At 39.9% G+C, this 72,089-nt stretch overlaps 1 protein-coding gene across 2 annotated transcripts; it reads right to left on the reverse strand.

Moving 5' to 3' along the window:
- Window positions 1-524: 524 nt before the first annotated feature.
- On the reverse strand, window positions 525-42,948 carry SLC45A3 (solute carrier family 45 member 3). Of its 2 annotated transcripts, XM_075196145.1 has the most exons (6): window positions 42,870-42,948; window positions 41,612-41,717; window positions 25,484-25,916; window positions 7,588-8,406; window positions 7,120-7,385; window positions 525-4,285 (listed from the first exon to the last, which is right to left on the reverse strand). In XM_075196145.1, exons 3-6 carry the CDS (start codon window positions 25,650-25,652, stop codon window positions 3,890-3,892), a joined length of 1,650 nt encoding a protein of 549 aa, XP_075052246.1. In that variant the 5' UTR covers window positions 25,653-25,916; window positions 41,612-41,717; window positions 42,870-42,948; the 3' UTR covers window positions 525-3,889. The 2 variants fall into 2 exon arrangements, with proteins under 2 accessions (XP_075052246.1, XP_075052247.1); XM_075196146.1 differs by lacking the exon at window positions 41,612-41,717.
- Between the last annotated feature and the right edge of the window lie 29,141 nt (window positions 42,949-72,089).

Genomic DNA, 72,089 nt, shown 5'->3' on the forward strand with positions numbered 1-72,089 from the left:
GATACGCCTTTCAGTAGTGTGTGCACACCAAAAATGTGTACATATACATCCGCATATAGATTTTTATATCATTGACTTGTGCTCCTGGAGACAGAAATTGTGACTGGGACACAAAAGCTGAGAAGTTCACGGAACTGCAAAATAATTATGCAGGGATACATCCACTGAATACATCCATTTATTGCAGGTACTGGAGTGCTGGTGCAACAATACTCAACACTATCTAGCCACTTCTGATTGGTTGATCAACCCCTGCAGCTGATTGTATGAAATCATTAGTATCCCTGTTATATTATATCAAGATGTCTGTTTGCATTACTTAACTGACATTTTTATTTAGAATATTTAGAATATTGCGATTTTATATTAAAATTGTGGGTTTCACATTTTTCAATAACTGTCAATAGAATGTTCTCTTTTGTTTATGTGATACTTCAGTAGATTATTGAATTATGTACAAAATGGCATTGGCGGAACTACCATTGGTGTGGCAGCTGCGGAGCACCAGGGCCCATGAACAGATGCAGAGGGTCGGAACTAGCGAGCTGTGGACCCTAGTACCCTCCTCCCAGCTTCCCTGCACCGGGGCCCACAGCTCGCTAGTTCCGCCTCTGCAAATAGAGTAATGCAACTTTAGCATTTACTACTAACACTGTCAAGTCAAATCACTACACTATCCTTAGACTTAAGTATACACACTTTTACGTCTGACATATGCTTGCCACATAGATTACGTTTTTGGAGCTAGATGCATCTGAATCATCATACCTATATAAGGACATTTTTTAATGCATACGTTCAGCGTTTAAATGCGTCCACCTCTAAATGAGCCCAATTGTTTTTTGAGTAAAGAGGCTCATACATTGGAAGATCCGAAAGACCCAAATGTTGATCAGTAGGATCTATGTTTACTAGTGTGTGGCCAAATTAGATTGTCCATGTGGCACTCAAGCTAAATAGCTGGGTTCTTTGAGGTACAATGAGTGCTGTCAGATTGCATTAATTGTCATACCACATTTTGTGCCAGTTTGATCAACGTCCCAGTCGATTGGTACTGGCAGCCCTTTTGGATCCATAGATCCTCTTATTTGTTTTAAAACATCCCAATAGCTGCCAAAATTGCAGTACATAAAATCAGATATTACAACCCTATATGTAGGAAGCTGGAAATGTGCAATGTGTAGGAGCCAGAGAGTCAGCAATAGGTCTGGTATTAGATATGCAATGCATATAGTTAGCCTATAACCCCTTAACGCTGCCAAATCAATAAATGACAAAAAAAGATTGTGGTATAAGTTTCTGCATTCAACTTTCACAACATTGTAGAAAATGAACTAAAATTGGTCAGTTGGAACAGTAGATAGACTTACTAAATTCTAATAAGTCTACCTTCAAACATGGAATCTGTACATTAAAATAATCCCTAAAATAAAACTTGCTGAATTTATCTGAAACAATATAACACATAAGTCTTCAATATTCAGTAAAACATATAATACACTACATCACATACAATCTAGACTTTTTCATATTAACATGGGTGCAACCTGTTGACAAACATATTTCAGATACACACACGAAAAAAAAAAAATTTTGTTACATCTCTTGCATATAAATGCATTTCCATTTCTCAACTTATATACTCTGAACATATTTCACTTCTACTAAGCAATATCATTGTGGAAAAAAAATGTAAACAAATAATTTTCATGAGATGTAAAATCATACATACTATACTTATATAAAACAGTATACCAAGTAATTTACTGGTATAGCAACTTTACAAATCCAGTTTGAGGTAATCTTATTTTCAGGAAGGAAAAATGGAACTAAAAAAATATTTTAAAGTACTGTACATTTTTTCTGTGCATAGATATATCTATAGATATATGTGTATATAGACACATTTACCTCCTTCATTTAAATATACTATATTTTAAAACTCTAATATTATTGTGGTTTCCAGTGGTCAAAGTGGAAATATAGAATGACGGTATGGAAAACGTAAGTGAATTTGATTTTTACAATTAAAAGCAGGTGAATTGGCGGTATGGTATGCCAGCCCACTTCAACCACTGCTTGTTTCCCTATGTATATTATTATCACATTAAACATACCTAGACTCCTTCTATCTTTAACGAGCAACAGTGTAAACAAGTCAACACTTGAGCCAGTAAACAAGTTTATCTCTATGTTTAATAATTTCTCTACCAACTTTCTATCAGTTATGCGCTCTTTATGTTTGTTGTATTTCAAGGAATTTTTACCTTGGAATTCACATAAATGCTGGTACCACATGTAATGACCGTTAGCCGAGCAGTGGTATGATTGTCCAATTTGAACACAAATGTAAGTTGTAAAACGGGACAAGATTCAGCCATTCAGCCCTGGTGCTGGATCACTGGTGTCTGTTAGTGCGGTTGGGAAATAAATCTTTATCGGGTATTGCGCCAGTAAATGGGCCCTAAAAAAAGGGTGATTTAGGGCCAATTACCTGATATCGCCTGCAGTATAGCAGTATGTGTGGTCAATGTAAGAAATATGAAAAACTGATATCAGATATGTTTGTGAGATACAACCTTTGACTAAGTAAAATGTATAGATCCAGAAGATATACACCTAGGCCCATTAGACTAATGATGCCCAATAAATGAATTGATACATACTGTACACATTGGACCTCATTTAGAGTCAGACGCAAAGTCCGTTTTAGGCGCATCCAACAAAAAAACACTACCACGCATGTGCAGAAAGCACCATATCCGCCTGCATCTTGGACGCAATTAACACTTACGACAGCTTGCGACTCACTACGAGAGAATGGGAGGAACGCTGAATTGTGAAGGCGTGACCATGTAAATACATCCTAGTCGCAGTGAGGCGCAGACGCAACACACGTCAAAACAGGGCTAAAGCTGTGCGGCAGGAATTAGGTGGTGCAAGCAGTTAGCTATCTGCTGGAACTGCTCGCAGCTCGATAGGGTATTACGAGTGGGACACGACTGGGGTTGCTTGCCACTCGTAACAACCTACCAAGCTGCGGCACACTCCCACTCCTTCACTTCTTACACGGACTTTGCGTCCAACTCTAAATGAGGTCCATTGTTTTCATGTATATCTGGCATATAGAAGATTCAACTATACTGCAGGTGGTTGTGGTTTCCGCCTTAAGATTACTTTATTGTCTTGTACATGCTTTGGCCACAATGATAATTCCTTACATTGGCAAGCGGTAATGGCAGGATGATGCAGCAAGAGGTGTCTCCTCCCCATGAAGGAACTCTAACCAGCCAGGTTGTGGTGTATGGAAATATAATCTATTTAAATCCGTTTTTTAAAAACTGAAATTAATCAGAGTTGTTCTGACATGCCTGAAAAGTAACCTAATGTGGTATTTGTGTGCAGTGGCAGAACTACCATTGGTGCAGCAGGTGCTGTGCACCAGGACCCATGGAGATAATGGGACTTGCTGCACGGGGGACTAGCGAGCTGTGGGCCCCAGTTCCTCTCCTCCCTATTTACCTGCACCGGGGCCCACAGCTAGCTAGTTCCGCCTCTGTGTGCGTTTAGTCCTACGTTAATAATCAACAGGTATATTGATAGTTGAAGCATTGCAGTGCAACAAGTGGGCATCTGAAATAAGTCTAGCAAGAAAGCATCAGGCAAATGTACATTTATAGGACTATCGATTCACAAACTCAAAATGGCCAAATATACCCTGGGATCGAAACATGCCCATGTAACAGTGATGTTGTTGTTTTTGTAGAGGTGCTGTCATTATTGGCTGGATCATTTTAAATGTAACACCAGAGTAAATCCACAAACCATAACCATAAATACCATAAATAATTTAACTTTTATGCAGGCACTAATAGCTTTCAAGGTTCACCTATAAAGGATTTGTTCTCACCATATCACTTTTGTCAAAGACAACCTTGGTGGAGAAATATATAGCTATGAAACCAAAAGCTGCAGCTAATGCAACATAGGCAGTGACTGTCTGTGTTATTTGTACAATGAAACCCAAGACTAAGGAGGGGACCACCTGTGACAGCAGGCAGGCACTATCAAGGATGGCCATATCCAGACAGATCCCATTGCTTGGGACATTAGGCTCTCCAATCGTGACAGACCCATCACAAGAAGGGCCAAGACACAAAGATGGGGAATGTGAAGGAAACAGCGGAACACCATTGCCATTTGGAGTCTCTTTTATGAATCCAGGCTTCCGTTCTTTTTCAGGTATCTCATCTTCAGCCATGTCCTTATATTTTGGGAGAAAGACCTGTAGGTAAATATAATAAATCTTCATATTTAGATATGCATCGTCTATTTTTTCTACTTTATAACTTACTTTATATATTATAGAAGTCCTGCCATTTTTTAGCTAAAGGACTATTACATAGTATATGTGTGTCAAAGTGTACTAGAATACTGTATGCAAATGCTGAATACTGGCTGCGGAGATAAACTCACGCTCGATTCCTGTCTCGCGAGCCCTATACATTCCATATAAAAACCTTGTGCAGATTAATACATGAGACACTTACAGAATAGAAGGAACATTTTCTGTGCTCCAGCATGAAGAGTCCGTCCAAGGAAAGCGGGATAAGAGAAAAGAATCACCATTGAGAATCAGAGATAGAGAGGAAGAATAAGCAAAAAGGATATTCAACAAGAGAATAAAATGAGGTGAACTTCATAAACATGCATGCTTGACCGAACAATGTGCAACTCCTGGATTAAATAACAACTACCATCTTCCTTGTACATATCATTATTTACAAACTAGCCAAATTCTAGATGGAAATACAGTGCAGTCCATTTTTACTTTACTTTCACACTTTATTTCTTCGGTCTTATTATGTTTACTAAGTACAGTGCTATTTTAGTTAATGACTGTTTCCTCTGCTCTATGTCTTTTAGGGGCCTATTTATCAAAAATTCCCCCCTTGTTAAATCACCGAAAACTGCTTTACCGTGAAATTACTATGTATTATTGAAGCATCGCAGCAGATAGCTCAGATATCTGCTGCTTTGCATTTCCTATCGTTTTTCTGAGCACTCTCCATAACAGTTTATGGGTTGTGCACATTACCGCTATGTATTAAAATCTTCCTAGAGAATTTTTTCTCCTTTGCTACATGTTATGTACACCATCTGAAGCTGGCGTACATTAACATAGCTGAAATCTTTTTGCAGCTGTCAGCTCTGCTCTGAAGAGCAGAGCTTGACAGTGCATGTGTGGAGGGATCATGTGATCCCTCCCTGTCACATGATGTACCTTTTGCCGCCCAGGATGTTAGTGCGCATGCACCAAGTTTTCGGTCGGCGCAGCGCACTAACAAAAAGAAGAAAAAAAAAAAAAGAGGAGATCACCACAGCTTTCACAATTGAGATGATCAGGTGAGACACTTCTAAGGGACAGCAGGTTATCGGCACTGCTGTCCCCGAGATGTTTTTTTAATACATTGCCGTTACTGTTCAATCCTTATCAAGGAGATAAGGATTGAAAAGTTTCAACTAAAAAAGACCTAAGAATAAATAGACCCCTTAAAGAGGTTTAACCGACAGATGTGACTAATGCAATCTGTCTATAGCATACATACCAACCTTTAAGATTTCTCCCCCGGGAGATCCAGGGGAGAAGTCATGTGACATGGTCTAGGAGGAGGGCGACATTGTTGCGTCACCATAGCCCCGTCCCCACTATAAAAAGTCGAAATTCGCGGCACTGAATGGAGGGGGCGGAGATTAATGACACAATTAAGTCCCGTCCCCTCCATTCAATGCCCTGAATTTTGGCAAATGTGGGAGCTTTGCCTACTCTTCCGGGAGTCTATGAGGACTCCCCGAAATTCGGGAGCCTCCCGGGAATTCCGTGAGAGTAGGCAAGTATGTTCTATAGAAAGCAGAAGAATACAAAAAAAACATAATATAACTACACTGGTATAGAAATACAGGTATTGCATATTTTTTTTACTTTGCAGCCTCTTGATGTCACTGCTTCCATTGCTATACATATAAAGTTCTGGCCTTCAGCCCTATGCTTTCTATTGATAACTACTTTTACATCTGCAGGTCAAAAGTAAAGTATATTTATTTAAAATATTTATCTGTTTATAAATAACCTTTATTTGGGTACCTTTTCATTTAACTAGGTATTACTGCAATAGAATATGCACAAGTAAATTAGAGTTGGACCCAATAAACATCATTGTCGAAGGGTGGGTGGTATGTAAAATTCAAAACGTATCCATGGTGTCAGATTCATAGATGAAAAATGATGAGAAATGATTGGGCATCAGCCACTGTAGTGCTTTTGAAATGCTTTACATGAAACTGATATGGAGAACAGGTTCTGCGATCAGGGTTTAGAGTAAGGATATACAAGCAGCAATATTTCAAGCTCTATACATAGAAAACAAATTTCAGACATCTTTATTTCCTAGCAATCCCAGGTAACCAGACTCCCTGCTATTTAGACTGGCACTGCCAGTTAGGTTGGTATGTACTGAACTGTAATTGATAAAATTATTAAATCATTAAACTAATCCATTTCTGGAGAAATAACAGTTTGTATGTGCAAAAGCAGCCAGGATTCTCTAAATACACTAACTGGCCTACATAATAATACATGGCAACAAGACTGATTTTGCAACTTAATGCAATAACATAAAACCACCTTTTCATTCAGGTATGGAATATGCTGTGGTACAACTATTTGAGAGCAAATAAAACAATCTTTTATGTAAGCACCAATATTCCAGATTAGTAGTTGGAACTTTAGAAGGGAAAAGTTTGTTGGCCTATATATAAAAGGATTATGCTAAATTAATTCATATTTCACTTAGGGGGTATATTTACTAAACTGTGGGTTTGAAAAAGTGGAGATGTTATCTACAGCAACCAATCAGATTCTAGCAATCATTTATTTAGTACATTCAACTAGAATTTGATTGGTTGCTATAGGCAATATCTCCACTTTTTCAAACCCGCAGTTTAGTAAACATACCCCTAGATATTTGCTTAGTACTTTGTGTGATAATATGACTTTGAGATCCAGATTAATTTACTGATTTTGAAATGTTTGTTTGAACTAAACAACTTGTGACTTACCTGTCGGTTATGATGATAAAGTGAGGTGAGAGTGTACGGCAGGATCTGCAGCACAGAGAAAGGGATGCCTGTCAAAGCGGCTGATGCTGTTATCATAATAATGTTATTAGAAAAGCACATGACTATTGCAGCAACAGGGAGGCAGGAGACACCAGTCAGATACACAGATCGAGTTCCAAATATCTTTACCAGGTGATCCATGGAGGACGAAAACACTATTGACGTCACAGACTGAAGGAAAAGGCCCAAACTTCCCATCCTAACTCCTAGCACAGAATGTACAAAGAAAATAAAGTTGAGTTGATTATAAGGATGCATGTAAAATAACTTGGTGACAGTGGCAATTTATCTCAAGAAGCAACGTCATGGCATTTTGAGGATACACAGACAGAAGGGAGAGAGGGAACATTGATTTTAGCAAAGCTATAGCAGCATATTACTAGCCTGTTGTAATACATTGTTACTGACCTTCATCATACCGAAGTCTAGCATCTGTCCCCGGCTCTGCTACTGGCACACCATGATATAGTCCTTCTCCAACGAAATCAGTGTAAAAGAGTGTAATTGTCATAAGACCCATCCAGGAGCATAGCTGTGCCACAAACAGACGAGACAGAGCTACAGGAACCCTGTATACAAACGTCCTAAATCGAGCCACCAAAGCACACACACTTCGCAGTGCTAGGGCCATTCGCCAAATCCTGTGTGGCACAGTACAAATTTGACATGTCCTTAGGCAAGCCCAGCCCATACCTGTGTGCTCCAAAGAAATATCTGACTGTCCAGAACTTGTCCTGATTTCTTCAGAAACAAAGAATGTGGCAAAGACACAGCCAGAAAATATAAAAAGTAGAAGTATGAAGAGACACTGTTCTTGCCCTCCTAACTGCTGTTCCAGCCAGCTGCCACTCCAGTCCACAGAAGGCAATAAATAACCAACGCATGCACCTATTCCAACTGTCAAGGCATACACTGAGAATGCTTTTCTGCAGGCCTCTCCTTCTGGGAATAGGTCAGAGAGCAATGCTTCCAGAGGAGTGAAGCATACTTGTGCACAAGAGTCTAGAAGCCCAATACCCAGCACAAGGAAAGCCACCTTCATGCCGGCATGATGGCGACCAGTTATACTGGCTAATTGGTTGGCATAAGGGATGATAATGAGGCTCAACATCACTCCAAGACATAAAAGCCAGATGAAGGGTCGCCGCCGACCAAATTTGCTGCTCCAACGGTCACTGGCAGAGCCAATTAGGTGCACAACTAAGAGACCAAGGATAGGGCCAATACCTAGAAACATAAAAAAAACAAAAAAGATTTCATTGAAAGGTCACCTTAAATAAAACCGTTACTAACATTTACAAATACATATGTAAACATTTCAGGATATGCTCAGAACTGAAAATATTTAAGATAAAGTTGTTATTATACATTAATAGTTTATTTGGCGTTTTTTCTTCCTCTCTGGCTTTTTAAGCCTTTTGAAGGACACATGCAAAGATAATCTTCCACAATAAAATGAAACCTCCTTCCATTGTCGTCTCTGAGACTTCTATCACACTGCTCCTCACCTATAAAACTCCTTTCCTTGTCCAGACTCTCCCCTAACTGTCAAACCATCTCTCAAAACTCACCTCTTCATGCGTGCCTAGACCCGCATGTCCAGTCCTTCTACTTCCTCCATCCACCAAATCTAGTTGTGTCACCTACTGTCTCTCATTGTCACCTGCCTCTAGAATGTAAGCTTTCATGGGCTGTGTCACTCCACCCTATGTCTCCTGTCAGTCTCCCGCGTACTACTCTGTTTTCTTGTCTTAAGCTAAATCCTCTGTTGTCTGCTCATATGGAAATGTACCTGTATTCATGTAAGCTATCATTTCTAGCCCATGTCTATCCATACATGTGTAAATATGCTGAATTATAACTTCCAGTAATTAACCACTTAAAATATATTCAGAAATGTGTACATTTCAGTGTTTATTTTTTTAACAGATATCACAAACTACGTTGATAAGGGGGATTTATATCACTGCTTATTGCGGCAATCAAAAATTACTTATCGACACAATGTACCAGAAAAATGCTCTCCACTAATGTGGAAAAAAGAGTACAAACAGTTGACCATTAATGGTAAAGCTGGGATCGAGCGATTTTACATGCGATTGGTGTTCCGATCGCTCTGTCCATGGACTGCATACACACTAGCCTTGTTTAGGACGATAAAGGGAAGAGCGGACGTCCCTTTAGCGACTTTTTACAGCCATGTTGTCGTGAGCAATGACTGTAATTTCGTACTCACTGTTGTGGATCGGTCGGAAGTTTATACACACTACACAGCGGAAACGAGATTGGAACGAAAATATAAAACGGTACGACCAACCAAATGAGGCGATAATCGCCCATTTTGGCAGACTTTTGACCATCGTGTCACTGCACACACTGACCCGACTTTTGAACGAGCGGTCGTATGTCGGCTGTTTGAGCCGATTATTGGACGAAAACAGAGTAGTGTCTACCCAGCTTTTAAGACAGAACAGAACAATAAACAAGTAAAACCAAGACTTCAATAGCTCCAAGCATAGCTAATACAGTGAAGTTGGAGGAGAAGAAATGGTATAGAGACAGGAGGAAAGAGGGCCTGCTAGTAAGAGCTAACATAGTAAAGGGAGGGCAAATAGACTGCAGCCACAAGGGGAGTCAGTAGAAGGGATCACGCGCAGGAGGATCAAGTACAGTGGAAGAGGGAAGAGATCAAGCACGGAGATGGTTAGGTGGATGGCTGGTAGACTTTGAGGAAAATATGAGTTTTAAGTGTCCGTTTGAAAGAGGACAGATTAGGGGACGGTTGTACGGAACGTGGGAGGTCGTTCTAGTGGACGTGGGCAGCCCGGAAGAAATCTTGGATTCTGCCATGGGGAGAGATGATCAGAGTATAGGAGAGGCGCTGGTCATTGGCCGGTCGCAGGAAGAGGGAGGAAGTGTGACTGGAGAGAAGGTTGGAGATATAAAGGGCAGTGGAAAATGAGAGGGCCTTGTAGGTAGAGATGGGCGGGTCCGGTTCTCCGAGAACCGAACCCACCCGAACTTTGGGTATCCGAGTACCGAGCTGAGCAGCTCGGTACTCTCCCGCCAATTCCGAATCCAAATCGAGGCCGAACGTCATTGTGACGTCGTCGGATCTCGGGACTCGGTTCTCGCGATACTTCAACTTTATAAATACACGCCTCCACAGCAATCCATCGCCATTTGACAGAGGGAGAGAGCAGGGTGTAGTCATAGGCTAATTAGAGCAGGGACAGAGAAAGAATACAATATTGTTCTTGCAATTGCTCTAACCAAAATCGCTAGTGCAGAGAGGAGGATAGAGGTTTATTATTTTTTCTTCATATTTGGCACTCCCCAGCGCTTTTGGGTTGTCCCCCATAATTGTGCATTAATATTTCTGGCTGTCAAAAGTCATATCTGTCAGCAGTATCTACTCAATAAATGTTAGCACTCCTCAGTGTTTTTGGGGTGTCCTCTCTAATTGTGCATTAATATTTCTGGCTGTCAAAAGTCATATCTGTCAGCAGTATCTACTCAATAATTTTAAGCACTCCTCAGTGTTTTTGGGGTGTCCTCTCTAATTGTGCATTAATATTTCTGGCTGTCAAAAGTCATATCTGTCAGCAGTATCTACTCAATAATTTTAAGCACTCCTCAGTGTTTTTGGGGTGTCCTCTCTAATTGTGCATTAATATTTCTGGCTGTCAAAAGTCATATCTGTCAGCAGTATCTACTCAATAAATTTTAGCACTCCTCTGTGTTTTTGGGGTGTCCTCCCTAATTGTGCATTAATATTTCTGGCTGTCAAAAGTCATATCTGTCAGCAGTATCTACTCAATAAATGTTAGCACTCCTCAGTGTTTTTGGGGTGTCCTCTCTAATTGTGCATTAATATTTCTGGCTGTCAAAAGTCATATCTGTCAGCAGTATCTACTCAATAAATGTTAGCACTCCTCAGTGTTTTTGGGGTGTCCTCTCTAATTGTGCATTAATATTTCTGGCTGTCAAAAGTCATATCTGTCAGCAGTATCTACTCAATAAATGTTAGCACTCCTCAGTGTTTTTGGGGTGTCCTCTCTAATTGTGCATTAATATTTCTGGCTGTCAAAAGTCATATCTGTCAGCAGTATCTACTCAATAATTTTAAGCACTCCTCAGTGTTTTTGGGGTGTCCTCTCTAATTGTGCATTAATATTTCTGGCTGTCAAAAGTCATATCTGTCAGCAGTATCTACTCAATAATTTTAAGCACTCCTCAGTGTTTTTGGGGTGTCCTCTCTAATTGTGCATTAATATTTCTGGCTGTCAAAAGTCATATCTGTCAGCAGTATCTACTCAATAAATTTTAGCACTCCTCTGTGTTTTTGGGGTGTCCTCCCTAATTGTGCATTAATATTTCTGGCTGTCAAAAGTCATATCTGTCAGCAGTATCTACTCAATAAATGTTAGCACTCCTCAGTGTTTTTGGGGTGTCCTCTCTAATTGTGCATTAATATTTCTGGCTGTCAAAAGTCATATCTGTCAGCAGTATCTACTCAATAAGTTTAAGCACTCCTCAGTGTTTTTGGGGTGTCCTCTCTAATTGTGCATTAATATTTCTGGCTGTCAAAAGTCATATCTGTCAGCAGTATCTACTCAATAATTTTAAGCACTCCTCAGTGTTTTTGGGGTGTCCTCTCTAATTGTGCATTAATATTTCTGGCTGTCAAAAGTCATATCTGTCAGCAGTATCTACTCAATAATTTTAAGCACTCCTCAGTGTTTTTGGGGTGTCCTCTCTAATTGTGCATTAATATTTCTGGCTGTCAAAAGTCATATCTGTCAGCAGTATCTACTCAATAAATGTTAGCACTCCTCAGTGTTTTTGGGGTGTCCTCTCTAATTGTGCATTAATATTTCTGGCTGTCAAAAGTCATATCTGTCAGCAGTATCTACTCAATAATTTTAAGCACTCCTCAGTGTTTTTGGGGTGTCCTCTCTAATTGTGCATTAATATTTCTGGCTGTCAAAAGTCATATCTGTCAGCAGTATCTACTCAATAATTTTAAGCACTCCTCAGTGTTTTTGGGGTGTCCTCTCTAATTGTGCATTAATATTTCTGGCTGTCAAAAGTCATATCTGTCAGCAGTATCTACTCAATAAATTTTAGCACTCCTCAGTGTTTTTGGGGTGTCCTCCCTAATTGTGCATTAATATTTCTGGCTGTCAAAAGTCATATCTGTCAGCAGTATCTACGCAATGGATTCAAAGCAGTCCACATATGATCTAAATGAGCAACCAGGTTCTGTCACCAGTCCTGATGTTAGTGTTCCCAGTACGTCATCTGGCCAAGGCGATGTCAAACAACAGAGTGTTTTCAAATTAGTGCAAAAAACAAAAACCAAAAAAAAATTTACTGTATTGAAGCGAAAACGAAGTGTAACTGAGCAAAAGTTAAGTGACGATAAAAAAAAAATTGCAAGCATGCCATTCTACACACGCAGTGGCAAAGAGAGAATGAGGCCTTCACCTTTGGCTATTAGTGGCAGATCCCAAAAAGTTACCCAGCCTACAATTGGTGCACAACTACTGTTACGCGTCAAAGCTGAGCTGCAAGATACCAGTGAGGCATTACAGGAGAATATTTGCTCTGATTCACAAATGACAACAATCCCTGTGGAGAGTCCATCCAACAGTGGGATGTCTAATCGTGAGCATTCTGCTGATGTGTGCCTTAATAGCCCGAGTGTAGCCGGTGATACCCAAATTGAGGATGCCACTTTGGAATTAGAAGAGGATGAGGGGGAGATTTGTGTAGGCGACGAGGGCGCTAATGAGGATGTTGATGAGGATGAGGTTGTTTGTGTAAGTCCTGCACCAGTGGCAGCAGTTCTGGCACGTGACAAGAAAAAGGCCATTGTCATGCCTGGGCATAAAACAAAAAAATCCACTTCTTATGTGTGGAATTATTTCTACCCAAATCCAGACAACAATTGTATAGCCATTTGTAGTGTATGTGAAGCCACAGTCAGTCGAGGGAGGGACCTTAACCATCTTGGAACCTCGTCTATGTTACGCCATTTAACGAGAGTTCATGGCAAAGTGTTGGGAAAAGCTGAAAGTTCTTCCCAAAAGAATACAAGCACTCCCTCATCAGCTAAGACCCTCCGCTCACCGACATACCGACGGCCACAAAATACACCCACCACACCATCCTCATCAATATCCTCAGTAGCGCTCGGAGTTAGCCCGGCATCCCACTTAAGGCTGGATGACTCCGGCACTATTATTGATTCCTCTGAAGAAAGCGTTAGTCCTGCTGCTGCTGTTGCTGCTGCTGGGGGTGAATCGTCATCCCAGAGGCAGGTGAATAAAATGAGCAGTCCTACATTTCAGCAATTAACTGTGAAACAATCCTTTGCGAGGGGAAGCAAATATGACAGCAGTCACCCAGTCGCCAAGCGAATCACAGACGCCATGGCTGCAATGTTAGTGTTAGATCTGCGTCCAATCTCCACCATAAACGCAGCTGGTTTTTCACAGTTAATTGAGGTTTTGTGTCCGCGTTACAGAATTCCATCGCGACACCATTTCTCCCGTAAAGCTATTCCACAACTATACCAAAAAGTGTGTAAAAATGTAGAGCTTGCGCTGAAAAATGCCATTCTGCCCACTGTTCACTTAACCACAGATATGTGGACAAGTGGAAGTGGCCAAACCAAAGACTATATGACTGTGACAGCCCACTGGGTTGGTCATTCACCTTCACCAGCAGGAACAGCAGCAGCATGTACACCACTACGTAACATTTGTCACAGGCAGGCCACTCTTTGTATCACCGGCTTCACTAACAGGCATACGGCTGACAATTTGTTACGCAAACTGAGAGATGTGATTGATGCATGGCTTATACCACTCGGACTCTCCCCAGGGTATGTCATTTCAGATAACGCCAACAATATAGTGCGAGCATTACAGCTGGGTGATTTCCAACATATTCCCTGTTTTGCTCACACCATCAACTTGGTGGTGCAGAGCTTCCTACGAAACAACCGTGAGGTGCAGGAGATGCTTTCGGTGGCCCGTAAAATTTCAGGCCATTTCAGGCATTCAGCCACAGCATGTAGGAGATTACAGCAGCTCCAAGAGCAGTTTAACTTGCCCTGCCACCAACTTAAGCAAGAGGTGGTAACTCGGTGGAATTCCACCCTGTACATGCTTCAGAGGATGGAGGAACAGCGCAAAGCCATCCAAGCATATTGCACAAGTCATGACATTGGGAAAGGAGGGGGGATGTATTTCACTCTTGCACAGTGGGGAATCCTTTCAGTGCTGTGCAAGGTGCTGAAACCATTTGAAGTTGTGACATGTGAGGTCAGTGCAGACTCTGCTAGTTTGAGCCAAGTCATTCCTTTAATTAGACTATTGGAAAAGCAGCTTGAGAAAATGAAGGAGGAGCTGAAAGCAAGCAATTCAGCAAAGTATGTTGGCCTTGTCGATCAAGTACTTAATTCGCTTCACAATGATCCTCGAGTTATTAAGATCTTGAACTCGGATCAGTACGTTTTGGCCACTGTGCTTGATCCAAGGTTTAAAACCTACATTGAGTCTTTACTTGTAAATGAGCGAGATGTGAACTTTTGCAAGGAGCTATTGCTCAGCAAGTTGGCCGCTGAACTGGGCCTCGGCTTGACGACGTGTCCTCCTTCACTTTCTCAAGCTGTTGCTCGTAAAAAATTAAATTTCCAAAAAAGAAGCAGGGAAGACACAGGGGGCAGACGAGAACAATTTAACATCTGGGCTGGTTTGAAGGATTTTTCAAAAAAAAGTGTCACTTTGCCCATAAGTCCATCCAATATGAGTATAAACATGCAAAGGATGGTGGAGGATTACTTTCAAGAGGTAGTTGATATGGAAATGTCAGACAGTCCCTTTCCTTACTGGGAAGAAAAGCAAGCTATTTGGAAACCCATGTACAAACTTGCTTTGCAATACCTAAGCTGCCCACCCTCCAGTGTGTACTCTGAACGAGTGTTCAGCACAGCAGGGAACTTAGTCAGTGATCGCCGTAGAAGGTTACTTCCCAAAAATGTGGAGAAAATGATGTTTATAAAAATGAACTACATCTTCCACGAGGAAGGCCTTCACCATCCAAGACATGCAAGCACTGACTGTTCTCTAATGGCGGATTCAAGCGGCGATGAATTGATAGTCTGTGATGATGACGATAACACTGATGAGGGTGAGGATGAAGCTGAAGATGATGCCGATAACATCTTTTTAAAACTTTCTATGTAAGTGTAGGGTGCAATCTACCCCCAAAGAGGAAAGGGACTTGTGGCATTTCCATATCACATACCATCTTGAAAGGCTGCTGTTAGGGCAATTTATCCTTAAGGGTAGGGTGTCATAGACAGAGTGACCCTAAACTGGCTTTGTCCATTTTTCATAATATTGTACAGTCTATAATGGCTGAATTTTTTAGTATTTTATACAAGTGGAGGGGGGCCTAGAGAGACAGAAACCAAACTGGCTTTCTCCATGTCAATTAATATTGTACAGTCTATAATGGCTGAATTTTTTAGTATTTTATACAAGTGGAGGGGGGCCTAGAGAGACAGAAACCAAACTGGCTTTCTCCATGTCAATTAATATTGTACAGTCTATAATGGCTGAATTTTTTAGTATTTTATACAAGTGGAGGGGGGCCTAGAGAGACAGAAACCAAACTGGCTTTCTCCATGTCAATTAATATTGTACAGTCTATAATGGCTGAATTTTTTAGTATTTTATACAAGTGGAGGGGGGCCTAGAGAGACAGAAACCAAACTGGCTTTCTCCATGTCAATTAATATTGTACAGTCTATAATGGCTGAATTTTTGGGTATTTTATACAAGTGGAGGGGGGCCTTGAGAGACAGAAACCAAACTGGCTTTTTCCATTTCTTTACATATTTAACTATAAGTGTAGGGTGTAATATACATTCAAAGACGATGGCTGCATTGCCAATATGCATAGATGGAGAGGAAGACAATCTGTTTTGTGTGTAGAATAGGCCTACCAACGAAGAATTAAACTGTTTTTTGGGATGATTTATTACCTCAACAATTAGATTACTTGTCTCTAAAACAGTTGGAGCACTAAATTGGGTTAATTTAGGCCCAAAAACATGGATTTTCCCAAAAAATAGCAAAACAAAACCAAACAAAACCAAAACCAAAACCAAAACACGCAATGGAGGTTTTGCAAAACCAAAACCAAAACCAAAACACGACGGTAATCCAGATCCAAAACCGAATCCAAAACCAAAACACGGGGGTCAGTGACCATCTCTACTTGTAGGTGAGGATGAGGCATTTGAAAAGGATTCTGAAGTTAAAGGGGAGCCAGTGTATGGCAAGGTAGAGATGGGAGGCAGAAGAAGTGCAGCATGAAAGGAAGATAAGTCTTGCAGCCACGCTGAGTATAGAGCAAAGGGGACGAGGTAGTAGTGAGGGAGTCTGGTGAGGAGAAGGTTGCAGTAATCAAGATGGGAAATGATGAGTGCATGGATAATGGTTGTGGTATCATCCTGAGATAGGAAGGGCAGAATGTGGGCGATAAAGAGAGGGAAAAATCAAGGGTGACGCCCAGGCAGCGGAAAAATACTGGTTAGTGAGGTTTAGAGGCTACTAGCCTTTGGGGTCTGATCATGCAAGTATATATTTTAAAAGTCCTGACAGATTAATGCTCTATTATTATCTCAAACTTAAAGGGGCTACATAGCCAACGACAATAGAAAAAGTGACGAGCACCAGACTTGTAACCTTCCACCACTCTATTATAATCTGAATATTGCTGAAGTGAAAAGGAATCACACTGTAAACAATAAATAATATAAGAACACTAGCAGATTTTCTGTTCTAGATCTTCTAACCATTGAAATGCATCTTTGTAAGTTCTTTGCACACTGGAATATAATGATGAAGACATCTCAATATTGTTTCACAGCAACTGAATTTCTCTCATAACACTCTGTTGAATCAACCATAACACTTCACATACTACTCAGCACTTAAAATGCAAGACTATTACAGCTGTAATATCACCGTGGAGGGAATATAGGTCATACTTACCCTTCAACACCTATCAATGCAGAATTAATTTGTTTGTCACTGATTGTAGCTGTTGAAGAACTTTCTCAGAATGTTACTATATTTACCATAATTTCTACATCTAGAGAACGCCTGGTATGAAAACAGTGGTAAACTTGTCTTAGATTGACGAGAAAGTTTACTGTACTCTACTAGTGTTTGCCTGCCTCTGTTTTGCATCTCCACGTGTAAGTCACAAGTCTAAGACACACATAAATCACAATTCCAAAACAAGGAAAATATCCTAGCAGCATATTGCAAAGGGACAAACTTGCTAGTTTGACTATAAACTAACAAAAAAGACAATGTGCCCCAGCTAAGCTACAGGCCTCTGACAATGGGACACTGTGCTCTTTGATGACTCCCATAAAGGCAAATCAGAGTTTATCCTGTTGATAATTTTCCAACTTCTGAAAACACTCATAATTTATACAGGTATCAAATGAACAGAGTAATGAAAGCAGTGGCAAATTAACTTAAAGTTTGACAACATCTTCAGCTGACTTAGGCTGGGTACACACTACAGAAAATTTCTAGCGATGCGATATCGTTAATGCTTTTACTTGAAAGTCCTGATCGGCATGCCGATTCATGTGTACACACTAAAGACGTTTTACACCAGGGGTGTCCAACCTTTTAGCTTCCCTGGGCCACATTGGAAGACGACGAGTTGGTTTGGGCCGCACATAAAATACACTAACACTAACAATAGCTGATCATCCAAAAAACCATATAAAACATAGTTAACATATTAAACTTACTTGGAAATGAAGTTAGTAAGAGTTAGGAAACCTGTTGCAGAATCATGATTAAAGCAGTAGTCCCATTACCAGCTGCAATTTAACTTACCTGCATCTGCCCCTTAGTGGGGTTCGGGGAATTAAATGCCAAAAACTTTTTTTTCCTCTCTTTCTGCACCCATGAATCATTTTTTTTATTGACCAGTTTGAAATGGTCACCCATATAGGTAGCATCAGGAGGACTAATAGAAATCTTCAGAGATTTAAAGATAGGGTGGCGGGAAAAATGGCTCATGGAGCAGCCTCTGATGAGGGTAACAGTGGGTGATATTTTCACCCTACTCAGCACTGCACATTTAAAATGGTTTCAAATATTAAAAATACAATCATTTCTTAATATTTATATTAGATACATACAGAGAACACAGCTAGTTCATAATTGCATGGTGCAGAAAGTCCAAATTCAGAGTAACAACAATAAGATACTGGATAATCTTTCACTGCTGCTGATAGTTCGCGCGGGTGACTCCTCTGTGCTGCACTACGCAATGGATGTCGGGTGTGATGACATCACCCCTGACATTCACTGCGAGCGCTGCACGGAGGAGGAGACCAGGGAGGGAGCCGGAGCGCCAGCTTACGTGACCGCAAGGTAAGTATTTATTTTTTTTCCGCAGGATTTTTTTTTTCATTAACAGCGCTGCCCCCTTGCCACAACCAAAACTCCTGCTGGGCCACATTTACAGGCGTGTTGGACAACCCTTTTTTACACTATTTACCTTCAGATCTGTGCTCTCAGCTGTCATAAGCATTGGCTGAAAAGATTGTTACACTGTAAACTCTATGGAGATCTGCCTACACTACTGGTCGTGAGTGCATATACACTGCAGAATTTACCCGACATTGTTCCATCATTTATTATAGAGATTTTTAGATTGTTTATAAAATCAAACGATATAATGAGCTTTGGAACCATAAAACATGATTGTGGGAGTGTACACACTACTGTAATATCAGATCTAACGGTCGTTTATCATGTGATTGACACGATAATTGGGTGAAAAACCTGTAGAGTGTACCCAGGTAGACAGGTAGGGCAAACCTCAAAACAATGGTAACATTTCCCAAACTTTTATAGCTATTAACAGTCTTATCATTTATATTATCTGATAAAGATAATACATTTATGAATGCAATTTTTCAAAATTTCATATGGCAAACAAAAAACTCATGCTAGTTAGTATAAATTTAAATAAAGCTGCATTACAACCTGAGAAAATATTTTTGTAGGTAGCCCCTCTCCCTAAAGAAAGCCCCAAGACTGCACCATGTAGCTAGTTTTCCCCGGGTCTCTTTTATTTCTCTGACAGCCAAGGGAATGGTTAGGAGGTTAGGTGTGAGCCAAAGAACCAATCACAAGCCACAATCAATGGGTTGTGGCTTATGTTTGGTCCATCCACTCACAGCCACTAAAGATTGCAATCTTTATTTATTCTCTGGGTCCTTAATACTATACTGATGGAGCCACAGGGAAAACAGCTGCATGTAGCAGCTCCCAGGACTCTGGCTTGGGGGCAGCTACATCTTTCCTAAGTGATAATGTAGCTTTACGTTAAATACAAGATATAATAAAAGGTATCAATTTTCCAAACAGCCTTAATTATAATTATGGCACCCTGTTACGATGTTATGTAAGTGACTGGTTGCATGAAAGATATATCACAAACATGAGCTGCCCTGTAAACTATTTTAAGTAGACCTTTATTCTTGTCCACATGGAGAACATGATTTATAATTAAGACACAAATATCACCTCAATAGCTATCATACTCTGTCTATCCATGCTGGGAATTACAGTTTAGTGAACTATTCCTTCACGGAATGGGCAAAAAGAGGCATAAGTGTTACAACCCTGTCTGTTGTTTGTACCTAGCAGCAGTGCCTCATACCACCAGAGGTGCTACTGTTCTGTTCCTGAACTTTTCTACGTGCCTGAAGGAGTTAATCTCCTTGTATTATGCCTGATTAGAACTGCACCTGTTGCACTGCTTTAAGTACCTGCCTCTAGCTGTGCTCTGGGCAGTTCATCCGTTGTTCCTGGCTGCTGCTAACCTGCTCCTGTTCTGTTTGGTATATACCTGCTGGATTGAATTTCTGTGTGTGACCCCTGCCTGTAACTTGGACCTTGCCTGCTTGCCTGAGACCCCGAATCGTTTGCCTGTACCTTGGACCATGCTGTTTTGCCTGTTGCCCTGACCTTTTGGACAGGCTTCTGGACCTCGCCTATTTGCTTGATCTCTGCCTGGCTATTTGGATTTGTTTGTCTGGTCTCTATTTGATCCCTGGACTCTGTCTGCTTTCCTGGACAGCCTTGTGCCTTCTGGACTGGGGTAAACTTATTATACTTGTTCCTGCCATTTTACTATACAGTCTCTTTTGGAACCTGTTATCCGTGGATTTGAGTTATCTTTGTTAATATATTTACCTGAATAAAGACACTTTGCCTTACACTCCTGTTGCTCTTCGTGAATGCACTGGGATTCATAACATGATGAACTGCCATACAATCTGGGCCTGCTGATTGCACGCCCTCTGTCTTAGTCCTGGAATTCCTAGTGTTTTTGCATTGAACTCTGTGTTTGGCTATTAGACATGTCTGTAAGTTCACAATTACAAATGCTGCAAATGGACATTATTCAGCTCTGTTACCAAATCATACAAGGATCTACTTTACTCCAAGAACTGCTTAAAACTCTTCCTGTAGTTACAGCACTAATTCTGATTTTAAAGCAACAAACTCCTCTAATGAAAGCATGCAGACCGCAGAGAATCCTCCTAGAACTTTTTCTGACATTGGTGCTGCATCTATGGTAATGCCAGCGGTCTCTACCATTCGGGATTCTAAACGACCAAGCTACCTGCGTCCCCCTCTCGCTGAGGAGGAACAATCGCGCAGAAGGATTGGTAAACTATGCCTCTACTGCACCAGTGGCAAACATTTCTTACAAAGCTGTCCGCTCCGCAGACCACAACATCCTATGGAGCAGCCTTCAGTATGCTCCTCTCCAGACCCTGGATTGTTCTGCACGTCACCTCCTGTTGCTTTACTTCAGCCTAATCTGCCAGTTCCAGTTGCCACCTGTCCTGCGGTGCCAGTTCCAGTTGCCGCCTGTCCTGCGGTGCCAGTTCCAGTTGCCGCCTGTCCTGCGGTGCCAGTTCCAGCTACCGCCAGCACTGAGTCTCCGGCCATTGCCTCCTGTTCCGAGGTGCCAGCCTCTGCCTTCAGTTCTGAGTCTCCTGCCGTTGTGTCCGGTCCTGAGTTCGCTGTGTCCGGTCCTGAGTCCGCTGTGTCCGGTCCTGAGTCCGCTGTGTCCGGTCCTGAGTCCGCTGCCTCTACTCCCGAGTCTTCAGCTCCAGAGGGGGCGCTGCCCTTACAGTCTGCTCCAGAGGGGGCGCTGCCCTTACAGTCTGCTCCAGAGGGGGCGCTGCCCTTACAGTCTGCTCCAGAGGGGGCACTGCCCTTACAGTCTGCTCCAGAGGGGGCACTGCCCTTACAGTCTGCTCCAGAGGGGGCGCTGCCCTTACAGTCTGCTCCAGAGAGGGCGCTGCCCTTACAGTCTGCTCCAGAGAGGGCGCTGCCCTTACAGTCTGCTCCAGAGAGGGCGCTGCCCTTACAGTCTGCTCCAGAGAGGGCGCTGCCCTTACAGTCTGCTCCAGAGAGGGCGCTGCCCTTACAGTCTGCTCCAGAGAGGGCGCTGCCCTTACAGTCCCCTCCCGAGTTGCCTGTCCATGCGGTTCAGCCCGAGTTGCCTGTCCATGCGGTTCAGCCCGAGTTGCCACTCTATGCGGTTCAGCCCGAGTTGCCACTTGGTGCTGTCTGCTCTGAGGCATCTCACAGTGCTGTCTGCTCTGAGGCATCTCACAGTGCTGTCTGCTCTGAGGCATCTCACAGTGCTATCCAGTCGGAGTGTGTCCAGTCCGAGCTTCTCGTCAAGTGTGCCCAACTTGCAGTCATAGCCGGGGACTCCTGCTCTACCGTCCCAGCCGGGGACTCTCCAGAGACTGCTGCACAAGCTGGGAACTCTTCAGAGTCTGCTATTGAGCCTGAACGCCCAAAAGCTTCTTCAGAAATTTCAGACCCTCCTCCAGCCTTCTTTGAAGAAGACCTGAAACAATTTTCTTTAGTCCTTCAAGTTTGTATGAAGCAATTTGAAGAATTTCCAGTATATTTCTCTGACCAATTTAACCAAGTTGGTACGATTATCATGAATTTCAGAGGGGAGCCACAGACTTGGGCTTTTTCCCTTCTTAAATCTGATGATCCCATTACCCACAACACCATTGACTTTGTAAATGCAGTCTGTCAGAAATATCTTCCACCTTCACTAAAGTCACCTGATCGGGGTCTCTCTATGCCACCTCAGTCTCAACAAGCATCAACCTTGGTGACTGGCTTTTTGGGCATACCGCCATCTTATAATAGAATAAAAGGTCCATTCCCGACCCTTGGCTAGGACTCAGACTCTGAAAGTGAATTTGTTGAAGATACACAAGACTTAGTGGAAGAACTTGCCAATTCTTCTTTTGCTTTTGAGGAATTGGGTCTTCTCTGTACTCCTTTGGAGAAGAGCCCAATTGGATCTTCAGGAAGATCCCATAAAAAGAAAAAGAAGAAGAGGAGGAAGACCTGAAGGGAGCTTGTATGGAGCGTCTGGAATCCGCTCCTTAAAGGGGGGGCTATGTTACAAACCTGTCTGTTGTTTGTACCTAGCAGCAGTGCCTCATACCACCAGAGGTGCTGCTGTTCTGTTCCTGAACTGTTCTACGTGCCTGAAGGAGTTAATCTCTTTGTATTATGCCTGATTAGAACTGCACCTGTTGCACTGCTTTAAGTACCTGCCTCTAGCTGTGCTCTGGGCAGTTCATCCGTTGTTCCTGGCTGCTGCTAACCTGCTCCTGTTCTGTTTGGTATATACCTGCTGGATTGAATTTCTGTGTATGACCCCTGCCTGTACCTTGGACCTTGCCTGCTTGCCTGAGACCCCGAATCATTTGCCTGTACCTTGACCTTTTGGACAGACTTCTGGACCTCGCCTATTTGCTTGATCTCTGCCTGGCTATTTGGATTTGTTTGTCTGGTCTCTATTTGATCCCTGGACTGTCTGCTTTTCTGGACAGCCTTGTGCCTTCTGGACTGGGGTAAACTTATTATACTTGTTCCTGCCATTTTACTATACAGTCTCTTTTAGAACCTGTTATCCGTGGATTTGAGTTATCTTTGTTAATATATTTACCTGAATAAAGACACTTTGCCTTACACTTCTGTTGCTCTTCATGAATGCACTGGGATTCATAACAATAAGATCAACTTTGGTAGTTCACTCATCCAAAATAACACTGTCATATCCACAAGCCACACAGGCACCAAAAGCAGTGATGAGTGTCTGCATAATAGCCAATTTAGCAAAACCACAAATAATCTACAGAGAACACATTCTTTTACAGACAAATGAATGACTGATCTGTCACTAAACCAACTGATATTTCCTTAAACATATACACTCAAGCAAAATACATCCTGGAAAGTTTCCCGATTGCTCAAGCACAACTTTAGATACAAAAAATAGATATGGGGAATTAAGGCTCGTAAAAATTACTGTATAGTGTACAATGCTTATAATTAGACAGATATAGAATGGTCTGCCAATTTTTGGCAAATTTTTCCTTCACAGAATGGGCAAATAGGGGAATATTCAATTAGCCACAATGTTCGGAGGTACTAAGGTACCTCAACATCGCAGATTTCTCCTAACAACAAAAAAAGAAAGGGGCAAAAAGAAATCCGCAATGTTACATCACTGCCAAGTGCCATTGCGACCGTTCCAGAGGCAACTAGCGGCTAATTGACTATGCCCTTTAGAGTCATAAGATCAATTAAAATAACACTGTCATATCCACAAGCCAGAAATAAATCTGATTTCCTCCAAACATTAACTTTAGCTTTCCTGCAAGCCCAAAATTATTCCTGCCAAGTAATGAAATATTTTTGTGATGTTATCAGTGGTCAAAGTGAAAATTTAGAAGTGGTGGTATGGAAAATGTAAGTGAATGAAATGTTATAGTTCTAAATCAAAGCAGTAGGAGAAGTGGCAGTATGACATACCACCAGGCCACTTCGACCACTGAATGTTATTATAAATTGGATTTGATTCTATTCTGCAGACACTTACTCCTAAATCAAAAGAAATTTTACATTACATTTAATGCTTTACATTATAAATGTTTATGTACCCCATTGGAAATGTTTCTACAAATTTTTCATAAAGCATGTCTCTCATTACTTAATGGAACTATCGACATGTAGCCTAATTAAAATGACATGTTGTACCTTGCAATCAATTAAACTAATAAATACAGTTATCTTACGCTGGAGTAAAGGGGCTCTTTGAAATGTAGCAAATTCCATCTCGCGGTCTCTGTCCCTGTTAGAAGCACATCCCATAGTCACCAGGCAGCTACTGGTCAGCGCTCAGGAGACGTGCTAGATTGTTGCCTGCGATACAATAGAGCAGCCCAGGTGGCAGAGTAATGAAGAGAGAGGCGGGTAATCGGGTAATATCGCATCCTGCAAGACCCAGTCATTATTGAAAACCAGGGGGTAAATGTATGAACATGCGGGTTCTTCAACACCCGCGTGTTGAGCGTGTTCGGCGATTAAATTTCAAGCGGCGCTGCATTGTAAAGGGAAACTTACCTTTACAATGCAGCGCCGCTTGAAATTTAATCGCCGAACACGCTGAACACGCGGGTGTTGAAGAACCCGCATGTTCATACATTTACCCCCAGGTCCCTTAGCCAGAAAAATAGACTATAATACACGCTATACCACGTTGAAGCGACCGCTGACACAGCCACATGCCTTTATAACAGCCTCATGCCCACCATACAATGTGCCATTGTACAGTCATATTCAGCCTCATGTCAACTGTAACAGTCACTGAACCAGGTGTAAATGTGAATATATCAGAAACATACACTAATTAGATTTCAAATGCTATTTAAAAAAACAAAAATCTGTAAAGGTGACTAAAGGGGTGTGGGGTGAGTTTAAGTGATAGGCAAAAGGTCCTGTGCCTTCTGGCTCCGGAGATATATATCTGGCCCTGGCATAAGCCCTGAAAACATACACAGCATTTTTAAATGTTTTCTCCTAGTAAGCTGTAAAAAAACATTCAATGAGCCGTTTACTGTAGTTTAGGCTTTCACGTTGTCAAATTTTATAAACATTTCTTTTTTGTTTATAAAAGATAGAAGAAAAATATAATCAAGATAAAATACAAAAACATCAACCCAGTTGACATATGCTATAGTTTACATGGAAGTTTGAAATCAAAATAATGTGGAAATTTGGCATACGATTATAAAAATAGTACATAACTTGGTATGTGTGTAGTTAGCAAGTTTACATACCTAGTACCATGGTCATGAATTTTTCCTCCACTCCCGCTTCAAGCAGCAATGGTGGCACAAAGGTGACCCCTGCTGCCAGGCACACTTCCAGACCACATGTCAGAGAGTTAACTAGAATAAGCTGTGCCCGTGGACTGCGGAGGTGCTCACTGATCCCCACCTTCTGCATTATGACAACTGCTGTAATGAGTTGTTTTCACTTTATTTATTTTATAACCCACTGATAAATGTGTGTTGCAGAGTAGGACACCTGCAGCTCTGGCAGGGCTTAGACAAGCCCATCTCTAAGGCTGAAATCCAAAAGTTAAGTTGTGCTTCTTCCTTTTCGCCTTTCTCCCGTTATTAAGATAAATAGTTGAGGAACTGGAGGATGCAAGATGTAACTGTATATTTAAAATTTCATGATATTAAATCCAAGATAGGTAACCATCACCTGGAAAAGAGAGAACAGGAATTTTATTACCATGTATATCTGCAATATTTATTCACTTGCTACAGTTAAGAAAATTAAATATAATAAAGGCAAACAAGGACAACATTATTTACTTTTCAAACAATGTTATTGTTATATGAAAATACAGATGGCAACATTCATAGCCTTGTTAGTGCTATGTGGTTCATTTCTCACAGTAGGTACATCCTCAAGTTTTTAAACATGGCTTTATTCCTTTAGAAGTGTGACCATTACTCTTTAAGGGATTTCTCCTGTGTCCCTAGATTTCCACAACCAGTATTTGTTTTGGCAAATGGCATCTGTGGACTTAAATCTCCTGGTGTCAACTGGGGAATTCACCTTTTTTTATTTATTTTACAAATACTATGTATTGAAAGCATCACAAGCAATACAAGTGAAGGTTACAGTATCACAATATCAACAAATATAAATGCATGAATACAAACAAGAGCTGGCAATGCAAACCAACAATATGGAGAGAGAGGGTATGCTGAGGGCCAAAGAGTGCTTGGGGTCGGGGTGGGGGGTTTATGGGGGGAGGTGGGGTATGCCACGTGGGTGAGAGCATCATTGCTTTTGTAGGAAAGACAGAGACCAAATGCACATTATGGGCCACATGTTGAGTTGAACAAAAGTCCAACTGATCAGCGCAAAAAGTACTTTTGGCCAAGGATCTGTCTCAGTTTGCACTCCGACTGAGACAGAACTCCCTCTTACACCTCTCTGCGCTTAGAGAGGCGGAATGGGGAACATAATGGACAAGCCTAGCAATGTAAAGGAGTGTTCACGCTCTTTACGAGCTATGCTGAGTTGAAAACAGCTGTAGATAGGTCTCTAGGAGATGTATCTTTTGTGGGTGCTTTCTCCTGGTGAAACAGACCTTGCTGTAAAAATAATGAAACTGAAAAAAAAGTTATGCACTCCCTTCCAAACAACTTAACCAACCCTAGTGCTGTTTGGCGGGGAGAAGCCTGATTTTTATTTTTACATTAATTTATTTATTAATTTAACTGATTTATAGGACCGCTGTGACTGATACACTTAACTGTATCATGCATATCGACCCATCAGACAGAGAGGTGTGTTATTTGCATAATATTCTTAGTCACACAGATCTAAAGACTTGGAATCATGTGTAAATTATGGGAGGCAATTTACACTTACAATTTCATTGTACATTGCATTCAACTCTACATAAGCCCCTATATCCTTAGGGAAGTCTGGGATAGGCAGGGGAAGCAGATTATGTTTATGATCAAGTGGGATCTGCAAACTAATATTAATGGTGGCTAGGGAAATTACTTCCTTCCAAATGGTAGAAGTTTAGCTCCACCACACGTGCAGGAAGACCATGGTTGGCCACAATTCCTCCAGAATGCATCTGATACACATGGGAAAATGCAGTGAAGCCTAGTTGGAACATAATACCACCGATAGAGCAATTAATAGGCATTGCCTTTGATGCACACATTGATGGAAGACTTTGCAACCCCTTCCTATATTTCGATCCACTCCTCCAGGTCTAGTGATTTGCCGAAATTGGCCTCCCATGTAACTAATCACTTTGTTGCAGGACTCCTATAACTTTATCAAAAGATCTCTTAACATTGTCGGTCTACATGACCACTGGGTTAGGATGCATAATTGCAATTCTGCAAGATACAACTTCAAGCATTTGTTGCAATATGTTCAGGGCATACCTTATTACACATGCATAATAATAGTCATAAATTACCATATTGTTTGGCACCACCAATATTTTTTACAGATGCAGCCTTAAAATCACATAAAAGGTACATATGTACCGTATAAAGAATATAAATGCAGGTGCACAAGAGATGTTCTGAAGACTTGGCCTGGTTAGATTGTGGCAATTGGCTTAATCTCTCTTGTTTGTGGCCCTCAAATTGTCTTGTTGATCTCAATACAGTAGTTGTGGAAGATGATTAGTGGCTGCGATTTCATCTGTTGCTGGACAACATCTCACCTAATTAGTCTGCAAAAAAATTGGATGTCCATCTTGGTTTATTAAGCCAGAAAACATTTTAAAGATTTAGATTATTAAATGCTTATAACATGAACGCAAGTGAGAGCAGAATTAACATTACAAGATTACAAGGTAGACAAACCAGATGTATCAAATACTACAGAGCAGTTATTCTGGTGATACTTAAAAGCATTAAATCTTCTGCCAGAGGTCAGGTATGTCACCCATTAACCCCGAGGAGGAAATAGCAGTTACAGCAGATATGTTATGATTCCTGTTGATTGATAGTGAATTTAGGTGTCACCTGTGGGTAGCACCGTACACTATAGTAACCTTATAAACAATATTTTAAACACAAACTAAAACCATGTGATATTATCGGCAAATATATGCATACAAGTCAAATGCAAATTAAATTACATATGATCTGCAAGAAAGTGCACACACTCATTTTTCCCAGCATGTCACTGAAATGTCTCCTATACACCAAGTGATGTGTCAGTTTGTTGAAAGTAGCGTCTGTTTGATGGAAAGGAGAACTGAGAGCCTCACTGACAACATCCTCTTCTAACAAATGGCTGACAGATGCTATTTTAATATGCTATATACCACCATTTTACATTGGGATGATTTTAAAAATTATTGAAATTTTCAACAAAACTTTATTTTCATTTTCCTCAGTTATTATACGTTTTCTTCCACTACCCTGCCTTGCCATAATAGAAATACACCCGATTATGGCAATAAGTCTTTTACGGCAGCAACAGGAAAAAAAAATCGGTTACCGCTGCAATTTAACAAACAAATATCTCCAAGGCAGCTGTGCAATACTTCATAAAGACAGGCCAGAGTAAAAGAAATGTGTATCGGGGCACTCCAAGGACCATACATTAAAATATATTCAAAACTTTATTGCTATACACTAAAAACATATTCAATATCAGTGTGTTTACACATGGAGATCGAGACAATTCGTGAAATTTAAAACATGTAGTAGTCGTGAAAAACAAAATAATAACTGTTAAAACTAGCAGATACAATCTGCTATGACGCACCATTGGCTCTCCTAATTACTTGAATACACTGTAATCAATATGGGATAGAACCATAGAAAGTGGGACTAGGAGTCACTGTTATTAATATATTGGTAGCAGGACCCTTATACCGTCCTCCAATGTGCCAAAGTGAGATTAGGATAATCTGCTTATAATATAAATATCATCAGATTTTGACTCTACAAAGCCACAACACTATGTGTTATTTCGTGAAGTATAACCATGCTACTGCAAACAGCAATGATGAGTATGAGGGACCCTATTACAGCCAAAAATGCCCACAACTCTGGTAAGTATACAGGGCGTTCTCCGTGTGCCTTCCTTAACCTCCCCATTTAATACTGACAATACTCGTGCTCAACAGCTTATCCTGGGGTAGTAATTTATATGATTGATATCATACTTGCCAACTCTCCCGGAATGTCCGGGAGACTCCGGCATTTTGCGAGAGTCTCACGGACTCCCGGGAGAGTGTGGCAATCTCCCGGATCTGGCCACTTCACTAGGAAGTGCCCACTTCCTAGTGAAGTGGGCAGAATTAGGTCCCAAACGCCGCGATTCCCGGTGAATCGTGACGTTTGGCCCCGCCCCCCGCTGTCAAATGACGCGTTTGCATCATGACGTAACGGGGGGCGGGTCCGAAATGACGCACATTTTGGACGCCCGCCCACCTCCCCCGCAGGCTCCCGGATACCAACATTTTAAAGTTGGTAAGTATGATTGATATACACTGAAATTACTATGGGAAGAAAGCACCATCAAGAGTAGGACTAGGAGTCACTGTTGTTTGTATATAGACAGAAGGACCCTTATATCGTTCTCTGATGTCTTGAAATGAAAGTAAGGTATCCTGTTTATAGTATCATTATCATTGAATTCTCATACTGTTTCCTGAGGTAAGGAATATCTACACAGTAGTAACTATTCATAGAACATACCAGATGGGTATAAGTTTGTGTTGAACCCTTTCTGATTATCGGTGCCACTATTTGCATAAACACACACTTTATTTTGGATCACAAATACAAAAATTGCACTGCTTCGTTTTGTTTAAGTGTGCAGGGGTGTTTTTTCAGGCTTTGCCCTGTGAGACAGTTTATCTAGTATATCTATAAAGAACCCTACAAAAAAAAGTGACTTCTCATATGAAAGAACAAACTGGTGAATGAGAATTGGAGTAACAGTCATACATATCATTAATTAACACAGCTCAGCATTCAGAAAGCAGAAGTATCACATACTATACAGTGACCAAATGATGCAAGATCCTCAAAACTGGTCACTAATGGGACAGTTGTGCTGTTATTTATGTGACATAAATAAAACATGCATGTTTAGATGTCCAAACACATCTTTTTATTTTAATCATAAATGTAACCTTCTATATAAAAGAGAAGCAGACATTTTGGCATATATCTATATCTATATATCTATCTATCTATGGGGGTTATTCAATTGTCAGTGAGTTTTTTGGGTTTTTTTTGACGGTGTTAAGTCATTTAAACACGTTTTTTTTAATATAATTTTTGAGCGGGTTAACTTTACCCGCAATTCAATTCCATTTTTAACGCTACGTTTTTTTTCCATCAAATGATCCTCTCGCGCTCCAGTAGATGGTCTATTGAAAGTATAGGGTGTGCGAGAGGCAGCCGCGTTAAAAGCTATTCAATTGTTTTTTAATGCGGCGGGTAAAACAGGAAAATATGCTGCTTTATCTCGCACCTCCTTGGGGTGTGTTAAAAATAAAAAACCTCTGAAAAGTATTTGAAATCATGTAAAAATGTGGAAAAAAGTTAAACTTATGTTTATCACTAATGCCTAACTTGTGTAAGTTGATATTCTTGTGAAAAAATAATGAAACAAAAAAAATAAAAAAAATAAAATCACTAATTATAGTTACGTATGTTTTTGGTACAAATATGAATGTAGTAATGCGTTTTGACATGGTATAGGTGATTGTATGGTAAAATATAGTTCAATTAAAAAATATGCTAAAGAAAGTACTGTAATGTAGATATTATCAATGTGTAATGTAATCTAATGTATGGAAATGTATGCAAAAGCTTTTTTTGTTATACACGACCACGTTAAAACTCCCCTTCACTTCCCTAAAATCTCACAAACACAATTTTTAACACGCGGGTGCAGCGTTACCTCTTTTTCAATTGAATTGCATGAGTTTTCCCGCTGCGCTGACTCAAAACGGTCGCTATTGCCGTCAATTAAGTTGCCCCAACCCCTCTCCCCTAAAATAACTTTGAACCACCAGAAGTCGGCACCCATGCATTACTGGTGAGACAGCTGGGAGGTATGAACAATGATCAAAGAAGATGGACAAACTGCTTTTTTTTCTTCAGTCTATAACTATGATTGTATGATATTAATATCAATATTAATATTAACATCCACTCTACCTGCTATTAGTATTAACCTATAATTTTATAGAACCTACATATCACGCAGTGCTTTAGACAATATTTAATAATTTACATCAATGCGTGTATCAGTGGATCTTACAACCTATACTCTCTACCACATAGTGCCCTTGGTGGAATCAAATCCATTGTGCTGTGAAGCAGCAATGCTAATCACTGCGCCATTGTGTCTTATTGTTAAATAGAAACAACAACTGCACAAAACTGCTCAAGTGACAAACCACCTGCACTGACGTCTTTTTCTGAGCTTAGAAACATCTGGTTGATTTTCCAGGAAGGGAGAACTGTAAATACTTACAGTGGTATATATTCACCAGAAGTGCACCTTGATGTGTGGAAATGTCCAATGTGCGGAGTCTGTGTGTCACATCAAAGTCTAACCTCCTGCCACTTTAGAATCACTCCTTTAAATAAAGTACATTTTACAGTTTTCTTCTAAAATTTAACTTAGTTTAGACTCCTTTGTGATTGAAATGAATTATGACAGTGAAAGGACACTGGCATACTGCCCAATTGTCGTGACTTAAGTGGGACAGTGCAGACTTTAGGGCTCTTGCCTGCCTGACGGAAATGTTGGGGAAAAGGAGATATGTAATGGGCAGCCTAGTGCTTTACAGCGCTAGGGAGCCCTCTGGGGATGTGTCCAATCCCGCTGCTGGGGACAGACATGTTGGGAGGTATGCATTGGGGCCGTCTATATTACAGGGACATTTTGGTGTATAAAAATGCTTTTTATTCTGCTCCCTACAATGAAATTGCTTGGAGCGGGCCTTGAAATACACTTCTTCAAAGAACACTACTAAAAATGTTCACCCCCCCCTTTTCTCATTTCACTGTCTTGCTCTACAAATCCATGCGGCTGGAGCAAATATAGGCACATTGGCACAACTCAAAGCACACAGTGGATTCAAAGCTGATTTTTACTTTCAGTTGTGCTACTGTGCTTAGCAAAGCCAGAAAGATACATAGAGAAAGGCTGAGAGCAAGTTTCTCTGCGTGTACATGACAAAGCACCTGATACTCTAAAGGGAGGGAACATTCATTGTGAAAGCAGCAGGTATTTCTGCATTCTTCTGCCATGCACACTTGTCTCAGATAGCTATGTAACCTGTTCTTAGCTCCAGAGACAGCTGCTTTTCTACAAATGAGACTAATCAGTGGTTGACCACACAAATATCAATGCCACATTTGCTGACTCCTCTGTCACTGACATCACGTGGTAAAAGTTTATAATATTTCTGCTCTGTTCCTTGTACTGGGATAACTGCACCCCTGTTTACTTAACTGTTTACACATAGCCTCTTTTCACTGCACTCCAGTATTATATTATAACAAGAGCAAGAGAGTATATCAGGAAATCACAGTCGTATGGACACTGTACTTGTACTACTTGAAAGTGTGTGAAGAGTATAGACAAAGAACAAAGGTAGATCTACCACAGGTGCAGCGGATGTGACCACCTTTGTCAATTACTTAACAGAATACTGAAGTGGACTGTGGCAACCCTACTAGAATAGAGTGTTAACTTGTTGTTTTTTAAATATATTTATATAATAAATGTTTTTAGAAAATTAAACCCGACTCCCATATAAAACAAGTCAATGTATTAATTAAACGTGTAAAATATGTCTAGTGACATAAAATTTACATTAAATGTTCTTTGCATTGGTGATGTGTGGTGCACTTTCAACCATAGCCATGTACACAGGCCACTTGTTTAGATGTCTAGTAATTTGTTACAGACATCTCACACTAAAGATGGCCATGCATGATCTGAATGTCCGGGAGACTCACGAATTTTGGGGAGTTTTTGGGAGTTCTCCCTGACTCCCGAAAGAGTAGGCAAAATTCCCGGATCCAGCTGTCCCTGTTGTTTAAGATGGTTGTGGCTAGAATTGCCTAAGATTGACAGGGGCGGAGCCTAATGGTGTATCACACATGGCCACGCCCCCCTCAAAGGACCCTCTCCCAGACAGCTGCCTTCAAAAGTAGGTAAGTATGAGTTAACGGTGTAATAAATATGTTTCTGTTACCTGTCATTTAAACATTAATTAATACCTTAGATCTGCAAAGTATCACAGTGCACAGCAACACCGGATTGATATCACATGTACACTATTTAATTGGATATTTTTTAATTTAGCTCTTTTTCCCTAACGATCTCTATTTTCCCCATGCCTTATCCATGTCCTGTTTGCTGAGGCAAAGTTCACAGATACTAGATATGCAACAGATTTCCAGGTAACAGATGGATCCACTATTACAGAGTGCTGCAGGCAGTTACAACAAGATAATGTGCTGAACATACAGCAGAGGTCTCTTCACCTATTTATCTAAGGGGGAAGGAAATCAACACAAACTGACCTTATACATCATGTACAAAGCAAAGATACCTATTCATACATTCCCTTTATTTATCAGGGATACACAGCTCAGTGCATCCTCAAGCCAAGCTAAGAAGCCACAATGCCGGGTAATGTACCTAAGGCAAATGACTGAGATTAAAAAGAAATCCAAGCACAAGAACAAAGAACAAAATAGGAAACTACATCCTGGAAGTTCTAAGTGGAAGGTGTGCTATACAACAGTGAATGTACTTTCACCTGTTCTCTCTTTCTCTCTCCCTGTTATTCATCACTAGACTATTTCAGTTCCAGGAGAAACTGATCCTCTGCAATGAGCTCAAAAGAATACGCAACTCTATGGAGTTAATTTCCGAAGCAAAAACAACATCTTTTGGCACATGGTGTCTTGTTCAGCGTAATTGCTTCTGTATTTCCTTACTTATGACCAGGCAATCAGCACATTTGTCCGTTGATCTTTTTACATAGGGTTGCAAATGTAAAAAACTCATATTTTGAATTTTTCATTTGCTGATTTTTCACAATAGTATTCTTGCCCTTACTTCAACAGTCATAGTTATTGATTTTAAGCCCCCATTGGTTTCACGGCCAAGCTCCTATACACAGGCTAAACTGGCTGCACAGCTTTACCTTAGGGAGGCGGATCTCTGTCTGGTTTGGGCATACGTGGATATCCTGTCCATCCCAATTGTCATCTGCTCTATCTAAAACAACTATTGGTATCTCGGCATGCATGGACACTTTAACTGTATCATTGCTTCATCTTATGCTTCTCGAATGAGCAAAAAAAGCAAGTTGGTAGTAAAATCAGTGCATTATGCATAGTGTAGTTTTAGTATTGCTTTATACATCAGCAAAGTAAATAAGGGAATACTTTACAGTAGTTGCAGCTCATTCAATTTACTAGCACGCAGAATTAAATGTCATTTTAGTGATTTTATTGTACACGTGGTTGCAAAATTGGGTCTAATAAAGCACAGCAACACATTGACCCTGTTTGATTTCCATTCATCAAAATCTGGGGGCAAATGTATCAAGCTAAGAGTTTTCTGGCGGGTTTGAAAAGTAGAGATGTTGCCTATAGCAACCAATCAGATTCTAGCTGTCATTGTGTAGAATGTACTAAATAAATGACAGCTAGAATCTGATTGGTTTTTCAAACCCGCCTGAAAACTCTCAGCTTGATACATTTACCCCCTGGAGTCTAGCGAAACAAAAGCAGATAGAAGACATTGTGCACACAGCTTTTGGATTACGCCAATCTTGTTTTCTCGCTTTGGATGTGCTCTCTCCAATGAGGGTGCTTTGCAGGAAGCTAATCGTGTCAAGCTCTATGCAACATGTTCTTGAATATGAAAATACTGATTATGATCATTGTTGCTTTAGAAGTGTCTGAAATACTTGAACAGCATGACTGAGACTACGCGGCAAATGCAACTTATCTAGTTAGGTTTATCAAGGAGAATCAGATAACGTTGGTAGATCCCCCATTTTCCTCATCTACGTTTCACTTCAAAGCAGCCCGTATTGCAGAACTTCTCACAACTGAGAATGTAAACGGCTTAAAGTTGACCTGCTGTCAATAAAACATTACTAATATCCATATAACAAAGTAATGATCGATCTGTTTGTCGTTATGTTAAAAACATATTTTTTTTCCCTATTTTGTTATGTTATTCATAGCCCCAAAGATATAAGGGCAGCATAATAGGCCTACATATAACTTTGCCTCTCATTCACATAAGCTCAATCAATTTTGCAGGAAATGTCAACAAAGAAAATAAGTGAGGTATAAGGTGTATGCTTTCCAAAAACACATGACTACAATGTTGCAACGTGGCAAACTATTAAAGAGAGAGAGAATTTAATAATGTACACTCTCTAAATGCTATGCTGACTCCCAGACCAGCTCCCTGGATAACACACAGCAAGAGAAGGAGCCTAGCACATGCTGATAGCTTGGCCCTCTGCTCTTCCCAGTTGAACAGAGGTACTGAGGAACCATATTTTTGGGGAAATATATAAGTCATTATGTAATTAAAAAGTTCAAAGCCAATATAGAACCTGGTGCCATCTTCCTTATAAAGATGAGTTAGTAGTTTATCATTTATTTAATTTCTACAATTAATAATATTATATTATATATTATCCTACTCACACAAGAGTTCCACATTCTGCATTGAAATCAAGAAAGTACTATTCATGCTTGGACTGACCATTACTCATCAATGTTTTAGTGCAGTGTTTCCCAACCCTAGTCCTCAAGTACCCCAACATTCCAGGTGACCAGTGACATCATTATACCACCTGTGGATCTTTCAAAATGTGTCAGTCAATAATTAATACACCTGTGTTCCAGCAAAGAGATATGAAAAACATGTACTGTTAGGGGTACTTGAGGACTAGGGTTGGGAAACACTGTTTTAGTGTGATCCAATGACATGTTGGGAAAAGAGATTTCACAGATCCAAATAATTTCATGTTGTTGATTATTGTGTATATATTTTTGACATTACAGTCGCTGTAATTGACAACACAACACATAACGGGGCAGATTCAATTCGGCCACGTTAGTCTAGCATTAATGCGGCGCTAGTATTATTACCTTTAACATGGTAATTTAAACCCGGATTTTTGCTTGCGGCCTTGAGGGCTGCATGCAAAAATTAACGTTAAATTTAACGGATTAGCGGTAATACTGTGCACTTTTACTGCAGTAATGGTAATTGTGCGCAGGCCACGTTATTCGTAGAAGAACACAGCTGAATTGAATTGGCACCAATGAGTGACATTTTACATAAGTGTCAGAAGCTGAAAGTGGCAATGAACTAGTGGTAAAATTCTGAATATTATACAAAATATACTAGTTTACCACCACGTTGTAGCAAACTGGATGTGATTTTTTTTTTAAAGAATATGGAGTACATGTATCAGTGTTTTGCCATCGCTTTACAGCCTTTTAAATAAAGTGTTGTTGCAGAGAAAAAACGGCAAAGGTCAACAGCTGAGTTTTAGGGGCAGATTCAAATCCCCACGTTGCTCTTTAGAACAATGCGGGCCGCACATTATTACCGTTACTAGGGTAATTTTAACACAGATTTTTGCTTGCGGTTCAGAGCAACGAGCAAAGATCAACATTGAAATTACCGTAGTAACCGGAACAATAAACGGCAATTGAATCTTAAAAGTTACATTACATGTTATTCCTTTGAAAGAGCATATCTAAAAAAAACAAATACATAAAAGCTTCTGTACATTCTCATAACAAAATATTGACATTTGCACACACTTTAAAGAGGCAACATTGAATTTCTATTCCTTTTACTTCCTCATTCTGCAGTGTATCTGCAACTGCCCAATGCACATTCCCTGTAACTAACAAATTCTACTTATATTTCTATGCCCTTTTTCTTAAATATAAGGAATACTATTATTAATAATAATATTTCCTTTAAAACATAACTGATGTACAGAGAATATGTTTTCTTGAAACATTTCTACCATTGCCTTATGCAGGGAAAAAAACAAGCTTAAAGTTTATAATGTGATTTGTGGCAACAGTACGCATATTTCAAGCTGGTAAAAACCTTGGATTACCGGAATCAGTAAGGTCAGGCAAGAAGGGGCTACAGTGCCTCATAGAAATGTTTTTGGAGGGTCCCACTTCACCATCGCTCTCCCCAACCTTAACTATGTACAAACACATACATCACTGGGCCCATAGTGCCTCTTATGTACAAGGAGAGAAAGAAAGTCAAGTGTTTCTATAAAAATTTTATGCAACAGTTAAAAATGACATGTGAACAGGGATGGTGTTAGACGTGAAGGTCCTAGTTGTAAAAGAAAAGCATTGGACCTAATCTGGGTAAAATCCATAATTACAACAAAGACTATTACTATCATCAGATCTGTGAACTTTAAAATGTTTGCAGGGTTTGGAGAAGTATAAAGCTAGCTCATACTTGCCAACTTTTCCTTGTTGGCTTCAGGGAGATCCCGGGGGAGGTGGGCGTGCGGGGGCGGGGCTTGATGAATCGCACAATTGTGGCCTGATGATGCGATATTAGTCATTAAGCCCCGCCCCCACCACTTATCTATTGCGGGGTCGAGAACCAGGAGGTTGTCCTGCTCTCCCAGGAGCCCGGGAGGTCTCCCTGAAATGCAGGGGTCTCCCGGACATCCCGGGAGAGTAGGCAATTATGCATTAAACAAAAGAAGCTAATGAATCTCTAGAGACTGAAGTGTCTTTTACATTTATGTCTTCATTACAGAAGTCATGTTGTCTTACCTGTCAGTCTTTGATTAAATCTTGGTCTCCATGAAAATGGCCACCTTCTTAGGCATCAATACATGGACATAGGACACAATTTCTGAACTGTGTCATCATGCCACAGATGGCGAAGCCAACCACGTCTTGTACTGGCTCAGCATCAGGGAGAATGCCAGACTCTTCAGGGAGTGAGGGAGATCACCCCTATTTCAGGAGTTGGCAAGTATGAGCTAGCTGCAATCCTAATCCTACCTCCAATCTTCAACACTAAGTAAAACTATAGCTAAACCCCCAAACTTTACTCATAAACCTAATTGCCCTGATACATTAAGGAGAGTAAGGCAAAAAATGTGCTTTTCTCCTGGACAAAACCATGTTACAATGCAAGGGGTGCAAATTAGTATATTATTTTGCACATAAGTTAAATACTGGCTGTTTTTTCATGTAGGACACAAATATGTGATAGCTTATCTGTCTGCTGAAATTTAAAGGTGATCTAGGACATGCTCTACCCCAACTATAAATCTGCCATCACATTTTTTAATTTACCTCCCCCTCCAATGCAACATGGTTTTGCCAAGGTGCAAAGTTACTCATTTTTCTTGCTTCCCTTTCCTTAAATAATCAGGCCCAATGAGTTTATCTAAAAATGTCTTTCATTGCTCCTAGCCTTCAGGGTTTTTTTTTTCAGGAAGCATCAGAAGCTGTGAAATTGGAGAAAAGAGGGGGGAGGGCATGTATTACAAAAACTTACATTATGAAGAAACTTTTCATAAAGGGGGCAACATTGCCAACATGATGGCAAATCTGCATGCGGCTTATAGAGTACAGAAATCTGCCCTTGGGGGTAAATAAAGATTTTACTGTATAGACTTCCAAGAGCTTCTACACCACAGCATAGAAATTATACTAGAAGCAAGAACTGACTGTAGACCTGAAATGTGACATCTACGAATTAAGAAATATCTCTTATCCCTTGATATTAGCATAATTCTTATAGGCGGCACAGTATACTATGGTCTATTCATGATCGTCAGGAAGACCAGTTTTCCTTTGTTTGTTTGTTCGTTTTTTGCAATCAGGTGATTGTGTTTTTGTCTTTTTTTTAATTAACACTATATGGGGGCATATTCAATTAGCTTTCCGGTTCGCGGTAACGCGCGTTACCGCGAATCCTGCACACTATTGCCGTTAATACGGTACCGCATTAACGCGGATTTTTGTACGCAACCCTATGGGCTGCGAACGAAAATCCACGTTATTGCGTTACCGTGTATTGACTACGCGGCCCGTTCCGGCGCAATCCCGCGGACCGGAAAGCTAATTGAATATGCCCCTATGAGTCTAATGCACTGATTGGTCTTCAGGAATTTACTAGTGTTATCCCCTTTTAATCTCCCATCTTGTGTCCCCACCACCTGCCAGTTGGCTTTGTCAGCTCTGTATATTGTTTATATTTTAAGGTAGTAATAATAATAATAATAATAATAATAATAATAATAATAATAATAATGACCATGGCAGCTGGATATTCCCTGTCTTGTGTATGAGATGTGATGTTCCCTGGTATCAGAGTAATGTTGTTTCTTGTTTCAGCTGTGACATGTGTTATGTGTAACTTAGTGGTTAGATTGTTACTTTTATTAAGAATGAACAATAATGTCTCTCATAAAACAGGTGAGACAATTTACATTACAGCTTCTGGCCTAACTATGTGTTTCATGATTTCAAAGCCATATCGCTTGTCATTAGCTGCCTTAGGATTTACAGCATTACCAGATCTGGAAATGTCACAATTTTTTCCTTGATATTCTGAATAGCCCCTGGCTATAAAGAAATGAACAGGTAACACTATTGTTTAAATAATATTGTGAATGCTAATTTACTTCATCTGTGATATTTCCCCATAGAAAAAAAGAGCCAGCAGACCATTAAGTGAAAAGTAAATGATTTATATAGAGTCCTCACTAGAGTATATTGCCATGGGCTGGTGACTGGGATTTGTAAATTCAGAACATACTTTACAATTTATTATGATTATGATTTTTATTATGATTTACCTATAGGATGTCAATACAGAGACCTTACTGTGAACAGGATGGGATCACTCTACTTGTACAGTTTAAGACAGATTGTAAACAATAGAGATATCATATTAAACAATATGATCGATAATGAGTGTAGATACTGTATGGTAGTAATCAGCAACATGAACCAGTAAGTAAAATCATCAACTCCTATTATTTACCATATAATCAGTGGTGGACGTGGGGGTGTATACGGCAGTGTGCCATACCACCACTTCTCCTACTGCTTTAATTGTAAAACTATCAAATTTCATTCACTTACATTTTCCATACTGACACATCTAAATTTCCACTTGGAACACTGAATATACTTCAATATTAAGCTCCTTATATCACACCTAACACAACAATAACTACAGACAGCTCTGCATTCTTTCTTCAATAGGAAAGCACATATCACTGACAAATGTGGTATTTGAGTACAGCAGGAAAAACAAAATTTGCATTTGCTAAATTTATAATACATGTCTATATCACTTTATTGTCAGCACACAGCTCATGGAGTCTGCAAGAATAGCAGTCATTGTGGGGTTCATGCCATAAAAGCATTAGCGCAAACTGATACTTAAATATGCATACTAAAGATGCATACTCAACCTGCCTTAACTTTACATGTACATAGAACACACACACACACACATATATATATATATATATATATATATATATATATATATATATATATATATATATATATATATATATATATATATATAAAATCTTGTGTTGTAGGTCCGTGACAATAAAAGGTTAAGTTGTGGACATGGGAGTTAAAACTTCTGGAGGTGGAAAAACTTACAAAACAGCATCCTAAGTATTCATTTGATGTGAGTCACAATTCTCATTCTGGAAGATCAGAGAGAAAGGCAAGACTCCTTCAGCAAAATATAGTAATAGAGGGCGATGGAAAGTAGAGTGTGGATATTGTGGGGTTGGCAGATGAGGATGTTATATCCTCCGTAGTTGCTACACCCTGCTAGCTACCTCAGACTGCACAAAGTGATGCTGCTAAAGCAGGTCATAAGAGTTATTAATCATGTCATATATTAAACAAACTAACAGCTACAGCAGCAATGCCTTACAACTATAGCAAACCATCTGGAATCAGTGCAGAAAACGCCTGAATAGCAAGAAAGGGTTAAACAGCTTTTATTAGCAAACACACAGAGCTGTAATTGTTTTGTATAAGGGAAAATACTCTCATGCCCCTCCTTTGTGTAAAGTGAAGGGGGAGTATGTAAGAGGGGTAAGGGTATTTCAGACTTGCTCTCTGTGTTGCTCGAGCACCCCGCAGATCGGAGCTTCCAGGACAATCAGCAGCAGCACATTAGAAGGATCCCCGCCGGCAGCTGCACAAAGTAGCCAGACAGGAGAAAGCTGCTGTAGTAAAGTTGTGCGTCCAGTGTCACCAGTGAGAGAGAGATGAGTCTAGCAGACAGGGAAGGCGACAATGAGACATCTATGGATAATTCCTCACCTCCTTGACGTATGGGTCCCTGGCTGTACGCCCACTGTATCACCTTCCTTTAGGTGTCCTAGGCGACAAACCCTCGCAGCTTCAAGTCTCCGCAGCAGTTTTAAATCTGAAAGTGTGACGCATGCGCGGTGAGAAGCAGGGAGGGTTACAGAGACCTGTCTAAGGAGGTGTGTCAGTGTATGACAGTCAATTAGGGCTGTCAGGTTTAACACAAACCTGATTACAGTGAACAGCGAGATTGTTTGCAAAAAAATTGCTTAGTTAGGTTAAGCTAAAAGGATTTTGCCATGTATTACAAAATAGAACTCATAGTAATGCAAACATGTTACCATCTAATGGAAAGCCGAAATCTGATTTGGGCAGCCTGCTGCTCTCCATCTGTTGTGGGACAGCCACCTGTGCCCCCACAACATCTGGGAACTCACAGGTAGTCTACAGTCTGTCCAAAATCTTTAGTCTTGTTTTCAAACACATGAGGTCAGTTCAGTGGGGCTGTAGGTCCTTGGCTGGTACATATATCAAGTATAATGCCTCTGTTTAGTATTAAAGATGACAGAGACAGTCTTATGTGTACGTGACAGCAATAATACTACAAATTTCCGACAGACACACGTAGCACAGATTAGAGAGGCAGAATAGACCTTTCTCCTTGAGATTGTCCCTGGTATTCAATCAAGGGACAGGACAGCTCGCTAAAGTATAACCATATTCAATATAATTTACAAGCCAAAGGTCACTTACAGAAAGTACATTTTTTTTCTTTTCAACAGGTTACACCCAACAAATGTTACTATAGAAATTTGAAGGCTAAAGAGTTTCTGACAATTGTGTAATTTTCTCAGACTGTGGAATGTATTCGACATCTCACTTGTCATCAAAAAAGTTTTTCTTTACTTCCGTCCAAAATATGTATATACGACAATGGTAAACTATGGGAATCGTGTGAGAGTGATCAGAAGTGGTGGGAATGCTAGTAAAAGTATTTACAACAGACTCCAGGAATACACGGGCGTGCCCTTTGTGTAACTGGACAAACCCGTCACAACCTGTCATAAAAGTTAATTGTTGCCACTTTGTGGGAAGAACATTCATTAGTAGCATGCAGGATCTGACATTGGAAATGAACTGTATCAATGTATTCACTCGTGGTCCACAATCCATTCTTGGCTCACTGACCTTTAGATATAAGCACATAATATAATAACGTTCTGCTCTGTATTATGTGTGACGTAAATGACATTACTGTTTATGTACTTACGGATATCTAAGCTTTATGGTAGGTTGTATACTGAAGAACGTCACACAGAACACGAAACACCCATGTGTGTGCTTCCAAGTCTTCAACAGATACAAAGTAGCTGAGGAAAACATAGCAGATGCGTCCCCTTATGAAAGGGCGGAGTTGACAACCAAAGTAGAACTTCTTACGCCTGGATGCAGAGACACCACACTGAAGTATATGTTTCACAGACACATGCATTGACAAATAGATATATACAGTACATAAAGATGATAGATAGATAGATAAATAGACATCCATATATAGATACAGATCTCTCTCTCTCTCTCTCTCTCTTTCTCTCTTTCTCTCTCTCTTTCTCTCTATATAAACAAAAATATACATTAGGATGCACTCAATTCACAATAAATAAATAAAAATTTGAAAAGCTGTGCATATCCCAAAGTAATCAAAAAACAGGAACCATTGGGCAGGGCATACTATTGCGATGTCTTTTTCTATTTTTTTCTGTTACATTTTGTATTTTTCTTATTGCTGGTGTTGGTCTGTTCGTTTGTTGAACAACTATGGATCATATATATATATATATATATATATATATATATATATATATATATATATATATATATATATATATATAATAGAGCTTACACTCTCTCCTATTTTTTCTAAGGTAGGCATGTGAAATAAATGAAGTACTTTGATTTTTTTTTATTATTCATATGCAGTGGTGGTTAGTATACAAATATATCAGGGAGATGGGTGTCACAGCGGGCCATTGCAATGAGGAGCTAAGACCCCAAAGTGCAAAAGAAATTAAGACAAACCCTAAAAAGTGTTTTAACTACATAAATGGCAAAAGGATTAAAAAAGACAATATAGGACCCCAAAGAAGTGAGATGGGTGGATTGATTAATGATAATAAGCAGAGTTATTAAACACTTTATTTTCTTCAGTATCTACTAGAGAGGAACAAAGGGTAGGAATAATACATAAACATGGAAATGCAACTATACCATTAATTAATACTTGGCTGTCAGAGGAAGAAGTCCAAAGGTGAGTGAATAAAATTAATATAAATAAAGCTCCAGGTCCAGATGGCATACACCCAAGGGTCTTAGGGAGCTATGCTCAGAAATAGCTAGACCATTATTCATAATTTTCATGGATTCAATTTCATTAGGCTCAGTACCAAGGGATTTTTCAAATAGCAGATATGGTGATTTTGTTTAAAAAGGGAATAGGACCACAACCAGGGAATTATAGACCGGTAAGCCTGATATCAATAATGGGGAACCTACTAGAAAGTATATTAAGTGATAGTATTCAGGGTTACATGATGCACAATAAAATTATTAGTGCATCACCATAATGTTTGTGAGGGATAGGTCATGTCAAACTAATCTATGTAGTTTCTATGAGGAAGTTAGTAGGAACTTAGACTATGGTAGAACAGTAGCTGTGGTCTACCTAGATTTTGCAAAGGCCTTTGATACAGTGCCACATAAGAGGCTGGATTATAAAATAAGGAAACTGGGTCTAGGAAATAGCATTTGTACTTGGGTTGAAAACTGGTTAGAGAAAGGGAACAGAGAGTTGTAATTAATGGAACATTTTCTAATTGGTTAAAAGTTTTTAAGTGGTGTACCACAAGGTTTCCATGCTGGGGCCACTCCTTTTTAATATGTTTATTAATGACCTTAGTGATGGTTTAGAGAGAAAAGTTTCCATTTTTGTAGATGACACTAAAATTTGTAAGTTAATAAAATCAGAACAAGATGTAGTTTCTGTACAGTGGGGATTGGGCGGTCAATTGGAAGATGAAGTTTAACATAGATAAATGTAAGGTTATGCAGTTAGGGATCAAAAACCAGTCTGCAATCTATAAATTAAATGGGATAAATTTAGGGGAATCTATAATGGAAAAGGATTTGGGAGTGCTCTTAGATAGTAGACTTAGCAATAGTGCTCAATGTCAAGCAGCAGCTGCAAGGGCCTATAAAGCATTGGCATGCATAAAAAAGGGCATGGATGTAAGGTAAGAAGGTGTAATTTTGCAAATATATAAATCGTTGGTAAGACCTCATCTTGAATGCGAAGTACAGTTCTGGGCACCACTCTATAAAAAAGACATTTTGGAACTAGAAATTCAATGAAGGGTGACAAAATTGATAAAGGGTATTGACTTACTAAGGTAGAAGAAAAAGTTAGCTAGTTTAAGCATGTTTACTTTAGTGTCTAAAGAGGATATGATTACTATGTACAAATACATTAAGGGTCAATACAGAGAACTTTCATGGGAACTTTTTACCTCAAGGACTATACACAGGACACTCGGTCACCCCCTAAGATTAGAGGAGATAAAGTTTCACAACCAACAAAAGAAGGGGTTCTTCACAGTAATGGCAGCCAAGATATGGAATTCACTGCCAGGGAAGGTCGTGATGGCAGATTCAACTGATATGTTCAAGGACGGGTTAGACAAATTTAGCGGAAAAGGATATGCAGGGTTACGATCGTTAAATAAAATGAAGGATAGTAGTGGACCCAGGGAGAAATAGGATGCCTTATTGGGTCAGGAGGGATTTTTCCTGAATAAAAAATATTGGCGGTTGCTTCACCTGGATCAGTTTCAAATATAAAAGAGCGATCGCAGGAGATCCAAATAAGTTGAGCTTCATGGACTGGTGTCTTTTTTCAACCACATCAGCTATGTTACTCTGTATGTTACCATGATCCTGCCCTGGTGATGTTTCTCACTGTCTTCACTACAGGAATATATTGACATACACACTCGGTAATATAGGACTCGGGGCCTGATTCATTAAGGATCTTAAATGAAGAGGTGTCTTATTTCAGTCTCCTGGACAAAACCATGTTACAATGCAAGGGGTGCAAACTAGTTTTCTGTTTTGCACATAAGTCAAATACTGACTGTTTTTTCATGTAGCACACATATATCAACTTTAAATTTCAGTGTACAAATAAGCTATCATGTATTTGTGTGCTACATGAAAAAACAGTCAGTATTTAACTTATGTGCAAAACAGAAAACTAGTTTGCACCCCTTGCATTGTAACATGGTTTTGTCCAGGAGACTGAAATAAGAATCCTCTTCTTTGAAGATCCTTAATGAATCAGGCCCTCTATCATTAAAGTGGTTTTCTATATTTTCTTGACTATACATTATTGTCTTGTACATGTCCTTCTCCAACTTCTACTAAACTCATTTATTTTTCTTTGTAACCTCCTTCTTTGCTTTATAACTTTTGTTACCCCAAGATATGGCTACAAAACTATATCAAATGCAGAAGCAGAACAATGAAAGTAAACAACTACTAGTTTTTCTGTGCGTGAGTTCTAATAAATACCCTTCTCTGTTTGATGATATAAATGCATTTAAAAATAAGAAACGATTTTTATAAAGAAACATTTTTGTTAAAGTTTCAGGGAGGCATATTGAAGAAAATAGATGAAAGTGATCTGTAGGTGGGAAATCACTTTAAGAAATTTCTATTATCTCACCCCCTTTTTACACATCAGACTGAAGAGCCTATACAGCTGGAGGGAACAGATGATACCAACTTGTGTCTTCTACTACCTGATCTTTTATTAGACATCTAGGGATCTATTTTTTTAAGCTAGTGTGGTGTCAAGCATTATGCATTGCTGCAAATTGCAGCGATGCATATAGAAGCACCGCTGTAATTTACCATGCCAGGGTTGCTCTAGGACCCCCGGCGAAGTCCCCCCTACTCCAAAAGCACTTTTTTTTTTAATTTAACAGCAGCCTGACACTGCCGGTGAATGGAGGAAGTGCCATGCTCACATCACTTCCACCGGGAAGGGATCCAGCAAAGCTGGAGAGGCTTAATCTGGATTCCATTGAACATCACAGCTAAGGCCATCCTGAGATGGCATTACCTTGCTGTGATTGCACCTTACTAAATAGACACTCAAGTTATTAGAAGGGGTGATTGTAGTTTCATTACATGCAAAAAACATAATTTATTGTCAGAATGTAGCAAAATTCTAGATTTGTTTTTGGGTCTAAAAAAATTGAAACCATATTAATTTACACTAGAGATGGACAATACCATCTTGCAACTCTTTTTTTGGCATTATGTGCTCTTTGGGGCCTAGTTCTATCTCCATCAGAGATATTCCTGCAGGCCATGGCCCAACCTGCCTCTGGCTACAGGCGAGTGTAAGTACCCAATACTAGTGATGATGGTCACATGTGTTTGCAATCACGAGCAACTGTTAAATGCATTTTATGTACAGTAGACATTCATAACATTCTAATGAATGTATTTTATGGGAAAATGTTTTTTTATGTTTTGTCAATAATGACTACATTATTACCAGGTGACAGCAATAGAATTTTTTCTGTGCGTTCTTTTGTGAATTGATATTCCACATATCTATTGGATGTATCCAGGAGTGTACTGTCTGTTAGAGCAGAGCGTACCTAGACCCGCATTCAACAACAGACGTATCTTTATATCCGCTCTTTGCTGAATACGGATGTGTGCATGCCTGATTTACGTGCATTTTTATAAAAACACAACTTACGTTTGATTTGCGTGCCTTAATAAATCAGGCCCCAGACGATTAACCAAAGACACCAAAATATGTGCTTGTTACATTTGTAATATGTTAAACAAATTAACTCAAAAAATAAATAAAAAATAAAATAAAAAAATAATTAATTCAGCATCTGTTTGTTAACTTTATATCCACATAGTATTTGGAAGACAGGTGCCATTATTCCCCTTTTATGTACTAGTACAGTGACAGAGTACATTTTAATATGCAGCATTAACACAGTACACATAAATATATTCATACTCTAAAGAACAATTCATGGTTAACTATGTAGAGGCTTTCTCAGACCTGAGTGAAATGTGCATAGCTTGAAAAATAGGAAACATTTTTCTTTGCTCCTAACTTAGCATCAGGCCCTTTGTGTGCAATATCACTTTGCAGTGCTAGCAGGCCCATGGCACCTTCAGTGATTAAAAAGAGGCAAAAAATGATATTTTGAGAACATATGGCCACCTCTCAATACAGCTGGTGTGTCCTGGAGCGTCACCAGCTGTCGTAGGTTAAGTGAGCTAAGCACAGACAGGTTGAGTGCTCTAAATCCAAGTATCTGGCTCCACTGATGGTATGAAGATGATGGTTGATAGCCAGGGTCGGACTGGCCATTTGGCACTTATAGTAAATGCCAGAAGGGCCGATAGCTAGATGAGCTGGTTCGGACAGGCCATTGCATCCTTCCGGAACCTGAAAGCTAATGGGGTCGGCCGTAGCCTATTAGTGGCCGGCCCCGTCACTGACTGGCTTCCTGGTGGCTGGCTCCTCCCCAGGAGGAGCCATTATTTCATCTGCCGTGCGGATCAGGACTGTTCCTGCCCTCCTTACCTCCTTTTCCTTATCTTCACTCCCTTTTTCCCGCTGTCCCCTGCTCCTGACTGCCTCTCTGAACTGACAGCTGCGGATCCCTCCTCGCCCGCCAAGCCCAGTAGGAGAACAGAATGCCATAATTCAGTATGTTAATATATTTTCTTGTGTGCAATGTATTTTTGATTACTTTTTAACCATTGTTTCTTTAACTAGGGGCACTACTGTGTGCCATAATATGATTTAGGGGCACTATTATGGCATTACATCAATTGGGTGCACTATTGTGTTCCATAATATGAACTGGGAGTGGTAATGCAAAGCTTAATATTAATTGAGGGGCACTGCAGGGTGGCATAATATGCATTCTGACAAAGGGGGTGGCCTAGTGCTTTTTCACGCACAAGTTTCTGTCATTGTCAACTATGGAGGGGGCCCCAAGAAGTTGCTGTACCGAGGCCCAAATTTCCTCTTGGCGGTTCTGCCTGTAAATCATGGGGGCAGAAATCTCCAGGTAAATAATCAAACTGATGGATCACATCCAATTAGCTCTCACCCACCCACTCCACCCCCCTTAATATATATACTTTGTTATTTAAAATTAAAAGAAATGACGCATATTCAACTATTGTAGTAAAACAATGATTTTCCTCTGACATTTTGTTGTAGATGTAAATACTTTTAATGTGGCAGTGTAGGTTCAGGTGATCATTCAACAGTTATTCTTTTTTCTGATATATTTGTTAACGTTTTATTTTGTGTGAAATGATGCATGAAAATTCTGCCATTACAATTTAATTAAGAGAAAAGGGTACTTGTTAATTATGTGTGTGCAACTACTCTGTTCTTGCTATTTTGTGGGAGATTTGAAAAAAGCAGAACATGGTTCCCGACAGTGGCGCCCGTATAATTGGTGGTATTGCTGTAGTGTGGTGGTGGTAATGTTATAGTGTGTTTGGGGGTTAGTATTGCTAAAAAGTGGGAGAGAGTATTGCTGTAATGTGTGGGTATGATGAAATGAGTTTGATAACACTTTAACCAGCCTGTCCTTCGTTTCTCACAAACTGTGGATTATAAAATGTGCTTTTTATAGCCCTTGCTTTTGTTCACCAGCTCAACAGAGTGCAACTGCAGTGTCTAATTACATGTGGATAAGGGGACATTGTAGCTCATTTTAAATATGTTTATTGTTTATTGTATCCTGTTGATCTTGCATTGTCCTTAAAGTGAAGCCAGGTGGGTTATGGGTAAGGATCTGGTTGCAAGATACTGGTGAGGGGGGAAGGCTAATTAGTATCCATTGTTCTCACAAGTCTAGTCCAGACATTTGATCTACAATCTAGCAGGGGAGTTTCTGTGTAAGTACAGCTCATCTCCACTCCCCTCTCCAATCCCCTAGTCCAGGACTCACCAATGTTTAACAAGGAGAGACCCAAGGGTTTGCCCAGGGAGGGGAAAACACTGTGGAAATTTGACCCTAGATTTAAGGAGGGGAGGTGATGTTCATGCTGTGGATTTAATCCTGGAAGGCACTGGTTTTGAGTTGTCGTTCTCTGCCAGAGACTATATATGCAGCTGCGAGAGATCCATGGGCTTTGGATTCTGCAAATCAGGACAACCAGGTGACTGTAACTCCTTAAGCTAGTGGGGTAAGGGACAGATTATGTGGTAAACCTGCCTGGTATTTATTTACTGTGTGTACATAATATTCTAGTGATTGTTTTTGTTACAATAAATGTACTGTTGTACTTTTCTAACTGCATTTGCCTGAGTGACTATATTATTCCTAGAAGGTTCTGGGTAGGCTTCCCTGGCATAGGTACGACACCCCTGGGTGGCCAGCCAGCCTGAAGTGGGTAGAATTGGGCCAGAAATCCCGGTATCTTAACAAGGGGTAATGCTGGTTGCTGTAATATGAGAGTAATATGAATTGTGGCATAAAATGATTTGAGGGCACTACTGTGTGGCATAATATGAACTGGGGCCATTACTGTGTGTCATGAACAGGAGGCAACTCATTGAGAAGTAGAAGGGCCATTTTTTTAAATTTTACCTTAGATTTTGTATATTCTATAATTAGATCAAGAGAACAGGGGACTGGCTTCAACTAGAGAACCAGGGATATGGGGTGGTATTAGGAGGTTGTTTTGGACAGAACAAATAATGTTGAAAAGATGACCTGTAAAGAGCTACAAAGCATCTATAAAGCCCGGGGCCGGATTAAGGGAATGGAGGCCCCTGGGCTAAGGGGGCCTCCATTCCCCCGTGAGGCCCCCCCCCTGTGAGCCGCCCCCCCCCCAAGCGCTTACCTCTTTGTTCTCCTGTCACTGTAGTCCTTCCGCGGCACGCTGTAAGCTAATTACTGAGGAGATCTCGTGAGAGTGAGACTCATAGTCTCATTCTCACGAGATATCTTCTCAGTAAGGAGACTACTGAGTGCCACGGAAGGACTACAGTGATAGGCTCAGCAGCATTGATCGGGCCGGGGTCGCCCCTGACCCCGCACCGATCAAAAATGCTGCTGAGCACTTTCAAGGGCCCTCTGGATGCCCAAGGCCCCTGGGCTGTAGCCCAGTTAGACCTCGGGTTAATCCGGCCCTGATAAAGCCCATCATTACTCAAGTTAAAATTTAAGCCATCTATTGTTCACACAGTAAAAATTAGGAAATCTACACTGATATATACAGCCATCCTATTACTTGTGGTCACAGGTCACAATGATCTGTTCATCCCCTGCTGACCTCATCACACATGAAGCATGTGCTACGGGACATCTGAGCTGTCCCACGTGTGCAAGCAGCATGAGAAGAGAACCGAAGACGCTGCAGTGCTGGAATGAAAGAAGGTAATTGTGGGGAGGGGGCATGATTCAATGTAGTTTGGGGCGTGGGCTATTAAATTAATAGTGTGCAGGAAATATTAATTTATTGGTGGGGTAATGGTGGTGCCTATGGGATAATTTAATGCGGGGGTGGTTTTGGGTCTAATAATTTAATGTGTGGCTGAGTCTGGGGAGAAGGGTGGCTTTCTGTTCAGTGAGAATACTAATTATTTAGTGTTGGGGCTTTTTAGGGAGGGTAATAGGTTTATTACATGCAAATACTAATTATTTAAGGTCTGGGCTGCTTGGGGGGAGTATGTATATGTATTAAATGTAAATACTATTAATTAGTGTCTTTGAGACGAATGTGTTTATTTTGTAAATGTGAATACTATTAATTTAATGTCAGGGCTGTTTGCCTAAAAAATAAACGTTGGAGCTATTGATTTAGCATTGAAACTGGTTTGGGAAGGGGGCTAGAGTGTGCTCTCATTGCTAAGCTTTCCATATTTAATGTTCTTATCCTTTTTTTCAAAGAAGACCCCAACATGCCAGAATCCAGACAGCAATTGAGCTTAAGACATCAGTAGCAGCAGATAGTGAACGCTGCAAGAACAGGTAGGAGAGAGCAGGACAGTCTGTTATCATTCTAGTGGGGCAATACTTTGTCCCGATCTAAGGGGTGGGGCCTAAACTATGCACTCTTTATATACACTGCATGCCTTATATACTACACTTTGCCGCTGCCAGGACCTTCATAGGCTTACCACTCCCCCTCTGGTGTCTGGACACACCCACTCTGGTGGGCCCCTATCTTTGCAGTACCCCGGTGAGACCCTCATGCCTCAGTCCGACACTGTAACCATGTTACATCATAGGGGCACCCCTTTCTTCAGTGCCCCAGTGCCTTAATCCAGCTCTGGGCTAAGATGTCAGATTAACACCCAGTGCTCTGATCAAGCTCTTTTGCTGGCAAAAACATCAGTTTATTTTAAAGCAAAAGGTCTTTTTGCACTCTTATAAGTCAGCATCAATGTTCAGTACTGTAATATAAACATATTATACAATCTATTGCTATAATATGATCTAAATATATACTCCATTATAATCAGCCAGGTATGTAAAGAAAAAGGTGCTGTATGGGGAAGGATCATATAAACTAAAATGCAATATAAAGTGAGGTTTGTGTTTTGTTACATTATTTATTTTCATTATTTATGATTTATCATTTATAATAATAAAATACTAGTGGGTTAAGCCATACAAATTTTTTTTTTTTTATAAATATTATGGTTTTATGCCTTTTCCTGGTGCTCCAGGTGCGTTACACAACAAGGGAAATGATCAGGGTGGGCAGAAGACCAAGTAAGTTGTCCTGATGCGTCATGTTGCACTGCACCAGCAATGCCATATCAGCATACATTATTGTGCATGGGACCCACAGCAGCTGGGTCTCACCCACATGTTTTGCGGTACGGATCAGAAATGTAGTGTTCCACCCATGTCAAACTGGGGTATGCAGAGTCCACCAGTAAATTTATTTGCAAGTGCCCACTAAACACTGGGAAATAATGTTTTATGTAGGATACATTTTATACCATAATTATTCAATATCCTGTAATATGGATATACTTGTTTAATAATTTTGGGACATTAATGATGATGTGATAGAGCCCACATGTGATACAGTCTGCTTGACGCTCCCTTATAGGCTAAGCAAAAGACAATTCTTAAACAAAGTGGCTGAGTATTGCTTATTGCTACCTTCAAAGGGGTGCCTGTCCATATTATGCTGCTAAGAAGCTCTGCAGAGTCTGGCTAATTCAGGAAGGCCATCAAATATGTGTATTCGCCGTCACTTTCAGCTATTTCAGTTTTCTGAACCACAATTCTTTTTTTATATCTGCATTTAATCTGGCACATTATTGTTAACATTCCACATTCTATATGGAATATGCACTCCAATCTATCTGTGTCCATTTATCGTCCATAGCATATTTATGTTTGTTCATCATTCAATTGACAACATTCTTTCATGTTAAATTTTACAGGTTCCTGGAGCATTCCTAGACAATTGTTGGCCCCATAGCAAAGTTTGTAAGGTCTTTGACAGTGAAGACTGTCCTCAGAGCAGCTGCAGCCCCTGCACCAATGGTAGTTATGCCCTTGACTAGGGGAGGGCTGGCAGATTTTAGCCCGAGTGCAAGACTCGACTCAGCAGCATATTTTACATAAAAAAAAAATGCAGACAGCCCAGTTCCCCAGCCCAAGGTAGTCCACTATGGGACCAGCCTGGGAGGCAGATGTCCTTCTGCCCCCAGCCCAGTCAGCCCCAGCCCTTGACTTGTCTTATAACAAATGCAACAATGGAAAATTAGGAGAATGTATATATAGAAAGAAATTCATATTTTTCTCTGTGCCGCAACATTTTTTGACATATTAAATTACCCCAAATGAGTTTTCTTCCTTTTACCATCTTTCTTTATGTGACATATATATTTCCCAGGATTCCTACAAATGAGTGCATTGTGCATTGTTAGTACATTGCACTGTAACTCTGTCCTGCTGTCCTGACAGCGATACTCATAGAATACAGCTTGCAAGACTCCTGTGTTACTCAATGGGCTCTTTCACCAACACACCTGCCCACCAAGACACACAACAGATGAAGTAATCTCTGCCTAGGACAATATGAATCAAGCACTTGGATAAACAGCACTTAAAGTATGAGAATCGAGAGTTTTTAGCTATTTAGGGGCATATTTAACAAATAATGATAATGCACTATCGTGCACTTACCATTAAAAAAAGTCCCTCCGTGTCCCCCGCATATTTAAGAAGGGGGCATCGCAGCAGATATCATGGATATCTGCTGCTTTGCATTCCTTTTCGTTTTTGGGAGCAGTCACCATTCTACAGTATGGTGACTGCTCCCAACCGCAATCTAAAAAAAGTTTTTTTCGGTAACTTGTCTTGATAATGTACGCCAGCCAGCTGAAATTTGAGAAATAGTTCAATCCTTATCCATGCGATAAGGATTGATAACTATTTTTCATTTTTGCCGAACTTTGATAAATGTGCCCCATAGTGCCTTGCAAATTTGCAGCTTTTTTTTTTTTTTTTTAAAAAAAGGTACTCCAAACAATAAGGGTTTTACATTCAATTAGGAGCAAAGCAAAGAAACACCTGGACATACAATGCGAGGAGTACAAATTGACTTATTTTTTTGCATGCCAGGAAAATACTGGCTGTTTTTTCATGTAGCACACAAATACTTGATAGGTTTATTTTTACACTGAAATTAATGTTGATCTATGACATGTACTATCCCAACTATAAATCTGTCCCCACATTTTAAATTTACCTCCCCTCTAATGCAACATGGTTTTGCCAAGGCGCAAAGTTTCTCCTTTTCTTTGCTCTGTACTAACTCAAAATCAGGCCCTACATATTTAAATATCAAAAAGCATTGATATGCAATTAAAACTTTACATTTATTAAAAACTTTGCATAAAACATGTACAGTAAACCATGACCTTCACTGATATACTTACATGTTTAGACTAATACAGATATTGTCATCACATTTATAGACCACCTAAGTCCAATCATTAAATAGCAGAAAGAGTATCCAGAAACCCTTTATAGAACCAAAGCATCAGGTTTTTATCCAAAGCTTAAAACAAATCAGTGTTCACTGATTTGACGCAAGCATGCTATGACTGGAATACGTAATAGGCTGTGTTAGTAAAGCAGCTTTCACAACTTGAGTCTTTTAGTATCAGCAAATGTTCAGAACTAGCCCAATGTTATTTTGCTTTAAAACAACTTCCCAAGGACTTAGCTGTAAGAAGCCTCTTGTTGCAAGAGGCACCATTATAAACTACAGGAGTCACTTCGCAGCCATCCTCTGTCACAGCAGATTTGTAGTTTTTTCCAAAAACAGGGAGTTTAATGATCAAGCTGTTCAATCAGCACAGAGATTGTGACCAGACTGCAACAGCTTATGACTCACAAACCAAAACTATAGCTTCCACAGTAGTTACGACCTGACACGTTTGTCAGTTTCATCAGAGGTTTTCATTTTTTGTTGTGGCTGCAGCATTGGTGGCAAAGCTAAGCCACTAAGGCAGAGCTTTTATGATAAGAGTAACACCAGCAACTGATCAGGGACTAAACCCTCTTGTTCTTGGTGACCATTCATTGGGAACTCTGTTCTCTTGAATGGTGTTCTTCAAGGGCACAGAGGTAAGCCCTCCGTGGACACTATGGAGCAGATTCAATTAATAACATCAACTACTGAGGACCAATAATGTGAAAAAATGTTCTCCCCGTGTTTGCGTGGGTTTCCTCCGGGTGCTCTGGTTTCTTCCCACACTCTAAAAACATACTAGTAGGTTAATTGGCTGCCAACAAATTGACCCTAGTCTGTGTTTGTGTGTGTGTGCTAGGGAACTTAGACTGTAAGCCCCAATGGGGCAGGGACTGATGTGAGTGAGTTATCTGTACAGCACTGCAGAATTAGTGGCGCTATATAAATAAATGGTGATGATGATGATGGTAGGTAATCCATTGAGTGAGAACAGCATGCAGAGCGCAGTTATAATATTACTGTGAAACATATGGTCCCCATCCTCAGATTTAAAAAAAAAAGAACAAGTGGACTAGACCTACCATACATGGAATACACACACCTAGAAAAGCATCTACAATGACCAGTAATTTTAAATAGTAACAAAACACAAATAGGTAGGAATTACAGCCTTTTCATTGAAATGTATTTTATTCTCCTATAATTTTCATTACAGTGTTTTTTAAACTGTGTTTATACAAATTACGTTGGAACTGTGCAGACAATGTAAATCCCTCATTATGTGTTCATCATTTACTGCTTGCATAGATTTCATTATAATTTGGCTAAACACAAGGGGCCTGTTTCATTAAGGAAATTAAAGCAAAAAAAAAATGAGTAACTTTGTACCTTGACAAAATCATGCTGCATTGGTGGGGGAGCTAAATTTAAAATGTGGGGACAAATTTATAGTTGGGGAAGGGCATGTCCTAGATCAATTTTCAGGGTAAAAATAAAGCTATCAATTATTTGTGTCCTACATGAAATAAACAGCCAGTATTTAACTTATGTGCAAAATAATAAACTAATATGCACCCCTTGCATTGTAACAGGGTTTGTCCAGGAGAAAACTTATTTTTTTGCCTTACTTTCCTTAATGAATCAGGCCCAAGAAGTGCAGTTAGACACACTGGCAATAAAACATTTATTCATCATTTTACATTCCAGTTAAGTGTATGTAAATGGATGTAATATTAGAAACATACTTGCCAACTTTTCCTCATTGGCTTCAGGGAGATCCCGGGGGGAAGGTGGGTGTGCGGGGGCGGGGCTTGACTAATCACATCATTTTGGCCCAATTGTCACAATTTTGGCCAATTACAGCAGGGCTGGGGCTAACCTGACACAATATTTGTGTAATTAAGTCCCACCCCTGCCACTTATCTATTGCGGGGGTGAGAACCAGGAGGTTGCCCTGCTCTCCCGGGAGCCTGGGAGGTCTCACGGAAATTCCTGAGACTCCCGGACATTCCGGGTGAGTAGGCAACTATGCGTTAAAGAAAAGCAGCTAATAAATCTCTAGAGACTGAAGTGTCTTTTACATTTCTGTCTCCATTACTGAAGTTATGTTGTCTTACCTGTCAGTCTTTGACTAAATCTTGGTCTCCATGAAAATGGCCACCTCCATAGGCATCAATACATGAACATAGGACACAATTTCTGAACTGTGTCATCATGCCACAGATGGCGAAGCCAACCATGTCTTGTACTGGCTCAGCATCAGGGAGAATGCCAGACTCTTCAGGGAGTGAGGGAGATCACCCCTATTTCAGGGAGTCTCCCTGACATTCAGGGAGAGTTGGCAAGTATGATTAAAAACCATTGTACCAAATGTAACCATACATATTTGCATTTGTCTTGACTATGAGGACAACTTTCTGTTTCCACATTTTTGTATTTTTAGATGTGTTTAACTTGAGCTAAGGTGTATACCTCTTGTTCCATTTCTGAGTGTCTAGTGCATGTTAACGCACTTGAAAATGTCCATTAATCTCAATGGGAATGCATTTTAAACACAATCCTATGCAGTCATTAAGTGTTTAAATATGTGTTAAACAGAGGCATTTGGCTTGAATATGATGACAACTTTATATTTTCACACAGGAAGCTGACAACAAAGAGAAGCAGGAAGTAAATGACAGTGAGCAGCATGGACCTTGAGAAACTTGCAAACACAGTGCAACTACACTTAAATCCCTTCCCGTCCATTACAAGTATGAAAGGGATGAGAGTTCTGAAGCAAATTACAAATTCCTTGTGTTTGAGTCCATGAACAAATCGTAGAAGATTGATAAAGTTATTTTTTTTTATTGAAAACTCTATTTGGCAACACATGGTGCCGATTTCCCTCATCCACAGACTTTCCCATCTGAATCAAGTGGCCTTGGGACAAAAAAGATCTGTACCCACTCTCTTTACTAACAATGGATGCTTTGCTAGTGTGCATTCATGTGGATTTTTTTAAGATATCATTTTTAAAAATATAATGCTATGAAAAAAATATTTTCCCTAAAATTAATCTGGCAGTAGATGAGTACACTAGTGCCCCTGACACTCCCACTGATGCCTCTGCAAATTCCTCAAACGAAGTGCATAGAGTATCGATTGAAGATCTACCTACCGGATGGAAACAGAAGCCCCATCAATAATATCGAACAATAATATCAAACAAACCAATGGTCGATGTGGAAATTTAGAAGTAGCAGTATGGAAAGTGTAAGTGAATGGAATTTGATAGTTTTACAATGAAGACAGTAGGAGAAATGGTATTGCATACCGCCATATATATCCCCACTTCTACCACTGGAGCAAACAGAAGGCATTGATGCACATTCCACAGAATTAGTCAATATTATTGATGGTTTGAAAAAGTCAGTTACAAAGCCACAAAAGCATACAATTAACTGACCAACATCAAATGATGATGAAGAAGGTGTCCTTGTTTTACAAAAGCCTGAGAGGAAATGTATATAATTAAGATTCTGGCTATTTTTTAACTTTGAAAATGTGAATGATGAATTTAATTCACAACCACCTGAACTCGTATTATCCTCCAGCAACATGTACAGTGTACACAGCTCCAATCCATCCTAGTACAATTAATCACACACTGCCAAACCAACCTTCGTATGCCCTCCATTTTTATTCACACAACATAGGTCTACAAAATGAACCACCTTAAAGTGGGCCACCTTCAGCTGAATTATTCTCCAGGTGTTGGCCACAATCTTGCCCCCATTTGCCTCATTTTGAAAATAAAAGTCTCATGAATAAACAGCTTCCGGAAGAGTCCAACAATGCTATGTACATGCAAAACCTACCTCTTTAGGTTATTATCATCAGCTGTAATGTGCACCTTTATAAAAAAAATGTATAATGTTTACATGCTGTTGCAAACACAGCATTTGTTTCATAACCAAGCAAAGTTTTCAGTGAATATGCACAATGCAAAATCACATAGTCACAAGGCAAAATTGAGTGACCACATTATATTTGGAATTCTCCCTAGGGCTTTTTGTTATCTATGTAGTTGACAATAATGCAATGGCAATTCCACACCCTACATACGTCTCCAAATCATTGTTAGGCGAGTATAATATACCCTTTGTACTTTTCTTGCAAGCCAGAAGGCTAGAAGGCTAATCAGGTGATTTTGACTTTTTCACCTATTTTTTTGCCAAGCATAATATGCATCTTCAAATATATTTTGTGTGCACTTGTTTGCGCAAATTCATTTTTTTTTTACATATTGACGTTTTATTGGTAAAAAGTTATCAATGTCCAATAGTCAAAATGTCTACATTACACCTTCTAATCTCATTGGGACTGTTTATCCGTGGGACTGAAGTCTACCTAGGAGAGAGCACAAAATTGGAAAATGGTCTAATATGGGTGACTGGTGGGTCAGGTGAACCCCTTTTTTTCTACTTTCTTTTTGTAATGCACAGTGCATAAAGAATAGTGAAAAAAAAGTATTGCAAATGATCTGAGATCCACATTTTCTGAAGATAAATATGGACCTGACATTGAGTTGGACATAAGTCCATTTTCACCGTGTAAGAATGTGTGTTTCTTTTTGTTGTTTAGTATGTTTATATCTTAAAAAATTTCAATAAAAATACTGGATTTCAAAAAAAAGAATGTGTGTTTCGTAAAATTGGTCAGAACGTAAGTTCAACTTGTGCCCATATTTTGAATTGAGCTTTCCTTATGTTTGCATTTTGAGATACAGGTTAGCAGTGTTCATGTGTAAGTACCATATAGGCATGGAGACAATGACACCACTTAGAGATGCATCTGATTTTCACTTGAACGCATATATTTAAGATGTGCCTTTTAGGAAGCCCTATAGGGCTGGGGCAAGTCTTCGAGTTGGTGATGACAGACGCATTTTTGCATTGGATTTACCTATATACTAGATTTAAATGTGCTAATATCTTACGATGAAGGTATCTATCAGACTTTGATCAAACAGAGCAGGATTGGAAACTAGATATGTGCCAAATCCACATAATCATAATAATAGTGTTCCTAAATTTTACCACTAAACATGTTGCCACTTTTCTTTCTTGTGTCTGGCAAAAGTGGCTATGTACTGATCTTCATGAACTACTGTCACATCTCGTCCGATTTTGTTTGTGTCAACTTGACTTTCCATTTGAATTCTGCCACAACACTTATTGCCAAATTCCTTTGGACATGTATTTTTACTGTTAAAAGGTTACAGAAAGCTTTTTGTTCCTGTCTTTACTGTATGATTTGAAATATATAAAGCTTGGAATATTTCAGATCGCTCAGATGCAATATTTGGCATCTTCCTTAATGTTCTTTTTGTGGCTGATTTATATCTATACACTTTAAACACTATACATTATACAGACTCTTTGCACCCTGAGGATTGTACTCTGATAGTAGCTGGGGAATTGTCCCTCAGGCAATACAAAATAGTCCTCAAACATGTCACAGACTCCCATTACCAAATTTTCACTCTGATTTCAAGCCCATTTGTCATGTTTATCTCACTGGACAAGTTGTCATCTACAATCCCAGTCTCTTTTTGAAAATTTTGTATAAAACGCATGCTGCCTTGATTAAACAAACTTAGCGATGATTGCCAATAGAAAGCTGAATTTTGTAGCAGAGATGAGTGAACCAATTTTTGTTTCCAAAACCATTCTTGTGTTTAGGTGTTGGTTTCAGCAAGACAGGCCACTGTTTCATTCTTGTTTGGTTTTGAATTTCACCAAAATCCCATAGATTGTAAGCTTGCGAGCACGACCTCCTTACCACTCTGTCTGTATGTATTACTCAGTATTGTTTTATTACTGTTTGTTCCCAATTATAAAGCTGTATGTAGACACACATAACAGACTGCAGTATACGCACATGTGTATGTACAATAAGTTTAAATCAGAACGCACAAAATAATAATAATATTTTTTTGATCATAAATTAAAATAACAGCTGCTACCATTATAATAAATAAAAATAATAATTATTTTCAAATATAAAACTTTTTTTGGAGTTTTTCTTTTACATATATTTTCTACAATAATTAAATAAATAAGGTCACTTAAACGTAAACTTTGGCTGGAGACATGACATGGGATAAGTGAGCTTTACTGATCGAAATACCCTGTTTCACCTAAAAGAAACTTGTGACAATTGACTATGAAAAAGATTCAACCACACAGCAACCTGGGTGGTAAAACAGCACCTCGCAAGGAATATTAACGTTTTTATGATTTGTTTTTCACACACTCCAGATTTTAATATACTTGTCCTTATTGAACATGAAACATACCTGTTCTGCATACCACTGTCTATAATTAATCATATACATCCAAGCAACTGTCCACTTTGAGGCACTAGGCTGCCCCTTAGATACCTCGTTTCCCCACCAAACACTGCAGCATGCACCACTAGCACTGTACTGTTCACCGATGCTCTACTATGCCTCCCAATGTTCCCACTCACTGGACAAACATGTCCTTTCGTGGGACAGTGGGACAGGGCCCAGAAATCGGGACTGTCCCTTGAAATTGGGAAAGTTGGGAAGTATCGTGGTGCCTTCCCCGATTCCCATGCTAGAGAGTTCTGGATACAGTATAGGGAGCCTTACCTTATCTCATTCCCTAAACTACAATATGATTTTTATAGCTGAATTCATGATAAATCTATATTCGGTCCTATTATTATATTATGAACATAAGGGAATTCTCAAGGACTAAAAGGATGACTTACATCAAATTTCTCAAAACATAAATCCATTTCTAGGTAAATTATTGAAATGAATGTGGCATTTGAGCTATAGAAACTCACACCTTAAATTTCACACTATTCTAAAAAACTGGATGACTCAACTTTGTAGATTACATTTGTCTTCAATAGTATTTTCTGTAGAATGCATTTCTTTCCGTTGTTATTCACTCCTATAACCACATATTTCAGGACCTGTTTAGCCACCTTTGTACTTAAGAACCTGGGGCCTGATTCATTAAGGATCTTAAATGAAGAGGTATCTTACTTTAGTCTCCTGGACAAAACCATGTTACAATGCAAGGGGTGCAAACTAGTTCTCTGTTTTGCACATAAGTTAAATACTGACTGTTTTTTTCATGTAGCAGCACGGTGGCGTAGTGGTTAGCACATCTGCCTTACAGCACTGGGGTCATGAGTTCAATTCCCGACCATGGCCTTATCTGTGAGGAGTTTGTATGTTCTCCCCGTGTTTGCGTGGGTTTCCTCCGGGTGCTCCGGTTTCCTCCCACACTCCAAAAACATACTGGTAGGTTAATTGGCTGCTAACAAATTGACCCTAGTCTGTGTGTCTGTCTCTGTCTGTCTGTGTGTCTATGTGTGTTAGGGAATTTAGACTGTAAGCCCCAATGGGGCAGGGACTGATGTGAGTGAGTTCTCTGTACAGCGCTGCGGAATTAGTGGCGCTATATAAATAAATGATGATGATGATGATGATGATTATGTGCAAAACGGAAAACTAGTTTGCACCCCTTGCATTGTAACATGGTTTTGTCCAGGAGACTGAAAAGGGATATTTCTTCATTTAAGATCCTTAATGAATAAGGGCCCTAAAGTCCATATAATAATATTCAATCCCTTATTCCAATCCACATGTTGAAAGCTATTCTTTATTCACTCATAGTTCACAATCATTAATTCATCCACATCCTCACTCTGACAAGTCATTCATAAGGTTGTAGGGCTGCTAGAGCAAGTTTAAGTAATACTGTGTGCAACATTATTCTCTGTTTTAATACAAACAGGTACTTCTGGTTTCTAGAATAGTATACTTAGCAAGAAACACAATTGCAACAGTTTTCCTAATGTCCCAAATGTATGAATGGAATTAATAGAGTTAGAATAATTCTGCTGCCTTTGGGGCTAATAATAACTATTAATGTCATTTAAGAGATAAAGCTAGTGTCTTTGAGTTGAGTTCATTATGTAAATTGGAACTCACAAATAATTTCATCAATGGGGCTTCCATATATTCAAATAAAAAATAAAAGGACACAGCAAAGAGAAAGATTATATAACTTTATTCAATTTTTTCGGTTAATGTTCAAGTGCATTAAAAAATGTTATTTCTAGAAAAATAATAATTCCAACATACATATTGTCAAGTGAGAAAAACTGGGTTGGTCTTGGGAAAATCCAGGAAAAATATGAGCTCTAAATATTATCCAAAATTGTTGTTTTATGTTATTGTAGAAAAAAGGAGGATAATTAAATAATTATTTCAAGGCTTTGATTCATATTGGCAACAGAACTATTGTCTGACTAGGCAAAAAAGAAATCATACCCAGCTGTGGAGAACAAAAAGCAGACTGGGGGCTGAGTTTCGCCCTCAAAAGGTTTACTTATGGGACTCTTGTTGTCGTATTTTCCTATTTATTCTTACTTCAAATTGGCCACTACAGTCATGGTTTCTATAATGCATTCCCTGTTTGTGCATATGGGTAATTCTTTATTGGGTAGTGATGTCTTCATGATTAGCATGACCAATCAATTAAATATTAATCTACAGCTTTGGCTCTGTGAAAACATTACACTGATGCCATAATAATACAGAGTAACTCATGATTGACAAAAATTATCCCGCACATCATGTCTCCTTCAAATAAATACTCACAAGGTGCTTGACCACAATAGACTACAGTACAAAGTATGACATGCATACGCTTTGTCAAAGTCGTATAATTGAATGAACGAAAGTATATTGGTTAATATCGTTTTCCCATGCTATTGCGATCAGTATGCCATGTTACACGTGGCATGGCACAATCACGCGGTAAAATACGCACGCACACACTCGCACTCTAACATTTGGTTATTTATATATTTCATATTGGTTTTGTTCTACAGTGATTTATGAGCAGATAATATTTAGTTTATTATTAGTTTATATATTATGATTATATATACACTTTAGTGTTATTTGAGGTTCAGGTTGCAGGAACTGTGTCATGTTTAGTATAATTTTAATCCCCTATTCATCAGTAGTTGTCCGGTTCATTCGCCTCTATTTATTGATGTTAGGGAATAAATGATCAGAGTGATAACAACTGTAAAATGCTAATAGACTAGTTGAAACTGGAGTCTTGGCGGGAAAGTCAGAGCACAACAACTGGAGAGATGACCCCCACCTTTGGATATTTTGGTTTGAACTGGCCTATGACCTGCAGCACACTGGACCTTCCTGATACCTGGACCAATAGAAGCAAGCCACACCATCTGCATTGTTTTCACTGTAACACTGAGTGTATATAATAAAGCTCTAGCTGGTATTAGCCCAGTCTTCTCTGACCCCAGTATTCTGGAGTGAAGTACTGTAAGCTGGTACCAGTGGAGCGCAGCTTCGCACAGCTTTGCACAGCTTCGCACAGCTTCGCACAGCGGTATGTATTTATCTTTTTGGTATTGGCTGTACTGTATTATAATTATGTATTGAACTGCTAAATTTTGCATCTGCTAAAATAAATTACTTTGTGCTTTGGAAACACGCTTAGACAATGCTTATTTGAAAACGATAAAATTACTCAATAGCTTGCACGGCTGACACCAACAAAAAGCCTCTCTCAGAACACTGGTTTCCAAAGCCAGAGTAGAACACCTTTATACACTGTATGGACATAAAAAGCAGTTACATCTCAAAGATGCACAGTTAATGTATTAAGGTCCACATTCATAGGTCGATGGGTCATGACCTCCCAAGAACTCGATGCCCCATTGGTTAATTCCTCTGGTCATTGTTCCTGGGTGCGGGTCATCTTTCAATGTGTGTTCAGCTTTCGTTCCTCAGGCTCCGGCCTCTTCACCTCTATAAATTGATTATTTTATGACATCTCTGAAGTCGCTATTTGGTGTATGAAAAGTAATATTGGTTATAGATAGTGTTTGCAATGTACAAACACTACATAAATAATACCGGAAACATTCTCAAGCGAATGTGAACAGAATGAGACCAAATTAGGTGCAATTAACATGTTGGAAACATTAATTAGCTTTTTTCACCACATTATATTTTATAATAATTGAAATAAATGGATTAAACTTATTTGCATGATTATTTATTTGGTTGTGTATTAATCACATCGCAACTGATATTAGTGTTCAGAAGTTATTGATTACCACCTTCATCCAATTATTTAACTTCAACAACATGCTTTTTTAATGCCAGTTAAGTGCATGCAGATGGATGTAAAATGAAAAACTGCTGTACCAAATGTCACCATACAAATTTGCATTTGGCTTGAATATGACCAGAAACTGCCAACACATAGAAGCAGGAAGAGATTGACCGTGAGCAGCATGGAGCTTGAGAAACCTGTGAACACCATGCAGCTACACTCAAATCTTGTGCCTGTTTACGAGTCCATGTCCAAATTGGAGAATAATGACAAAGTTAATTATTTTATTGACAACGGCATTTGACAACACAGGTGTGGTACGGGAGAACGGAGATGATAAATCCAACATATTTGGCAATGACAGGAGAATAACGATGACTATAAGCCCTACAATAATAAAATGACTACTTACCATATAACATACATGGGGGTAAATGTATCAAGCTGAGAGTTTTTCGGCGAGTTTGAAAAGTGGAGATGTCGCCTATAGCAACCAATCAGATTCTAGCTATCATTTTGTAGAATGTACTAAATAAATGATAGCTAGAATCTGATTGGTTTTTCAAACCTGCCAAAAAACTCTCAGCTTGATACATTTACCCCATGACGTTTTTCCGAAACTTTAAATGGGCGTGAACTGTAACATCCGAATGGGCTGAACAGGTACAGTGCAAAATGACGTAATTTACTATGGCCATAGTAAAAATGCCGGTTTTAAAGTGCAAATACCTGGACCCCACGTCATGTATAATGGTATACGTATACAGGCATAGGGTCTGAGTATTGCTGGAATACAGGTGTAGGGTCCAAGTAGTCATTTTATTATTGTAGGGCTTATAGCCATTGTTATTCTCCTGTCGTTGACAAGTATGTCGCATGTAGATCGCCATGTACATGACTACCACCGGACAACACATGGTGCATGTTTCCATGATCCACAGGCTTTTCCATCTGCTCCAAGTGGCCTTGGGCCAAAAAAGATACATACCCGCACTGTGTTCTTACAATCAGGGCCGGATTAATGGAGGCCCCTGGGCTAAAGGGGCCTCCATTCCCCCGTGAGGGCCCCCCCTGTGATCCGAGCCATCCCCCTTCTCCCGGTGAGCCAAACCGCCCCCAAGGCACTTACCCTGGGCTAAGGGGGCCTCCATTCCCCCGTGAGGCCCCCCCACCCCCTGTGATCCGAGGTGCCCCCCCTCCCCCGGTGAGCCGTGCCACCCCCAAGGCACTTACCTTCTTCTCCTGGCATTGCAGTCCTTCCCTGGTGCGCTGTACGCTCTTTACTGAGGAGATCTTGTGAGAGTGAAACTCATGAGATCTCCTCAGTAAGGAGACTACAGCGCACCAGGGAAGGACTGCAGTGAAAGTGCTCAGCAGCATTGATCGTGCCGGGGCGCCCCCGCCCCCGACCGATCAATACTGCTGCTGAGCAATTTCAAGGGCCCCATGGATGCCCGAGGCCCCTGGCTGTAGCCCAGTTAGCCCTAGGGTTAATCCGGCCCTGACTATTTCCCATAGGTGAATGACAGAAAACATTAGAATCTGTAGTGCTGGCCTAGGCTCCGACATCTACAGAAATAACTAGAGAATTGCTATTTACAATAAACATTGATACAACAGAAAAACACTTTTTGTAGTTGTAGAATTTAGAGACACTTTTATAGAGGATTTGAATCCAAAAGCATAACTATAATAGTAGCAAGAGTGTAGCTGCTAGCAAAATTGGTATAAACATCCTGCTGCCAACACCGAGGAAGCAATAAGACTTAGAGGAAGAACGACGATCTGCAAGACTCAAGCTGACTGGGAGAGACTCTTCATAGCCCGGTCCTCCAGAAAGTGATTGCCTTCCAAGACTATGTGTGATTTCCAGACCAAAATTTGCTAATTGCACATAAGTACTGACAGATAAAATAACAGTAGATTTTTTGCCAGCTTATTGGTGTCCTTGCTAACATCATCTCTTTAGTAGTGTTTCTTTGTAACACATACAACAAAGCCCTAGAAGAAATGGTAGTACCACCAAATGTCTCATACAGCAATGGTGACCACTGACAACATGTAAACTTGACTGCAATGATTGAAATGATTTTGAAATTGAATCAGAACTTTCAAAGAAAACTTTGGCATCAACAGCTACTCTGTAGTAACACAATTCTTCTTTGTATTCTCTAAAACAATGTTGTCTTCCCTATTACTCATGGGATCTGGTGTCCACTAGTTAGCTCACCATACTCATCCTTAATACTTGAACAATACATTTTTTTGGTGATACCCAATGTGGGTGTCAATAGGGAAAGGCTTAAGGGATAGGATATAAAGCTATGTGGAGGAGTGAATTTGGTCTCTTGGATCCAGGAAAAGCTGTGGATAAGTACTCTGTGCTCCTCCATTCTCTCCCTGGTGTTTTTCTTGATTAAAGATTTGCTCTTTTCCTATATTTTTCCTTTTGATGATGCATATATCCACCTTTAAGTCAGCCTGTTAGGAATGGGGTTTATAAAGTCTGTGTCAGTGTTGAACATAACACCGGCTGCAGACAATCGATATCTTTCCCCTCCAGTAGCCAAATTCTACCGTAAAGAAGCCGTGATTTGACTGATGGGGTGCACTTATTTGCAGAAGGCATGCATTTATTTATTGAGGAGATTTATGGAGGTTTGATTGGTGCTGTGTAGTAGGTTCTGGAGGGCAACAGGCATGGCAGGAGAACACTTTACAGTTGGCGGGTAAGGTTGGTGGGACACACATTACTTGTATTGAGGCATATGGAACCCATTTTCTCTTTGAAGAGTTAGGTTCAGGGAAATACTGCCCCTGGGGGTGTGCTTATGGCTTGTGTGATGTTAGCCCATAAGTTTGTGTGGGTTCTGGAATGCCTGGGATAATTGTCTCTATGTCACACATTGTACCAGCTACCTTGCATTCTGGTCACTGTTCCTACCTGTTTCCCTTGGTCCTCACTTCCTGCATTCACTTGCTGGTCTGAACTGAGCATGCGCACACTGGTTCTTTTCAAAACTTCCTGCATTCCCTTAATTGGCTAATTGCCTGTCAGCTCTGTCTATTTAAAGCACCTGCTTCTCTACTAAGGTGCCAGATCTTCAGGTCTCATTACCTGTTAGGACACTGTTCTCTGGCTCCCGTCTGCACATCGGTATCCTGTGTTACCTGTTCCACAATCAGTACCTGTGGTATTATTGCAAGAACCTCGTGCCTCATCATCGGTCCAGTCCTCAAGCTATTCACTTTCCAGGGATCTCAGTGCATCAGTTCTCTGCAGTTCACCACCTCTCAGTAGGTATCCTGTCTTACCTGTTCCACGATCAAGATCTGTGGTATTGTGCCTCATAGTCAGTCCTGTTCTCAGCTATTCGCTTTCTAAAGACCTCAACGTTTCGGTTCACTGTCATTCACCTGAACCTCTGCACCCAGCAGTATTGCTCCTCTCCACGGTACCATCTCAGCCTGCTCTAATCCCCCTTAGAGGACCGCGACCTGCGGCTAGAGAGCAGCTAAGTCCATATTCCTTTGCGAGGATCCTTGGTGAATACCTCTCTAACATTACCACTCTGTACCTCTCCGGGGGTAAGTCTATCTAGAACGGGGCTTTGAGGTCCACTCCAAACTCAGGCTCCGTGACACCCTATTTAAAGAAAAAAGATAAAGCTGCACTCAGGTAAAAATGGTGTACAGGTTATTGATGTCCAGAAGGTAAGTGACTTGCGAATTGACATCTGGTTTGAATTTGGGCCTTTACCGATTTGCCTACAGTGTGCTCCCCCCACCAAACTGTATGTTTATTGGGTTAAATAAGCTACTCTTTATTTGCCAAAAAGTTAAGTGTGGTGTCCCTTCTTTATATTAGAGTGTTAAGGATAAGAGTAAGGTGATAATAGTTATGACATCAACCATTAAGCATTTTAAATCCTGTAAGGGTTTCCTGGGCTGTCAATGAAGAGAGAGGGCGGGCTCCATTCATAACTCCCAATGGGTCTTCTCTTCTTCCAGTCTAACAACAGAGAGATTAATGGTTGCACCTGTAAGATGTGTTTAAAAGGATGTCAGTGTGATCAGTTCCAGTCTCAATCTCTCAGACCTGGTGAGGAGGTTGGATGCCTTCTGAGAGACACTGCAAATGGTAAACAGTAAGTCCTGTATTTTGTATGTATGTCCCTTGATAGAGGGTTTTCCTGCGCGTTAGTAAGAAGCCAGTCAAGCTAGGAAATTTTCTTTATGTTTTGAATATGATAAATTAAACTAGCTGCATATGTCATTGTATTGGGTGACCGTTTTCTGGGGTAGACGGCTGCACTTCAGACAGATCGACCAAGGATATCACACCAGTCAATTGTTTTGTTTAAACTAGCCCCAGCTAGTTTAATTCACCATATTCCAAACAAAACATTAAAAAAAGTTATATATATATATATATATATATGTTGTGGACTCCAAAGAGAGGTTGCAGGTGACCACTGGCCAACAAAAGAAAGACCAAATATTCTGGACAAGATTGGGAATATAAAATTTAACAGTATTCACAACAAATGACTATATATAGAATTTTCTACAGTATGTATAAAACTTATATTATAGGGACAATCTCTATGAAACATTTTTTTTTGCTCTCATGTACTGTTTATCACCTGGCCAGGACATCGTTGTTTACTCTAGAGTGAGTGCTTGTAAACTAGTGGTACCAGTTTATGTTTTTAAATGAGCAATGACAACATTGGTCCCTTCTTAGTTTGGTCCGAGATGCCCTGAAGGTGTTGTCTGCTCTTCTGCTGCAAGATGACTTTGGAGGTGTCGTCAACTATTTAGAGACAAGGTAGTTCTGAATCAGTGCTGGATGAAGATGCTTGGACTCCTGCCACTTGGGCATGAGACCGTGGCTTACTCCTTCTGCCTGACCAGGACTGTCTTTCCTTGCTCTAATTCCTATTCTCTGTCCTTCCTGTCTTCTGTGGCTTTACCTAATACATGACAATCTAGTATTTAACTGCAGAACTTTACTGACACTAGGTTTGACTAAATTATAGGCTTGCTTAACTACTATTTTTATCTATTTTGCACTTGACCAGTAATATAAAATGATACTTAATGTATTGCTTAATTGACTAACAATACTTTGCTTTCCGACAAACGAACACTTAACTACTAATTTAGTGGGTAAAACAGCAAACAATATTTCACTTACTGACAGATTATCACTTAATTATTAACTTGCTAAAATGACAATATTTATCTATTAGTTACTTGATTATTAAACGGTTCTATCTCTCTTTTTCCTTTGTTTTGCTCTGTAATTTTTTCAATTAAATTTTGTCTTACACTTATCTCTTCTTACAAGCTCCCCCACTTTAGTGCTCTTATACCTTATATTAAGGTTCAAAATGTTGTCTAATTGACTGGCATGGTGAGAGTGGCAGCAGCAGAGGGTGAGATAGATGGAAGAGCACCCTGAGAGAGACTGAGCTGTGTGACAAGGCCAGAGAAGGTGATCCTAAGCAGAAGGGCACTGAATCGGTTGTCTGGGCAAACAGAACTGACAGTCTTGAGGGATATCAGAGCAGAGGAGAGTGGTGAACAGTTTGCACGACCCTCTAAGGAAGGATATTATGCAAGTCACCCATTTTGGAGGGAATTGAGTTCAGATTCTGGGACCCACACTGGTGCAGATAAGTAACTATGGTTAATTTACCTATCTGGTTAATTCAAGTGGAGTTTGGACTATATATGGCCACAAGGACTCAGGGATGGATGGGTGGGCAGGTAAATGTGCACCTAGGGCCTGATTCATTAAAGATCTTAACTTAAGAAACTTCTTATTTAAGTCTCCTGGACAAAACCATGTTACAATGCAAGGGGTGCAAATTAGTTTTCTGTTTTGCACATGTCGAAGTTAGCAAATTGGATAGAGTCATTTCAATTAATATCGAGCAAACTTGATTGTCTTTGTCTGAAATTATGCGTAGAGCACGCTACGGCGTGGAAGGGCGTATCCAGCCGCAACACGTGGCAATAACAGTTTTTACACTTTTGTATACATTCGCACCAACACACACATTTGTAAATAGTACACATTAATCGTAGTTGCAACACATAGTTATTTATGTCGAAATATAGTAGTGTTTATGTGTAATATTATAAGCTATATGCATATTAGTGATACATATGGTTCAGGTTAAAGGAAATGTGTCATGTGTGGTATCATATTGATCCCCTTTACTTCAGCAGCTGTACGGTGCATTCGGCGAAGAGATCGCACATTGCATACGCTAGTTATTGATGTTAGGGAATAAACCTTTAATATGATGCAGACTATAATATGCTTATGGACTGGTTGTAAATGGAGTTTTGGCGGGAAGAATAGAGCACATCCCCTGGAGCGATGACCCCCACATTTGGATTCCTTAGATTGAACCAGCCTATGATCTACAACCCCCTGGACCTTTCTGAAGCCTGGACCAATAGAAGCAAGCCACACCATCTGCATTGTTTTACTGTATTTCTGTTTGCATATAAGCAGGAGCTTTTCATCTAGTGTTCAGACATCTTGTCCACAGACTTCAGGACTGAATGACTGTTCACTGGATCCAGAGCGCCTGCAATAAGTAACGGCTGTACTTACTATTATTTCGCTTGAATTATTCTGCTACTTTTTGAGAAGAAATATTTGCGCGTTGGAAACACAAATCGAGATTCGACAATCGTTATTGGATAGCGACAAAACGTGCATAACACACATAAGTTAAATACTGACTGTCTTTTCATGTAGCACACAAATATCAACTTTAAATTTCAGTGTACAAATAAGCTATCAAGTATTTGTGTGCTACATGAAAAAACAGTCAGTATTTAACTTATGTGCAAAACAGAAAACTAATTTGCACCCCTTGCATTGTAACATGGTTTTGGTTAGGAGACTTAAATAAGAAACTTCTTAATTTAAGATCCTTAATGAATCAGGCCCCTAATGTTTATTTAATCAGCATTTGCGCTTCTACCACAGTGTGATCCCTCTAGTGTTAAAATAAAGTTGCACAACTATAAGTCCCACTTTACAATTGTTGCTACAGGAAGGTTGGCATACTGTGACTGTTGTACCTTAAGGCAAGTGATTGGAAGATCACTTAAAGTTACAAACTGGACACATGGTCCTTCCATGCCATGCTGGCAATCATAGAGAAGGGCCCCAACTTGCAGTGCACTGCTCCATCTGTGTT

Source organism: Mixophyes fleayi, chromosome 2 (assembly GCF_038048845.1).
Source record: "Mixophyes fleayi isolate aMixFle1 chromosome 2, aMixFle1.hap1, whole genome shotgun sequence".
NCBI lineage: Eukaryota > Metazoa > Chordata > Amphibia > Anura > Limnodynastidae > Mixophyes > Mixophyes fleayi.

Bases quoted from the DNA above. Each gene is read 5' to 3' on its own strand.
- SLC45A3 (XM_075196146.1), bottom strand. From the start codon at position 25,652: ATGCAGAAGGTGGGGATCAGTGAGCACCTCCGCAGTCCACGGGCACAG. The intron at 8,407-25,483 runs GTATGTAAACTT...TTATGTTTCTAG, and splicing joins ATTCATGACCATGGTACTAG to GTATTGGCCCTATCCTTGGT. The intron at 4,286-7,119 runs GTAAGTCACAAG...ATTTACCTACAG, and splicing joins TTTATCATCATAACCGACAG to GTCTTTCTCCCAAAATATAA.